Raw genomic sequence first — 72,089 nt, 5'->3', positions numbered from 1 at the left:
TACAAATCGTAAAGGACTTTTATCATTTGACAATAATCTATACACCTTTTTAAATACATCAAACGTCCCCAAAAGTCTTATTGGCAATAAGAAAATTCTAAAGAAATTAAGAGAATACAGTAGAGGTGCCAGTCCTCTAACGCCAACAACGCCAACAACATTTAAAAAAGAAGAAGACGATTTTGAATCAATCTTGGAAAATACTAGCACTCCTATTAGCAGCAGAAGCAATAATTTGATAACACCAATGATGAAGGCTAGACAAAAGCGAATAAGTATTGACATAAACTCACCATCACAAGCACGACCCTCTAGTATACAAAAGAGTAAGGGACATTACACTGCGTTTTCGCTTACAAACTTGATCAAGTTTTAAAATATGTCTATAAAATAAATGATCAATCGCAAAGTCCAAGTTCCCCCACAACACTCTCTAAGGCTGCCTCTGGCACAGATGGCAGTACATCAAAAAATGCAAAAGATTATCTAGAAAATGAACCGAGTTACACTCTGCATCGGAATCGTAGGCTTCGTGGCATACAGTATCGACAAATTAAAGCCTTTTTCCCTCTGCTAATATTTCAATCAGATCTTTTAACTCGAGAAGTGGTTAAAAAATTTTACAATACCCCCTACAAGTATGTTCTACTGGCACTCAGTGTTTTTAACTGCTATACACATTTAATTCCATTACGATCAAAGAGAGATGCTGAAGTTGCTCAAGAAAGTATTCTTGAACAGGATTGCTATAGAAAAATTCAAAGTGACTGCGGTAGCGAATTTGTTAATCCTCATTTGCAAAAGGTTCTATTGAAATATAATACAAAGCTATATCATAGTTGCAGTCCGATAAAGGCTGCATTGGCTGAACGATTGATAAGAACGATTCGTCTATTAATTTCGAGATATTGTATGCTGAAAAATACTGCTGCTTGTATTCATGATTTAGATAAAGTCATGAAAATATATAACCAATGACCACATCAATCACTGTCCAGTGTTAGCCCTCAGGAAGTTCATTGAAGTGAAAATACATTTTACACTTTTCTTAAGCAATATTCCAGTGAAAAAAACAACAACAAAAACTGTGAAGAAAAAATTCAATGTTAGCGACACATTTCGAATTAATAGAACCACCAATATTTTTGAAACGGGGAATTATTTATGGAGCACTGAACTTTTTAAAGTGTCCAAAATCCTAGACACCGAACCCACGACATATCAGCTGGGTGACACCAAAGCAGATGAGATCCTCGGCGGTTTTTATGAATATGAACTACAAAAAGTTAGAAACAGTAGTGAAATTTATCAAATTGAAAAGATATTAAAGATCCGTACTTGCAGGGGCAAGAGAAAGTTGCTTGTTCGTTGGCTAGGATACAACTCTGATTTTGTTTTTTGGGTTGCAGTTGAAGACATTAACAATGCCCAATTATTTCTATGTGACATTCATATTCATTGTCTCCGATCCACTATTCCATTATTTAAATAAAACGAGTGATTTTTGGACGAAATTCTCTCCCACCATCAAATTCGATGTAACGTAAGAAGTGGCTTTAGTTGACTGTATTCTCAAAAATACCTATGATATCCTGAGAAAAGATCTCAAATATGATATAAAAATTAGACCCTATGATTGGCCACCACCACCCGATAGCATAAAATTCAAATGACCAATTGAATGGATTATCCTTATGTTGAATTACCATACGAAGAACTCACCTGTATGAGTGATTTATGTCGTTCTATTAATAAAATAATTTCCGCTCGTAAAAAAGGGACCTTTCATTTCATCTATTCAAAGGAAGAGGGCAAGATCTACATTATTTCCCCCATTATCGATGAAAAGGTTATTCTTGATTATAATCTAAAAGATGTTCTTGACTTTAAACTCAATATAATCAATGGTAAAAGTACCGGAAACACTAATGGTATTTTTGCTGTCTACCCTGCAAGCCTCCTCCTCTGACATTTGTATATTTTAATATGCTTCATTTGTTGAAACATCCACAGTTGGAAATAGCAATGTTCCCCTCCTACGAGTTTTTGAAAGAAAAATCAATCAAAATCATATTCATCATTACAATATAAAGCATCTTCAGTATATCCATGTAAACACTTTCTATTTGGAACTCTGCCAGTTAACACTAAAAACTGAATTAGGTGATCCCCTAGCAATATCAAAAGGTTTGGCTGTGATTACAAGCCATTATCGACCCATCATTGTCGGTGTTCAAAAACAAGATGTCTAATAGAAAAGTGGTATTAATTTTTCTGATATTGACTGCTTTGTTAATACTCTTGGCCCAAGATAACTGGGAGATGGAATGGACTATTACAAAGGTCACTCATCAATGTCTGCCTATAGTCTGTGCAGTTGGTTTGCTAAGCTTTTTTGCTCTGCACTACCTCTGGCTAGAAAATGTATTGTACCGGCTTCGACACATTTTGCATCCTCTACACTATACGATTGGAGCTCTGGCAAGGATTTAAAAAAAAATACTTCGGAAAATCTCAGGTCCAGTGCGCAAACCCTTGGCAAACAATTGAAATCTCAACAAACTGGCAAAGGTTTAAAAAGGTCGAGAAACAGTGCACAAGTCATCCGTCTCTACTCAGGTCAGAAACAAAAGATTTCACCCCTGTCAAAGAAAAGATGGAAAAAGACGACACGTACAGTAAACAGAATAAGAAGCCCCAGGAAGAGAATTGTTAGATCGAAACTGGATTTCTTTTCATAGACTGAACAATGGCATATCTACCACATAGGGATTCCCAACCTTCAATCACTTCATCTTTAAATCTATTCAATGCAAAAAATGTCGATGTGAGCGTAAAACAGGGATACTATGAACAATTTTATCCACAACAACCCCTCTTCGATAATATCCACTTTCAAATTTATTCCAATGAAGACTACTTTATGGTCATGTCTGCAACATTTATAGATTTACAAATGAAAGTCAAGAAATCCGGCAATGGAATGCCAGTTCGTGCTGATGGAATATCCTATGGAAATTGTATATTACATAATTTAATTCTTCAAATCCGTGTCTACATAAATGGCCCTTTGGCCAGAACAAGCAACATTCTCTCAATTTATACAAGCTATATGCAGTTCATGTTGATGACACCCAAGTCATACAAGGAATTGAGAGCCATCCCCAATGGTTGTAAATATATTACTGATACTAATAGTGCAGATGCACTTAAAAATGGTGTAACTAGGAAATTATATCAAGTTGGAAAAATATATCATGAAATATTTAATATACTCCTATGGCTACCACCCAATATTAAGGTGGATATAAAATTGACACTTGCTCCAGCCAATTTAATTTTACGAAAGGAACTTCCTGCCAATCCTGATGTAACTCTCCCTCACCTTGGCAATACTACATGTATGAAAGTAGTTCTGTTGCTTTGGCAGTGGAAAAACTGAGATCCAGTGGAAACAATATTAAACTACTTGTTCCTTATACAATCACCAATCAACGTCATATTGTCACAGGCTCACGCACCTTCACCGACTCATCCTTTATCAACGGTGAAATTCCATCAAAGTTAGAATTGGAATTTGTAAAAAGCGCTAGTGCAATAGGATCATGGACTGGCTGCCCACATAAATTTGAGATGTTTGGGATTTCATCTCTTGTCTGCAAAATAAAAGGAATCCCACTCTACAATCTGTCTTTTGATAAATTATTTACGACATAGTATGAGTTTACCATTTGAACACTAGATCATAATTCACAACTATTTGAAAATGATATAACCGCAGAAGTATTCGCTAAAACGCATGGTATCACTGTACTAGACATGTCTGGCACCCAAGATATGAGTTTAGCATGAACGTGGCGTTTGGTATTAGAGTGTACATTTGCTGACCCATTACCTTAGAGTATTGCAGTAACCTCATTAAATCAATTTGAAACCTACTGGGAAATCACTCCCGTAGGCAGTGTTCTGCTAGACCTTGCACCATGAACACCAGTCAAATAATTAATGTATTTAATATCGACCCCTACATGTCCAAATACAAATCCTATTGTCTACCCTCGGACTTCCTTAGAAAAATTCAAAGTGCAAACAATACCCTTATCATTGTTAATAGCAGTCCGTCGACAATGAATACCGGCCATTGGCTGTGCATCTTTCAAACAATGAAGATGATTGAATTTTTTGATCCTCTCAGCTTACCCTATACATTCTACACTCCACACATCAACAACTATATTGGAAGCAGTGGGAAAACTATTATTCAAAATCGGAAGAGAGTACAGGATCTGACGACTAAAAGCTGCGGTTTCCATTCGCTACTATATTTTGTGTTCGGATGTCGCGGCTAAACTTACAAGCAGTTTCTCAACATTTACGTAGACAATCCATGTTTGAACGACTTTATGGTGGAAAATAACCTCTCAGACCTGTATAATATTGATTTTAGTGCCCTAAGAGTAAATTTCTTAAAAAATGTATGTGAATTTGGTGATTAATAAAAAAATGTACACAACAACAATGTCTTTATTCTACACTTTAGATTTCTTCTTCGGTGTATAGACAACTTTCAAGAACTACTAATGCCGGTAGATTATTTGAATTCACAGTATATTGATTGCAAAGTCAGCGTCATAGTTTCTACAGTACAATGTAACTTCACTCTTGTCGTATCTCTTTGTACAGTCAATGATACTATTTGCATTCATATTGTGAAATTCACCTGTTTCAATCCGTCTATTTGAAGCAATATCACATAAAGTGTTTTTAAAATTGTGTTTCACATTTGGTAACTGCCAAATTAAAATCACTAGGTTTATAGTCATAATAGGCAGTGTCGTTACAACGATGACGTAGAAACCAAATTGTTTTCTTACCCCAACAGTTGACTCGTAGACCTGATTTTTCCTCCCAAAATAATTTAAAACCACGACGATACCAATCTCGTAGAAATAAACTAAAATCACATTTAGGGTTCTTTCCAATCATACCAGGATAATTATTCTCCCACTGATCACATTTTTCATAGTGACAATTGGAGCTTAGATTCCTTATAGAGTTAAAGTCACAAATCTATTAAGACATAAAGTATAATCTTTAATTTGTATTGCATATCCTAAATGCAGCTAGCAGGGGTTGCATAATTTGTAATTTCCAACATACTCACCAATATGCATGCAATTCTTACAAGGTGACCTGCTGCCAAAAATATAAACGCATAGTGGAAATTAATAAAACATTTTTTGGTTTCCGATGTCAACTCTCTCACAGTTAAAAAGAAACTGATCCACGTTCGATAAATTCTGAGGGGGAAGGGATAGGAGTAACTCTGTAACGTTACATAACCTCTTTCAAAGGGGGAGCCATCTACATAGAATCTAAGGCAATGTTTTCAAAAGTATATCCACGATATTATTCTGCTTATTTTCAATTAATATATCAATAAATTGAGTGAAAGTATTTGATTCACGTTGTTAAAGCTTCACACAATAGTCCAATGTAGGAGAATCATTCCCCATTATATTGACAAGTGTTTCCTGAGAAAATATCTTCCGTTGAAGAGATAACTCGAAAAAATCGTCATCCAGAATTAAATGTTTTTCTATAATCACGAGATTCGACCTAATTCTCTCTTTCTCAAATTTATTCATTTTTTAATCCTAACACTCTCACTGCTGACTCTAGACTAACCACGATTCGTCCTACTTCAAGAATATTCGATAAACAATGAAAATCTAACAAAAAGAAAGGGAACATTTTCAATTTCGAAACAATTTTATTATGCGTGATCATAAATACAACAATAATATATATTACACATATACAATTACCGATATAACTTATTGTCCTCTATATGCTTCAATTTTCATTTAAAGCACTCTGTAGTCAATTCACATTTGCTATATCAACTTTTGCAGCGAAGCATAATTGGTCCTCCAATTTAAATTTACTCAAAGATACCACATATATTGTATATACTTCATCCCATTCAAGGCAAAGCCGTGATCCTCACGTGATTTCTACCGCAATGATTGGTGGTCTTGTATCATTGCTGCTGCAACCAACTCCACTATCAACTCCTAATAGTGTAAACATTTCACTCATTATTGTAAATATATCTCAATGAATAAATGAATAATATGAGTAAAGTCAAACTATTCTCACTCCTTGAATTCTATTCTCACACTAATAACAACTATACTGAAAATCCTTCCTTATATTTGCTGGGTTAATCCCGTTAGTATTTCTGACTCCATGATTGGTCTAGAAAGAAGTACGTGGTTTTGTACTACTTGTATTCTAATCCTCTGATTGGCTGTCATCTTGTTCGTACCGTTAGTAGGTCAATGATCTTGTACTACAAGAAATAGTTATCCCCTCTCTACTAATGAGCTCTTTCCCGACATTCTAGGACCACTGGGTCGATCCCCCCGAGGAAAACAGAAAAAAAACAAAAAAGTGTGGAGGGGTGGGGTAAAAAAAACTTTAATCAGCTAATGCTTTCACTTTGATACATGACTTTAGGTACTTATTTAGTAGCTGGTAAACACGTGACTAGAACTGCATTGAAGTGCTTTAAAAAAAGGTCATTGCTTCTAAGCTTGATCTAAGCCGCTTCTTGTGAAGTTCTATCTACTTTTCATTTGAAGTCTTAATTAAGAAAAATTAGCAATACGACCATCTTTTGCTTGGTTACTAATTTATGATCAGCTACTTTCATGTTCATGTGTATATTTACTCAAGGGGCTAATTAGTGAAGAAAAAAGAGTGTGGAGGGGTGGGGTAAAAACAGCCTTAATCAGATAATGCCTTAACTTTGATACATGACTTTAGGTACTTATTTAGTAGGCAATAAACATGTGACTAGAACTGTATTGAAATGCTTTACGAAAAATATATGTTATCGCTTCTAAGCTTGATCTAAGCCGCTTCTGGTGAAATTTTGTCCATATTTCATTTGCAGTCTTAATTAACCAAACTTAACCAGACGACTATCGTTTGCTCGGTAAATAATTTCTAATCAGTTACTTGTATGCGCGCGTTTGTATTTACTCAAGGGGCTAATATTTGAAGAAAAAAGAGTGCTGGGGGAGAAAAAAATAAGTTATCGCTTCCTAGTGAGGTGTTGGCAACTCTGTGACCGATATTTTTTTTATCAAACTTCCTCTTATTTTATTGGCATTAGCCAAATTTTAAGTTCTGTATGCCTACCAACTAATAAATATGCATTGGGCTTTTTTCTGCTCAATTATTTTCAGTGAAATTAATATCATATAAATGGCTAAATATAAAATTGATTAAACTCTCTTTAGCTACCTTATATGATTGAAGTGGATAAGTATCTAGCCAATATAATGCTAGGATAGACATTAAGTTTTGAGGGGGCGAAAAATTGACATAGTTTTTGTCTTTATAAAAAAGTGGATATTTCACATGGAAAATAAATTCTATTCTTGTAGATTAACATTGGTGAATTACCGCCACCACCATCAGCTCAAGAAGCACTTATTTGCAGGGAACCTGTGTCAATCATTACACCGCCAATGGAGTTTAGAGATGATGATACCTTAGTTGTTTTTGATAATATGGAGTGGCAAGGTGGCTTTCTAAATGATTGTTTCGGGGATATGACTAGCCTAGACGACTTAAGTTGTGATATAGATATGGCGGAGGACCCGGAATGGACAAATAGGCTTATGAATGAGTATTTGGGGAGTAGCCCCACAAGTACATTTAAACCGGGTTCTCATAATGAAATTCCGTCACAGGACAATACAGTCTGGCTAGATCAACTATTCCCAAATACCCTGTAAGGCATACTCAGCGAAGTGGGTGATTTTACACCACGGGTAACTAATGCAATTGAGCAGACTGGGGGTGGTGCTGTTGACGATTCTCTGCCAACCCCCACCATTGACGTTAACGATAGTAGTAGCAGTGAAACAATACTCCCACCAACATTTAAATTTCCATACTTTTTCCTTTCTAACTCTACCTTGCACTATACAAATATTTACTGCGCAAAATTTGGTGACCCCTTTAACTCTTTAATGTCAGGGGATATAATGGCAGACCCCCTGACAATTACTCATTTATATATTAACAATATTCGAGCCCTTCTTAAACAACAGATGGGGATGTGGAGAGGGAGGGACAGTATAAAAGAAACAATAGCACTAAAAATATTTTTTTTATGAGAATAATAGCAAACTCTATTCAAAATACTTGCATATAGAAATGTTATCAATTCACCCGCATTTATCAAATTTTGAGGAGGTTTTTTTAGATTGGGTAAGTAGCATTGTGACTAAACTAGATAATTATAACGAGGGGGTAGCAGGTCAGTTGTTTTATTCATAGGAAATTTAAGCGTTAACATCTGTAGATTTAAAAAAGATTTTATTTAAGAAGTGGGGCTGTGGGAGGGAGAGCTGTTGAATGATTTAGAGGGTTGTAAAGGAATACAACGAATCTGTTTCGATGCGAGGCTACAGTGTTTCAAGTATGCATTTTTGATTGCTACCTTAAGACCTCTGTGCAAAAATGCTTCTAAGAAAAGGTTGGACGAATTAGCCGTTAATGGGGGTAGGTCAAAGTTTTCTAAAGTAGATTTTAATTGTTTAAATGGTCAATTTCCCGTAAAATTAAAAGGAATAGATATTTTTGAGCAGGCTAATGCAGATTTAAAAATTGGTGTTACGGTGTTGCAGTATGTAACAGAATTTGAAGAGGGTCAGAGTTCTGATAAAATGGGTTTATTATTTCCAGTGAGGGCTCCGTCCATTGAGTCATTAAAGCATTGGGTCTGGCTTTTATACACGCCTCCCTCAGAGCCTTATTTAATAGGACATTTTAATCCAATTACAGATATTAGTAGGGTTTTAAGTGAGGCTAAGAAACGCGGTGGTGTATGCTATTATTGTCCGACATGTCTCTCAAGATTTTGGACTAATTTAAAGTTAAAGCATCACATGAGACACTGTAAACGTCATGGATACCAGGCTGTGGAAACGGTAAGCGGCGATTTTACGTTTTAAGAACTTCCAGAACACGCTCCTACAGAGCAATAAGATAGGCTTAGATTGCGAAGCGAGACTCACAGACATATACGATTCGTCAAATCCAAATCGTGTTAAAATAAACGAAGCCATAGGGGTCACTTACGTTAACAAGCAACGAGATTCCAGTAATCCTATGCAAGTGTTGGATGTAGTTGAGTCGTTGGGGGTGAAGACTGCATGCACTCGGCATTGACCAGTCTAGTTAAAACAGGGAATGGTGCAATTTCTCGCCTTCGTTACGCAAAATATCCTATACTCTTATCACCAGATGACAGATTGGCCATTAAAAATCGCAAAATAAGTTGGGTTTGCAGGGGGGAATTTGATGATGGTGTTGGGAATGGGGGAAAGAGGAAGGTGATTGACCACGATCATTTGTGGCAGGAAACTACATTGGGAGGGAGTAACTTTAGGGGGGTTGCACATTAATCGTGCAATTTAAACGTTAGGCAGCAATATTTCGTACCGGTTTTTATACACATATCCAATTACGACTTAAAGTTTATTTTACCGGCGTTGGCCCGCATTGCCAAGGGAGGAGTTGTAGATAACGCATGGATAAATGGTTCTTTTTCATGTAATATCATACACAAATCATCAGAGAAGCTATTGCTGCTAGAATTCATATGGAAAACAGTTGACAAGGGTAACACATGCCTGAATAAAATCCGTTTTTTAGACTCTTTCAGTTTCTTCCCCAAGTCCTTAAGTCAATTGATTCAAGTAAAGAAGAGCTACAATTATGATAGCTTCCCCCTCCTTAAACAGGGCCTCCCCGATGATGAAATGTATGATTTATTATTGTGTAAGGGCATATATGCATATGATTACTACAACTCTACCTCGAGGCTAGGTGAGGTATCAATACCGCCTAATGAAGCTTTTTACAATTCTCTTACTAAGAGTGAGTGTACCACTAGTGACTATGAATTTTCCAAGAGGGATTGGGCAAAGGGAGGGTGTAAAATGGTTTAGATTGCTGTAAAATGTATTTGGTCAGTGATGTACTGACTTTTTTGGACATTGTCTGTAAAAATACCGATAAAATCTATGAGGAACTTGGGTTGGATTTAGGGTATTATTTTTCCACTCCTCATCTTGTGATGGACATTGCCGACGTGGATCAGCATCTGTTTGTAGAGAGATCAATGAGGGGTGGGTATGTTTTTCACGGGGACCGTATCATGAAAACTGATCTGACCGGACAGCACACTGCTGAAAATCAAGATGTGTTTTTTTTATATGAATTCCCTTTATTCGTCGGCAATGTCTCACTACTGTTTGCCGTGTGGGAACTACAAATGGCTTAACAATCCTTGTGCTTCGTATTTCCCTAACAATGCTACTGTTGAGGAGAATAGGGCACAGGGATGGTTTTTTAAATTGACGGTGAAATACCCATGGAAATCTATGACTCGGTAAAAGACTTTGTTTTCCCGTGCATAACTAGGCCGGTGGGTAGGGACTCTCTGAGCCCATACAATTTATCTTTAGTAGAAGATGGGAGTATGTACTGGGTGCCTTCAAAGCAAAAACTTATTGCCGACCTCAACCCGAAACAGAATATTGGTGTAAATCACATGCTATTGAAATGGATGGTGTCCAATGGTTTCAAAGTCACAAAGATTCATAGAGCCCTCCAATTTGATCAAAAGCCCTACATAAAAACGTTTATTGACACCTATGTCAGTATACATTCAAAAGCAATAACAAAAGTTGAAAAAGAAATCTATCACATCATTTTAAACTCAGCGTTTGGTGAGATGTAAGAATTTGTACGAAACACAAGTCGTTCTGTCATTGTAACCAATCCCAAAGATTGTGCTTGAATCATTGCGGAACCAAACTTTACATCGTTCATTACCATAGACTCTGATGTCGTGTTCCTACATCGTAAGAAAAGAAACATTATTTTCAATAAAAATATTGCAGGCGTCAGTGGAATAACAGAAAGTTAAAAGTTAAAATTGACAATTTGTTGAATGATTTGAAAAATGGAGAGTACATTAGCTCACGAATGGACTACACCAACTGGAATGAATCCCTCTATCCAGAGCTAATGAAACGCCAGGCCCCAAATCAATTTTCAATGTTAAAATGTGAAACCGGTAGCGATCAGATATCCAGTGGTGTGTTTCCTGGGCCGAAGGTATACTGTTTGAAAACGAACAAGAAGGATATCAAACAAGTTTGTAAGGGGGTGCCTACACACTTTTAAAAAAATAATTTCAATATGAGTGTCTATAAAAACGGTGTGGAACGTAGTTTAGTCCCAAGAGCGAAAGTCATGGCGATTCGCTCTTTACAATTTAAAAACTACACAGTTATAGTTGAGAAAAACTCTATGTCGGCCATATCAGACAAAGTTTATGTAATTGAGGATGGTGTGAAGGTACTGCAACACGGGCACTATTTAAATTCAGGCCGAGTTGAATGTGTAGAGTATAGAAAGCAACTCGTTCTGAAAAAATTAACTTAAATTCTTTAATGGTACAAGGTGGGTGGTTGGGTGTTTCAATTTTTTTTTCTTATAAAAAAAATTCAATATGTGTGTGCAAGACAGAGCAGTTACTTCTTCTTCTTCATAATTTCTTTATACATAGTTATTTATGCCCCCTCAATCCCCAACCCGGCCCAGCCACCACGCTTCCAGGCCGCTGCAGCAGCCACCCCGAGGGATGGGGGACCCCATTTCAAATTAAAAATGCTTTAAATAAAAAAATGTGATATTATTTTAAGTTTTTTTTCCTAGTGCCTATCTAAAATAAATGTTGTATTTTTGTTATAAATAAATAAATAAAAAAAAGAAGTCTATTTATTAAATATAAAGTGCTTTTTTCCAAGTGCTTATTTAAAATAAATGTTTATGTTTATGTTTTTCCTATTAATAAATAAAAAAAACTTAAGTGTATTTTTCTTGTTTAAAGTGCCTTTTTTTCTGTAATGTATTATTTGTAAAGTGCTGCTACTACTTTTATGTTAATAATAAAAGAAAATATGATTCTTTTCTGATTTTGTTCTTCTCAATATTCTTGAACGGAGTAGTAGTAGTAGTAATAGGGTAATTATTTAGTCATTAGACATCTAAAATCTACAGTTAGTTGTAGGTGAGCTGTTGAAGGGAACAACAATATGTATCAATTTAAAACACCATTCAGATCATTTCTGTGTGGTCCATCAATGTCAAGCAAAACGACACTCTTACAACTTACTTAGAACTTAGGTCCTCCTGAGCCATCTGGGGCGCATAGGGCATCGACGAAGCCTCGTTAAACGTTACGTATTGGTGTTTCGGCAAGTACATCCTCCCACTGAGGTTGTAGTGATGTGTGAGCACTGTGTAGATCACGATCGTATGTGCGTCTGAGCGTGTTTCTCGGTCTTCCCCTCTGTCGACACCCACGCGGCTGCCAATGTTGAACCTGGTTCGGGATTCAAGAGTCCTCCATCCGAAGAACGTGGCCAAGATAGCTCCATCTCTTTTTCTTAATCACATCAGTAATGAGCGGCTGGCCAGTTCTTCTGCGGACCTCAATGTTGCTGACTCTTTGAAGCCAACCGATATTCAGTATGCGTCTCAAGACACATATTTTCGAAAGCTGTGAGTCTTTTCTCTGTCCCAACATCTAGTTTCCAGAACTCACTGGCATACAATAGCACGGACAAAACGTTGCTATTAAGAAGTCGCAGCTTTAGTGCAAGCGAGCACTTATTCGATTTCCATATGGTCTCAAGTTTGTTGAAAGCAGCGTTTGCCATGCCAATTCTTCTCTTGACCTCAGTTTGCACTTTTTTTGTGTAATCGACCCAGCTTCCAAGGTATTTAAATTCATGGACTTGTTCGACTCTACGATTTTTGTGCAGGAGCTCAACTGGCGAGCCTGATATTGCCATTGATTTAGTCTTGTCTATGTTGATGTTTAGGCCAACTTTCTCCGCTTTAACGCTCACTTTATTAAGGAGCTCCTGAAGTCACGGCTTTATCATTTCCAGAAGTGCCAAATCATCCGCAAAGTCAAGGTCCGAGAGGATTTTATTTCCGACTGTTATTCCGAAGCCAGCCGCTTCTCTCAAAACATAATTCATTAAAATTACAAATAAAAAGGATGATGAAACGCATCCCTGTTGCACTCCTGACATAATTTTGAAGTAGCTAGTTGTTCCGTTCTCTGTCTTTATGCAACATTCCGTATTTTCATAAAAGGCCATGATCAAACTTATTATTTTCTTGAGGACACCATAATACTGTAGAATTACCCAGAGTGTGTCGCGGTCCACGGAATCGAAGGCCTTTTCAAAATCAATGAAGAACGTTTATACTTTGTTGGACCACTCATTTGCTTCTTCTATCAGAGTCCTGATTGTGAATTTGAGATCTGAACAATATCTACCTGTCCGAAAGCCATGTTGCTCGTCTCTCAGATACGGAAAAAGTGCTTTTTTCAGTCGTTCGAGTATTACAAGTGCTACAACCTTACTTGGTACTGATATTAGGTTTATACCTCGCCAGTTATCGCAGTTAAGAGCATCAGCTTTCTTAAATATCTTAACAATTATCCCTTTGGTCCAGTTGCCAGGGACATTTTCAAACTGCCAGACTGTTGCAATCAGTGTTATCCACACTGAGAGGCATTTCCTTATTGATGCCTTGATCATCTCCGAAGTTATACAGTCTTCACCAGGTGATCTTCCATTCTTGAGTTTCTTCACTGCAACAAGTATTTCCGCTGATGTTGGGGGATTTTCGTCAAACTTAAGGCTAAAAAAGGGCGTAGACGGGAGGCTTTCTCGGTCAGTTGGTCTCGGTCTATTTAAAACCTTTTCGAAGTGGGATACCCATCTCTCATCAATTTTCTCAGTTTCGGTGTGAAAATTTCATCTCTCATCTTTGACTTGGCTGGATCTGCTGGGAAGCTTTCCTAGCATTTCATTTGTGAGCCTGTAAAATGCTTTGGAGTCTCCTTTTCTAGCTGCTTCCCCTGCTAGTCAAGCCTTCTCTTCTACACACCTCCGCTTGTCAGCTTTTGCCAACTTCTTGATTTCTTTGTCCTTCATTCTATATAGGACATTTGTAAAGACCGAAGTTATGTCGCCACTAGCAGAGAAAATTTGCTGTTTCAAGTCATTGCGCTCGTCGATTAGTTTCCAAGTTTTCTGTGATATCCATCTTTCTTTCGGTTTCTTATTATACCCGAGCACATCCCTAGCAACTTGATTGTAAGTTGTCTTAAATTTTTGCCATGCTGTATCCGGACTGTCTGTGCTGTTTTCTATTTCAAGTGGAGCAAATGAGTTCTTCAACTCCATACGAAATTTTTTTTGGGTTTCTCAGACATGTAACTTATCCACATCATAAAGTTTCGTAGAATTCGACTTTGCGTTTTTGGACACTTTCAGCTTGACTTTCAATTTTGCTACCATCAGGATGTGGTCCGACTGGGCATCTGCCTCTCTGAAGCCATGTAAGTCCAGAAGACTTGTCCGCCATCTCCTTGAGATTAGGAAATGATCTATTTGGTTCTTCGTCCTGCCGTCTGGTGAGATCCATGACTGTTTGTGGATGGTTTTATGCTCAAACTGAGTTGTGCTGACCATAAGATAATTACTCAGAGCATAATCTACCAGGAGGGTTCTGTTTTCATTCATTTCACCAAGAACATCTCTCCCTAGGACTTGTGGACAGTAGTCTCTTTCTGCTCCAACCTTTGCATTGAAGTTCCCAACCACACAAAGAAGGTCATTTGATGGGACTTCTGATGTCAATGACTGAAGAGCTTGATAGAATGACTCCTTATCAGTATCGTCTGCATCATTTGTAGGAGCATAGCATGCAATTATTGAAATTTTCAGATGATTGGTTACAAATCTTGCAAGTAATTATCTGTCACTGACTGGCTTCCATTCAACTAGTGCTTTATCGGCTTGGTCAGACAGCATTATCCCAACTCCAGCCTGGTCCCGGGATTCATTTCCGCTGTAAATTAGTGAATAACCCTCTCCTAGTTTTTCATGTCCAGATCCAATCCACCTGACTTTGCTTAGAGCAAGGAGATCTAGCTTATACTTCTTCATCTCTCTGAGTACTTGTTCAGGTTTTGTCAGCTGGTTTAGTGTCCTTACATTCCAAAATCCAAATTTTGTATTAGTTTTTGCTGTCATAAATCGTGTCCGTGGGCGTGCTGAGGTTGTCGTCAAATGGTTCAGTGGGGTATCCGAGGTTATCATCGATGTTTCTTTTGCAATTTGGAATTTTACGGGGATAGGTCACAAGCCCATCGCCCAACCCTCCTCATTTTACGGACTTGGGACCGTCATGCTCCTCCGACCTCTGACAGGCCAGGATCCTTGCAAGGTTGAGTTAACGACACTCTTAACTAAAATAATTAAAAATTGCGATAAAATGTTTATGGAAAAGCTGAAAAAAATCTACTATTGCTACAGTATTTGGCAGGAGTGATTCGATAAAATAAAAGCAATTGCTATATCGGCGTGCAGATACAATTCATACAGGGACTTGATGTTTTCAACATTATTGAACCAAACTCTTGGCTGATTATTGACAATTTAGCTGAATCCATTGAACAATGGTCCCAGAAAATGCTATAACTGTTCGCTGTTTGCTCTCATCATGAACAGATTTACGTTACTCTAGTTCTACCCAATCGCTTTCATCAGAGCAAATGTGTGTGAACACTTGCATTGAACTACACCTACTATATCATCTACCGAGTTGTTCGTGATTCTAGCTTGCTAATAACTCTCAATAAACAACTATATCCCGTTGCCCTCAAATTTCTACTTTCAGCGTACAATCAGGCAACTAATGGGCCCTACGGCTACATCCTATTGGATCTTAATCAAAATACACCGGAGGGTTTACGTGTAGTCAAAGATATTTTCGACAATCAAATTACAGTATATCTCCCCATGAACAGTAAAAAAGGCTATTAGTTGCCATCATGACACTGAAGAAACTACATGTGAGTAGACACTCATGTTCCGTTCTCAGCAGTTCAAAACTCCCACTTAGGAAAGCCATACTCAAACATAGTATTGACAACGATTTCATTAATCTAATATATGATCTTTGTTTAAATTTAACCGAGGGCAATTTTTAACTGCCAGAAGTAGTTAAGCAACAGGCAAAGCAACATAGTTCCATTGTACTTGCATTGCCTTGTTAAAAGAAAGGAACAAATTTAAAAGGAAACGTCTTCTTCAAGCGGGCAGTAGCTTTTTTCACTTTTACTGCCAATAATTGCAGGACTTGTAAACAGTTTTCTCTAGATGGCTAAACCCTAAAAATTGACCCCAATAGAACTCGCTCTTTCACCCGTGGAACATTTTGAGGACATTCTGAGTATATTCATTGACAATGAGAATATTGAGGATGATAAAAAACTATTGTTACTTCAAGATGCACTTCCCTGATCGGACAAACATAAGCCCTATCGTGCAAGAGTCAGTGGCAATGTGAGTGTCATTGATCACAAAAAAGAACCATCTCCCCAAGATTCTTCTGCCATCGCTGGAACATAATTAAAGAAGGATGAATTGGATTCAATAGTGTCGAGCATTGGAAATTTAGTGCCACACTCATATCGTGAACAAGGTAAACGACTCATAACATATCTCATGGAAAGTGGTTAAGATCATATTTAAGTTGATAGCAATGGGAATGGGATTATAATTCAAGGCAAGAGCTATAATCTACTTGAATTAATCAATGATATGGTTACAAATCGTAAAGGACTTTTATCATTTGACACTCATCTATACAACTTTCTAAATACATTAAACTTCCCCAAAAGCTTTATTAGCAATAGAAAAATTATAAAAAATTAAATTATTATGCCCCCTCATCGTCAACAACATTAAAACACGAAAAAGAAGAAGATTTTAAATCAATCTTGAAAAATACTAGCAACCCTAGTGGAAACATTAATTTGACAATGAGGAGGAGGAGCACACCGCTGATAGCCAGACAAAAGTGAAGACGTATCACGTCAATGTCAACACCTTCATCACCCACTAGTATACAAAAGGGTAGTGGACGTTACACTACGTGTTTACGTTCAAAATGGTCGAAGTTCTGAAACGTGTTTATGAAAATATTGGCGAAGTGCGAAGTTTAAGTTCCCCCACCACTCTTTCCAAAGTCATCGGTGTTCACACTAAAAGTGTACAAGACTATCTACAAAATGAATCAAGTTACACTCTAGATAGAAATCATAGACTTGGTTCTGATCATTATCAAAAAACTAAAGCCTTTTTCCCCCTACATATAATGCAAGCAGATCTCTTAACTCTAGATGAAATTCAAAGGCGTCACAATACACCGTACCAGTACATTCTACTTGCAATCAGTGTTTTTAGTCACTATGCATATGCCATTCCATTGCGGTCAAAGAGATGTGTTGAAGTTGCTCAGGCTATAGAAAGTATTTTCGTACAGGATTCGTATAAAAAAATTCAATCGGATCGCAGTTGTGAATTTGTTAATCTCCATGTTGAAAAAGTACTAATGAAATATAATACAATGCTCTATCATAATCATAGTCATATAAAGGCTGCATTGGCCTAACGATTGATCAGAACTATTCGACTTTTAATTTCAAGATATTGTACATTGAAAAATACACCTGCTTTTACTCATGATTTAAATAAAATCATGTTGATTTATAATCAACGACCCCATCGATCATTGCCCAACTCAACACCAACGTAATTTTATCATTCTGGTCATGATACATTTGACACTTTTCTTAAACAATATTCCAATGAAACGATTGTGAAGAAAAAATTCAATGTTGGTGATGCTGTTCGAATTAATAGTACAACTAATGTTTTTGAAAAGAGTAACTACTTGCGGTCCACTGAACTTTTTAAAGTGGCAAAAAATCCTAGACACCAAACCCATAACTTATTTTCTGCGAGATACCAAAGATGAAGAGATTCTCGGTGGTTTTTACGACTATGAACTACAAAAAGTTACCAATAATAGTGAAATCTATCAAACTGAAAAGATATTAAAAACTCGTACTCGCTGGGGCAAGAAACAGTTACTTGTTCAGTGGCTAGGATACAACTCAGATTTTGATTGTTGAATCAGTGTTGAAGACATTGACAATGCCCAATGATTTTTAAGTAACATTTATGTCCAACGTCTCCCATCCTCTCTACAATGATTTGAATAAAACAAGTGATTTTTGGACGAAACTCTCCCCAGCCATCAAATTCGATGACGGAAAGTATGAAGTTGGTCTTGTCGATTGAATTCTCAAAAATACATATGATATCCTGAGAAAGGATCGTGTGTATGATATAAAAGTTATACCATTCTATTGGTAACTCTTTGTCGAGCGTGAATGGGTTAAAACTTTTGAATCTAGCGAATATCTACAAGTCAGTCTAGAATATAAATAATATGATACTATCACGGATTTTTATCGCGCAATTCATAAAAAATGTTATATCATATGAACGGTTTATTCAATTTTTACTTTTCAATGGAACATGAGAGTATTTAATTTGGCTCACCTGTTGACAATAAAAAGTTTCATCTCAATGATAATCTGAGAGATTTTCTTGGTTTTAAACAGAATATGATCAGTGGTAAAAACGCTGGCACTATTAGCGGGATGGATCAGGTTGTTTTTGCTAATTATCTACCTGGTTTCGCCTCGGATTCTTGCTAAATTTCTTTATGCATCCTTTGTGGAAACATCGAGAGTTGGTAATTCAAATGTCCCCCTCCTATATGTTCTTGAAAAAAAAAACATGAACTAGTTCATCACTATAATATAAAGCATCTTCAGTATGTTCCTGTAAAGATTTCGTATTTGGAGCTCTGTCAGTTAACACTAAGAAGTGAATTGGGTGATCCTCTAGCAATAACAAAAGGTTTAGTTGTGATTACATGTCAGTTTTGACCCGTCGTCGTCGTCACTGCCTAAAAGGAAAAATAGAAGAATTCCATTTGTCTGTCCTGATATTGACTGCTATGTTGGTGATCGGAGTCCTCGTCAAATAGGTCATAGATTGGACTATTATAAGGGGCGCACTATAATATCTTTCTATGTTCTTGGTAGCTTGTTTGCTAGCCTATTTCGTTCTGCAATACCCCCTGCCAGAAAATATATTGTACCTGCTGCATCAAATTTTTCTGCCTCAACACTACAGGACTGGGGGCCGCGTAAAAGATTTAACGAGATTGATAAAGAAAATATTAGAGCATCAGGAAGAGCCACTGTTGAGCAATTAAAATCTCAGCAAAATGGGAAGGGATTAAAAAAGATGCGTGGGTATCATTCACTCATCAGTCTCTACCCAGGCGGGAAGCGAAGGACATCATCAACGAATTTGAGGAATAAAACAAAGAAGACCAATAAGCAGAAGAAGAAAAAAAACGTTGTTAGATCAAAGAAGGGTTTCTTCTTTTAAGATGACCTATCTCCCCCACAAAGAATTGCATCCATCAATCAACTCCTCATTGAATCAATTGAATGCTGAAAATGTTGGTGTCAGTGTCATATATGGCTGCTATGAACAATTTCATACTCAACAACCCCTCTCGGAAAATATCATTTTCAAATATTTTCCCTTGAGGACTATTTCATTGATTTATCATCAACATTTATTGATTTAAATGTTGCGGCGAAGAAAAAGTCAGACAATAAAACTCCCACTGCTGCCGATGGCCTGTCCTATGAAAACTGTATCCTACACAACTTGTTCAAACAAATTAATGTATTCATTAATGGAACATTGGTGAGCACTAGCAATAATTTATTCAACTATGCTAGCTGCATACAATTTATGATGATGACACCAAAGGCATATAAGGAGTTGAAGGGACAGTCATTGGGCTATGAATATTGATCAGCTGTTGATACTGACGGTGAGTTAACTACTGCAGTGACCCAGGAATATCATCTTGTTGGAAAATTAAATCATGAGATATTCAATATATCCTAATGGTTACCCACCAATGTCAAGATTGACATAAAATTGCAACTAGCTCCATCAAATTTCATTTTGAGAAAAACACTTGCTACAGCACCTGATGCAAATGTCATTATCACTTCTACAATTCTTCATGTTCACAAACAACAGGTTATGAGCTCTGTTGCATTGGCAGTGGAAAAACTAAGAGCCAATGGTAATAATATCAAATTTCTTGTCTCCTATACGGTCACCAATCAACATCACGTGACCACTCGCTATCGCAGTTATATCGATTCATCATTTATTAATGGAGAAATCCCATCAAAACTCGCGTTGACCTTTGTGAAGAGTGGCAGTACCGTTGGATCCTGGACTGCACCCCCCCATGATTTTAATTTTCTGTCTATCTAGGCTCGTGTGCAAAATGAATGGAATTCCCCTGTACACTCTATCATTTGATAAAAATCCTACAGAACTCTGTATGAGTTGACCATGCAATCCCTAGATCATGATTCAAAACTATTTGAAAATGGAATAACCGATTCAATGTTTTCAAAAAATCATGGTGTAATTGTTTTGGACCTGTCTGGCACTCAAGATATGAGCATAGTACGAACGGGGAATGTACGTTTAGAGTGCACGTTTACCAGTGACTTGACTGAGAGTATCACGTTAATATCATTGAGTCAATTTGAAACCTAGTGGGAAATCACACCTGACGGCAGTGTTCTACTAGACCTAGCACCTTGAACACAAACCAAATAATCAGTGTATTTAATATGGATCTATACATATCCCAGCACAAGTCCTATTGCATACCATCGGACTTCATTGAAAAGTTCCAAGTGTTGACAATACCCTACTCATTGTTAATAGCAGTCCATCGACTTTGAAGACAGGTCATTGGCTATGCATCTTTCAAACAGCGAAGAATATTGAATTTTCTTATCCTCTTGACCTATCATACAAATTCTACACTCCACACATCAGTAACTTTATTGAGAGCAGTGGGAAAACTATTATTCAAAATTAAAAGAGAGTACGGGATTTAACGACTAGGACATGCGGCTTTCATGCACTACTCTTTTTCATGTTCAGATGTCGTCGCTATACCTACAAGCAGTTTCTCAACATTTACGTTGATTTTTCTCGGTTTAATGACTTCCTAGTGGAACATATACTTTCAAGCGTGTTTAATATTGATTTTAGTGTCCTACGAATAAAATGTTCTAAAACCGTATGTAAAATTTTTTATCAATAAAAATAATGTATATACATGATAAAAAACGACTTCAACTCTTTAGATTTTATCTTCTACTACATATAGGTATTTGTTGAGAACAACTAATGCAAGTAGATTATCTGAATTAACAGTATACTGATCCTGATGTGCGGCAATGTCAGGGTCAAATTTTCTACAGTATAGTGAAACTTCACTCTTATCATATCTCTTTGTATGGTCAATGATACTATTCTCATTCATTTTGTAAAATTCGCATGTTTCAATATGCTTATTTGAAGCAATGTCACATACAGTGTACTCAAGTGGTGAATCATATTCCGTAGCAGCCGAATAAAAATCAGTAGGCTTATAATCATAGTAGCCATTCATCACAACGATGACGTAGAAACCAAATTCTCTTGTTGTTCCAACAGTTGAATCGTATACATGGCTCCTCCTCCCAAAACAATCTAAAGCCACGACGATGCCAATCTCTTAGCAATAAACTAAAATCAAGTTTAGGATTCTTTCCAATCATACCAGGATGTGTATTCTCCTATTGATTACATTTATCATAGTGGCAATTAGAGCATAGGTGTCCTCTAGGATGAGATTCGCACACCCCTTCAAGACAAGAATTACAACCTTTAATTTGTACGGCATATCCTCTATGCAATTTAAACGGTTGCACGGGTTGCATAATCTACACGGTTTCCATCATACTCTTCAATCATTGTACAATTCTCACATGATGACCAGCTATCCAGTGTATACATGCACAGTGGACATGTATGGGACATTTTTTCATGTGTTGACACTCTCACCGCCAAAATGAAACTGAGCTACGATCAACAAATTGAGTGGGATAGAGAGAGAGAGGAGTAAAGCCTCCTTGAACAACGTCCTTCTCGTAAAAAAGTCTTAAATTTCTAAACTAGCGTGCGTGTTTAAAAGCAAATACACTATATCATTTTGTCTTTTTGTGATTAATATGTCAATAAATTGTGTAAATGCCTTTGGTCCACGACGTAAAAGCTTCATGCAATAGTCTAATGGCGGAGATTCAGTTTTCAATATATCAATAAGCATTCCTCGAGAAAATATCTTCCTTTGAACTGATAACTCTAGAAAATCATCATCTATAATCAAACGTTTTTCCATAAACACAAGATTCCCCATGATTTTCTCTTTCTCAAATATATCCATTTTTTAGAGTCCTAACACTGTCACAACCAACTACAGACTAACCAGGATTCTTTGTCTACTATAAAAAGTATACGCTAACCTACTATAGAAAAAAATATATTCGATATAGAAACAATTTTATTGAATATAATTACAACAATAATAATTACTGATCCAATTTTTTTTCCTCAATATATTTCACCAATGTATCTGATGCAGCTCGAAGTCTATTCATATGCACAATGTTCAGTTTCGAAGCAAAGCATAGTTGCTCCTACAATTCCAATTTCCTCAATGATACCACATATCTAGCATACATATCGTCCCATTTAAGGCATAGTCTACATCCTCGGGTTATTTCCACTGCCACGTTTGGTACTCTCACCCTTTTATCAGTGCTGCTACCTGCTCCACCATCAAGCTCCAATAGTGTAAATGTACCACTCATTTTCTTTACTAATTTCGTTTCAAATAAACTGCTCTCTCTCTAAATTCAATTCTCTTACTAATATGAAGTATAATGAAAATTACTCCTGATATTTTAATCAAGTTACTAGTCAAGTTACCGTAAATGGAGTACCCTCTGTATCCGCTCTCCATGAATGGCCCAGAAAATGGGTGTTGGCCCAGAAACCCGTCTGCTAAGGCATATACCACTAGTGCTAATAGATGAATGACCGTGGTAAGCCAATGTACCGGTTAAACTGCACACATATCCATGCCTCAGGCGTAGGATCTGTGGTGCATACTAGCTTACTATTTATAAGTCCAGTAGCTCCATTTCGTGTGTGCTAATAAAAACTATTTCAAGTCATATAGCTTCATTTCATTTGAGCTGATCAAAAACACTCAAAGTCTTGTAACTGCTTTTGGTGTACGTCCAAAAATTCCTTTTGGTCATGACTGATAGTTTCATGTCCTTTCAGTTTCAAGCGGATCGGACAGCCAACATTCTTTCATGCAATTGTGGATGTTTGGCTAGAATTGCGCCTGCAATGCTCTTGAGTGCCAAAAAAAAGTTTAGGCTTTACTTCTTTTAGCAATCACTTAGGCCGGAAAGCTCCAAGAGCTCTGAGCCAGAACTTGGCTTGCTTTTTTTCACTCTATCAGGAATTAACTCCTTTTTGTATCAAATTAGGAATAATCTCGTTTTCACATCGAATAAGAGCTTATCTCAGATTTGCATGATGTCATCGAAATTCTACAGCTTGAACTTAACTCACTATTACACTAATATTGAGATTATTTTCACAATTCTGGTTTAAACAAGGTGTAATTTGCCTACCTTTCAACTAACAAACTAGTAGTTTCATGGTTAGTTGTGGGTAGGTTGCAACAACAAAAAATTACCTCCAATTAAAACAAAATGAAATTCCTTGTGAGATTTGGATTTCAATAACATTTGACAAGATCACCTTTACTGGTCAAGTGTATCTGTGACAATGGGCCAGTTGCTTAATTTGAGCCCTTGCCCTTGTGGTTGTATGGGTGATGTCCCCCTGAAGGCTCTTATTTTTTTAAGCTTTCCGTCATTTTAAGTAAAATGGCTATCTCAAACTTTTGATCCTAAGCTATGGGGGAGGGGGACTATTGGGTGCCTTGGTGCAAAAAGGACATGCTAGGGGTCGGTTGCCTTCTAATTGTTTTCGGCCTATTATGCGGGCACTAGGCATTTAGATAAAGTAGCCCTCTTTTCCAAGATATACAACTATCCTTTCTACATGAAGTGTTTGGGAAAAAAAAAATAGTCAAAGACGAATAGCTTTTTACTTAGTCAACGCTACTGCGTTGGCTCTGAAATATATTTATGAAAAATGGTCCAGTTCTATAATTTTAGATCCTTATCCTAGGAACTACGTAGAAATTTTGATGGACCTGTGTTGGAATCTCGGAACATATTCTAATGAACTTTTGATAATTATCTAAAAAGATTATCGAGATTTTTTTTATAACTATTTAAACATAAGAGTAAAGAAGTGAAGATGGTTACTTAGTTTGGTTATGGCAGATAAGGATAACGTTTTGCTTATTTAGTTTGGAACTACGGATATGTTTTTGTTATTAGGTTTATAACGAAGTTAATAATTTTAACAACCATAGCTCATGAAGAATTTTAATGTTAGTAAATATCATGATATCGTTTACTCAGAATACCACCTGGACATGAAAATTTAATACATGCATTAAAACAATTTCGCAACTGCATCTATAGGATGAAAATTTTGTGTAAACCGTCTTTTCAGTAGCGTCGAATTAAAAGTTTATTACCTTTTTATTACAATATAAAATTGATTTTTTTTTATATTTTGCCCGTATTTTAAGATCAGAATTTCACCGTGTTATGAAAGTGAATAAAATTTTGTTGGATTATTTATGAAGGTACAAAGATCGTATTTATACGACAATATTCCAAAAATCAAACTTGATCAGGGTCAGTGCCGGGTCCAGAATTTGAGATGTGGGTGTCTTAAATGGGTATGATTTTTTTTCTGATTAAGAGATTTTTAGGTGAGAGGTTTGATGACCTTTTTCGCGCGATAATCACGTATAAATGTAAATAAAATTGTGCTAAGTAAAAGTGGACAATCCCCCCTCTCCCGTGTTACTACCCTGTAAGAAGTTAAACCTTCTTTGTAGCATTGTGCCACAAAATTTTTAATAAAGTAGTAAAGTAATATAGTAGTAAAGTAGTAAATTTTGGTAAACTGTAGCATATACAGCGCAATAGCGCTGCCTAAGTAAAGATTGATGTGGGCACAACATTTGTTATTTTATTTTTTTTATTTTTTAGACCAGGGTACTTCGTATGGAAGGATTTTTCAGAGAAACATCGAAAGGGGCTCATTCGATTGGAAATTCAAAGGGCTAGGTTGATTGCAGCATTGTATAAAAGGATTTGTCAAAGAAGCTTCGAGAGGAGCTCATTAGATTGGAAAATAAAAGGGCTAGGTCTTTTTTTAATAGTTGAAACTAATAAAACGTAAAATATTCCTTCTTGCAATATGAAGGTTCTTATATGTAGCGAGACAAAGTTTTGAATCTTCGTTTTCCTATCCCTTAAAAGTGTGGTGTTTTTTTTTGTCATTCATTTTAATGTTGATAAACGACAAAATGATGAATTTATAATTCTCAAAAATACTACAACCATAGAAAAGAAATTGTAAACCTATTTCTTAGAATGAAAATTGGCAGGCAGTTGCAAAGTAACGTATAGTGGTCTGGTTTCTCCAAAACCCTCCAAAAAAATTTCGTTATTGTTTTTATGCCCCATATTGAATCTTCCATTGAAAATATAACTGAACCATCTAGTACTCAATAGTCTCAGAACTGTTATTTTTGTACTCAGCTTCCAATTGTAAAACAGTAAATCTAATTGTGTATGTTATTAATATGATAAATTTGAATTGAAGCCCTTTGGGGGATTTATTTTTCTCCTTCCGAAATCAAAACGAAACTCGTAGTTCCAATCTCGTAGTTCCAAAATAGTTCATAAACTGGCAATTTTGCTAGTTTATCATGTAGATTAAATTTTAAAAACAAGGCTTTTTTAAAATCAAAAAGTAAAGATTGACATTAGAATACGAGATTAAAACAATGTCACTAAACTGTGACATTGAACAGGAGTTGTTCCGCATATGAGGGAGCTAACCCCTCCTCAGCCCCCCACTCTTTACACTAAGGTTTTGTTGTTCTATAAAAATGCTATTCAATAGCCCTAGTGTTTGAGCAATCGTTCTTTAAAAATTGGTACAGAAAGCACAACTTTAACGTTAAGATTGGGGGGGGGTTGAGGAGGGTAGCATGGATTAATTAACATGGACAACAGACAAATTAACATGGATTAATTTATATTTTTTACACTTTAATGCAACTCTTTACATTTATCTGAAAAAAAAATTAGTTTTTTAAATTTAATTTACGCTTTATTTAATAATCTACCCGTGGTTACCTAAAATGCAAAGAGGGCTACCACCTCCACTAACCCCAGTCTTTAAAGAAAATTTATTTTTTGCACAAGAGTCTTGTGGTAGCACAGAGGATTAATGCTCTGCTTGAAAATATAGGGCACGAGATTTGATTTTAGCTTACCGCAGAGTTGGGTGACAGGCTTTCTACCTGTCCTTGTACAAAGACCCTGCAACTGAAGCGTCCGTCGATTCAACAACCTAGCTTGATAAATTTATGTTAATTCACCGTGGTCATAATTTCATTTCATAATTTCCATCAAGATCGCACTGTAATTGGGAGGGTTTGATTCCAGTTTTTAAAACTAGGTAATTTTTTCATATGCTAGTAACAGTGAATAACGACTTTAAGGTTAATACGTTTTCCATGAATAATAGATTTTTTTTTTTTTTTTTTTTTTTTTTTTTTTTTGTGCTGCATGCCTTGTAGTCAAAATTTCGTTCTTTAGAGTTTTTAGCTTATATTGACGAAGGTTTCTCCTTAATTGCAGTGTGTTACGACGAGTTGCTTGAACCAAAGCTCTCTTAAATGTGAAGGTGGCTTCAAATCCATCTACCAGCCCTTGTTTTTTCTTTTCAATTTATAACACATAACATCAATAACAATAAAGATTCTAGAAGAGAACTTGTTAAGGACCAAGGAAGATGTCGGAGGAGTACTTGAGACCAAGAGCAGGTTAGATTACGTGTTTGTTGCAGGGGATTCTAAATAATACAACTTGACATTTTTTGCTATTAATGGTCATGTTTTTCGTAAGGCACCACGCCTGGACTCTGTTCAGAAGGACTTGGGCAAAAGTTATTGCCGATGGTAAATTGGTGCCAGTGATGAAGAAGTTACTGTCATCAGCAAATAGTACAGGATACACAGAAGGGCCCAGGTCCATAACAAGATCATTGATGTATAGGAGAAATAAAATCGGCCCTAGAACAGAGCCTTGCGGGACACCCCTCCGAACAGGTAAGGGCTGCGAAGATACTCCACCTAACCTCACACTCTGTACCCTTCCAGATAGATAAGAGTCGACCCAAGAGACGGGAACACCACGAATACCGTAACTATTTAATTTACTTATTAAAATACTATGATTGACCGTATCAAAGGCCGTAGAGAAATCCACAAATAAGGCCAATACAGTTTTTTAAGGTCTAGTTGTGTATGTATGACCTGTTTTGTGTCAATTAGAGCACGAGGCATTGACAATTACAGCAGAAAGCGATATTAATGAGAAAAAATCAAGGAAACGAAGTGTTGACTAACAAACAGAAAGGGAGCCAGACGTCTGAAGATAATTCTCTCGAGCACTTTGGAACAGGAAGATTTGAAATTGGACGATAATTACCTATCTCAGTTGGATCACCCTTTTTATGAACTGGAATAACAATGGCTGACTTTAGTAAATCAGGGAAAACTCTGTGGGTTAAAGATATGTTGGCAATGTGCTTGATGGGCTCGTAAACAAAAGGAGATGTGGCCTTCAGGAGCTTATTACTTAATCCAAGACAGTCAGGTACAAAACTAAAAGGGAGATAACTGATGAATTGAAGTACCTCATTGCTTTCAGTTGGGCAGAGAAACATAGATCTAGAATTGAAGCAAGGGAGTACATCCTGTAAGGAAGAGCGGGATTCAGTATGAAGAATATTAGAAAAATAATTATTAAATGCGTCATATGCATTTAAAGGGTCAATTAGTCTGCCATTTGTTTCTTTAAGGTAAATAGATATAGGCTTGAATTTTCTATTTTTTAACAGTATATCATTCATGGCGAGCGAAATCTTTTTTCAAGTTTCCCTTGCAATTGAGAATTTTTGTATAATAATAATTTTTCTTCGCTTCACGGATGAGTTTAGTGTATAAGTGTTTATAATTTGATAGGTCAAAATCACTACTGGTCTTACAGGCTAACTTATATAATTTGTTTTTACGATATGAGGAGACAATGAGGCTATCAGACATCCAGGAGCATATACCGATAGTTTTCCAATTAGGTTTACGAATAGGAAAAGTTGAATGGATAATCTCACTTAGTCGTTGCGCAAAATTATTTGGGACAAAATTTACCCCTAAATAGTTTGAAACATTGCACCGGTCAGTGTTACCTGGGCACTTGGTCAAAAGTGTCAGTTTAGCAGAGCTCTTAGGCCTCGTCAGTATTGGAATATTTATTGTTGAGTGTTGTGTTATTGCTTGCGAAGGTAGTAACGACTAAAAAAAAAATTGATCTAAGAGATCCGAATATATTATATTAGAGGTCAGGTCACTTCCCAGAGAAGTAGATACGAAAATATTGTCAATTAATGTTGAAGTTGATCTCACAGGATCAACTCTACTGAGAAAAAAAATTGTGGGTAGAAGACCACTTGCGGTCACTGATTAAAATTTTTTCTTCCAATTTTTAAAGAATGAACTTTTAATCACAAAGGCCGTTAATTAGAATAAATAGCTCTTATTTATTTATTAATCCACATAACGGTAAGCTAAAAAGCTTGTCGTAAAAGCTTTTATGAAAGTACTAAAAATATTTAGCGTAAAGAGCGAGGTATTGACTAGGGAGCTAACCCAATCATATACGTAATAGTTTCTGTTCGTTTTAAGTTTTGATGTTGAAAAGTTTTCAGTTGAAAAGTTTTTCAGTTCAAAATTTTTTTTTTACTTAATTTCTGATCTTTTTTTAAATAAGGCTGGGAAATCCGGCGCCCCTTCATAGAAATGTGCCTTCCCCCATGAAAACTTCCTACATGGAAAGATCCTCCCACGTGACCCCCGATCCAACCCCCCCTCTCTCTACCAGAAAAAATCCTCCCAGAAAACGTCTGTATACTTCCCATAATAACCAATACTAAATGTAAACATTGGGCAAAATTCATAGCTTGCAGCCCTTCCCCCGAAGACTGTGGGGGATTGAGTCATCCTCAAAGACATAGTTATTATATTTTTTGACCATGCTAAATAAAACGGCTATCTCAAAATTTTTATCAGGTGACTTTGGGGAAATAAGAGCGTGGGAGGGGGCTTAGTTGCCCTCCATTGTTTTTGGTCACTTAAAAAGGGCACTAGAGCTTTTAATTTCCGTTAGAATGAGCCCTCTTGTGATATTTTAGGATTACTGGGTTGATACGATCACCACTGAAAAAAAAAAAAAAAAAAAAAAAAAAAAAAAAAAAAAAAACACGCACGCATCCGTGATCTTTCTTCTGGCAAAAAAAAATACAAATTCCATATTTTTACAGATTAGAGCTTTAAACATGTACAGTAGGGTTCTCTGATACGCTGAATCTGATGATGGGGTTTTCCATTAAGGTTCTATGACTTATAGGGGATGTTTCCCCCTTTTTTCGAAAATAAGGCAAATTTTCTGAGGGACGTAACTTTTGATGTATAGGACTAAACTTGATGAAACTTATATATTTGAAATTAGAATACAAATTTGATTCTTTTGATGTATCTATTGGTATCAAAATTCCTCTTTTTAGAGTTTCGGTTACTATTGAGCCAGGTTGCTCCTTACTTACAGCTCGTTACTATGAACTGTTTGATGTAGGTATACATTTCCGGGTGGGGGGGAGACAAATTTTCTGCTGGGGATTTTTCCACGGGGAATTTTCCATGGGGAGTGAAGTTTCCAGGGAGTGAACTTGTCAGGGGAAATTATACACTGGGGGAATTTGCCATAACCTCGCTCTTTACAATAAAGTTTGAATTTTGTCCCAATTCTTTAATAATGACTCCTGAAACACAAGGGCCATTTAGTTAGGACAATACGAAGCTTTTTTAAAAGTCGTAAGAAACTTTAGTGTAAAGAGCGATGTATTAAGTAGGGGGCAACCCCCTTTATATACATAATAATTTCTGTTCGTTTGAAGTTTTAATGTTACTCCTTACTTTCAGTTGAAAACACTTGTATTTTTTAATTTAATTCTAATAGTCCCCGGTATCGCAATATTCATTTGCTTGTAATTTTGAATGGAAAAAATTCAAATGAAGTCACTGAAAAATATGTGCATTGTCAGTTTAATATACATATGCTGATATTAATTCCTTAAAATCTTAATTATTTTTTTATTTCTCAAAGTTATAAAAGTGATAACATTTAGAAGAATTTTTTTCAGTAAAGTACAGATTATATTCTGACTTTTAGAAAACATAGGGTTTAGAACCCTACTCAGATTAATTTTTGCTCCCTTTGTGTTTGACTTATTTTAATTCTGGTTGTTTTTGGGTTTCATTTATTTATTGATACTGATTGGTGGTAGCTATATGCTTGGTAGATTATTTGAATATATTTTTGGTTTAATGGAGTTCTTTACTTTTTTTTTTTTAAACGTATTTTTTGAAAAAAGTTTTTTTGATTAATTTCTGTTCGTTTTATATTGACGTAGTCTTTTTCAGGGAGAAAAACTGAGGCTCTTCTGAAGTTAAACAACCATCCCTTCGATAAAAATCTTTCATACCCCCGAGGAGTATGTTACCTTCCATTTCTATGGATACTATAGGAAGCACTGAAGCGTATCAAGTTGAATGAACTTTATCTAGGTCATTCCCTAGGGCACTCTTATGTTGAATTAAATTTATCAAGGTCATTCTCTATTGAGGTTATACTTTGCAAAGACGTATAGGAACCACTGAAGCGTATCAGGTTGAATGAACTTTATCTAGGTCATCCCCTAGGGCACTCTTGAGGTTGAACGAACTTTATCTAGGTCATTATCTATTATACTTTGCACAGACGCATAGGAACCACTGAAGCGCATCAGGCTGAATGAACTTTATCTAGGTCATTCCCTAGGGCACTCTTGAGGTTGAATGATTTTTATCAAGGTTATTCTCTATTGTGGTTATACTTTACCGGGACGCACAGGAACCACAGAAGCCTATCTGGTTGGATGAACTTTATTTAGATCACTCCCTAGGGCACTCTTGAGGTTGAACGAACTTTATCTAGGTTATTCTCTATTTAGGTTATAATTTACCGAGACTTACAGGAACCACTGAAGCGTATCAGGTTGAATGAACTTTATCTAGGTCACTCCCTAGGGCACTCTTGAGGTTGAACGAACTTTATCTAGGTCAAACGAACTTTATCTAGGTCATTCTCTATTGAGGTTATACTTTGCCATGACGTATAGGAACCACTGAAGCGTATCAAGTTGAATGAACTTTATCTAGGTCAGCCCCTAGAGCACTCTTGAGGTTGAACGAACTTTATCTAGGTCATTCTCTATTGAGGTTATACTTTGCCGGGACGTATAAGAACCAAAGAAGCGTATCAAGTTGAATGAACTTTATCAAGGTCCTTCCCTAGGGCGCTCTTGAGGCTGAATGAACTTTATCTAGGTCATTCTCTATTGAGGTTATACTTTGCCAGGATGTATAGGAACCACTGAAGCGTATCAAGTTGAATGAACTTTATCTAGGTTATTCCCTAGGGCACTCTTGAGGTTGAATGAAGTTTATCAAGGTCATTCTCTATTATACTTCTATAGCAGCACTAGGAAGCACTGAAGCGTATCAGGTTGAATGAAATTTATCTAGGTCATCCCCTAGGGCACTCTACACCTTTTAAAGAGAGTGAGTATCCCCTCTCATATAGGTAATACTTCTATGGATGCTCTACACCTTTTCAAAGAGAGTGAGTAGCCCTAGGAATCACAGTGCTATTTGCTTGATGCTCTACACCTTTTCAAAGAGAGTGAGTATCACGAGATTGTGTAATGCAATCAGACTGGTTTTTGATTTATTTGACAATTGCCTTTAGTCAAGACTAGTTTGTTAGGAATTTATCGCTGCTAATTAAAGAATAGGATGCTACACTCAGAATTGATTGATATGGTTTTATATCATTGTGCTTAAAAGCTAACTCTAATTGCAAAAAAGGGTATAGCATTTGCGAATTGGACTGTATGAATGATATTAATTTTTGATTGAATAATAGGGATTTGAGTGATCCTAATTAGTGAACGTATCGTATGAAGCTGGAAAAAAAGGGTTAAACTGATTAGCAGTTAAGGTAACCCCAAAGGGCTTGTCGACTCAGGCAATTTGTTATAAATTTGGAACAGCATCAATCTATGAAAATGGCTAACGATGACAGAATGACCTTGTGACTTGGCCTAGTTTTACTTCTTCGATGTGTTCTGAATAATACACAAGAGGCGTTTGAACAGTATTATCAATTTAAAATATGGTCTAACGTTATACCATACTAAAAAGTTGATACTAGGAGAGATGTAGATGGCAAGAAAAGAATTTTAATAAAGATATTCAGAACAATCCATAGAAATCCTTACAAATCAAGTAGTTAGGTGTACATGAGTATGAACCGTCAAGGATCATAAGCCCCAACAACCCTAACCACCAGGGACTTTAACCCCCAAAGGTCCCCTATCCCCAAACTCCATGGGCGCCCCCTCCCCTCCAACTTTTTGGCTCCCTCTCCCCATTTTTTTTTTGAAGTTTTTCTTCTAACTTTTTTATTATTGTTTTTAACATGATATATTTTTCAACTTTTTTTTACATCTCTTAGAATGACATGTAACATACTTAAAACGAAAAAATCACATTTAATATTTTCCAAATTCAAAATGAGAATGATATAGAAATGTTAGTCGCGAATTTTAATATTAGAAAAATATTGTTTGTAGTAGCACTTTTTTTTTATTGGACTAAATTTTTTTTGACTTTTTTTTACATCTAAATCATATCAGAAAAATAGAATAACACTTTTGATTTAAATTTTTAAGCATATTCTTGTGCATACCCATACTCCTATTGATGAGGACTGATGGTTCTTATTCAAAATTTTTTCATGAAAAACAATATTTTTTTTTAACTAAATTTTTTTTTACTTGGAAATTATTCAACTTTTTTTTTTCTTTTCAACTTTTTTTTACATCTCTAAATCATATCAGAAAAATAGAATGACACTTTTGATTTAAATTTTAAAACATATTCTTGTGCATACCCATACTCCTATTGATGAGGACTGATGGTTTTTATTCAATATTTTGTCATGAAAAACAATTTTTCTTTTAACTAAATTTTTTTTTGACTTCGAAATTATACAACTTTTTTTCCAACTTTTTTTTACATCTCTAAATCATATCAGAAAATAGAATGACACTTTTGATTTAAATTTTAAAACATATTCTTGTGCATACCTATACTCCTATTGATGAGGACTGATGGTTCTAATTCAACATTTATTCATAAAAAACAAACTATTTTTTTTAACAAAATTTTTTTTGGACTTCGAAATTATTCAACTTTTTTTTACATCTCTAAATCATATCAGAAAAATAGAATGACACTTTGGTTTCCATTTTAAAACATATTCTTGTGCATACCCATACTCCTATTGATGAGGACTGATGGTTCTCATTCAATATTTTTTCATGAAAAACAAACTATTTTTTTTAACAAAATTTTTTTTGGACTTCGAAATTATTCAACTTTTTTTTTCATCTCTAAATCATATCAGAAAAATAGAATGGCACTTTTGATTTAAATTTTAAAACATATTCTTGTGCATACCCATACTCATATTGATGAGGACTGATGGTTTTCATTCAATATTTTTTCATGAAAAACGAACTATTTTTTTGAAATTTTTTTTTTTTTACTTCGAAATTATTCAATTTTTTTTTTAATAACACAGTATTTTTTTAATTTTTTTTTTACATCTCTAAATCATATCAGAAAAATAGAATGACACTTTTGATTTAAATTTTAAAACATGTTCTTGTGCATACCCATACTCCTATTGATGAGGACTGATTGTTCTCATTCAATAATTTTTCATGAAAAACAAACTATTTTTTTTTAACTAAATTTTTTCAGGCAGATATACAGCAATTTCACTATCAAAAATATTACTAACAACGCGTTGTTCTTCAGGTGTATTTTGATTAAGGTCAATTACAATATAGCCATAGGGTTTGCTTGTTGCCTGATTGTAAGCTGAAAGCAGGAATTTAGGCTGACCCGGATAAATTTGTTTGTTTAACGTTACGAGGGAGCTTGAGTCACAAAAAACTATGTACACGATGTAATGAGTACAGTTCAATGCAAGAGTTCGCATACATTTACTCTGATGAAGGAGATTGTGTAGGACAATGGTGAGGGAAATATTTTCATGATGAGAGCCTACTGTGAACAATTGAATCATTTCTTCAGACCATTGCTCTATCGATTCGGCCAAATGATTAACAATAAGTCAAGAATTTGGTTCCAATGAATTGAATACAGAATCCAATCCCTTGATGAATTTAACTTGAGGTTCAATTGACCTTATTCGATCATATGACTCTTGCCAAACACTATAGCAATACTATATATTTTTGTTTACGTTTGATCTGTTGCTGCTGACAACAGCATTTCACGTCAATTCTGAATTATTTTCATCAAAAGTGTTGTTTTCCCACTCATTGATGGACCACAGAGAAAAGCTCTGAAGGGTGTTATAAGCTTGTACATAGCCTAAGAATCTCTCTCTCTCTCTCTCTCTCTCTCTCTCTCTCTCTCTCTCTCTCTCTCTCTCTCTCTCTCTCTCTCTCTCTCTCTCTCTCTCTCTCTCTCTCTCTCTCTCTCTCTCTCTCTCTCTCTCTCTCTCTCTCTCTCTCTCTCTCTCTCTCTCTCTCTCTCTCTCTCTCTCTGTTTGTGTATGCTTGCGATCCTATTCAATGAACATCAACAACTGAGTTAAAATCCAATGGTTTACTATATTAAATATATTTACATACGAAAAAAAAATATTTAACAGTAAAATAAAACTTGTGCATAAGAAAAAACTTTTTAATAAAACACAAAGCAACAACAAAAACAACAACAGCAATAACAACAACAAGAACAACAACAATATGTATATTTACAAAAAAAAACGGGCCAAGAGGCCCCGCTTCAAGGTTTTGGGAAATTTATTTTATTGGACTTTACTCAAACCGAGACTTTCCCTATGGCTAACACATTCGGCTCGGTCGGAAGTTAAATAGTGCACAAGGGGGAAGGTACTCATACCGTCTTGACAGACATAGACCTTGTTGGGAATGATACTCATTGCAATTTTTCTATATTTACAGCGAAGTTCTTATAGTTTAAGGAGTAAATTGTGAGCAATTTTTCTGGTGGAAATTATCCTTTCAATAATACAATTTCTAAAGACGTCTTTAACGAAATTCTTATCCACATAGCGCGTGGGTGCTCCTTTAAAAAAAATTTTTATTTCCTCGTCGTGTGTCAGCATAAAGTACACCTTCGGACTTAAAAACATACCACAGGAAATCATGTCACTTCCCGTTTCTGATTTTAAAAATAAAAATTGATTTGGCGGCCGAAGTTTCAATAGCCTGGGTAACTTCCCCTATTAAGTTGGTATAGTCAATCCGAGAACTAATGATTTGTCCATCTACCAAATTATCAAGTAGATTTTGAGTTTTTACTTTTAATAGCAGAGAATCTGTTGCTACATACCAAACATCTACTCGCCCCCTCTCCGGGCTTTGTACTCTAGCCATATCTTAGTAGAATTTCAAAAAGAGCTTCTCGGATATCTCCAAGATCACATTGCCTGCAGTAATATTTTTATTCAGGACAATGTTTCTTTTTTTCCTATTCAATTGTATCATGTCCGGGCCAATGATTGTAAAGGAAGTGTAGTTTGGATCGGCAATAATTCGAGCACATTATTTGGGATTGGTCACGGCGTCACAACGATTGCTATTGCGAACACTTTCGCATATTTTACCAAAAGCCGAATTTAAAATGAGCTTATAGATTTCTTTTTCGGCTTTTGTCTGCGCTTCAGAACGTTTATTGACAAAAGTGTCAACAAACGTTTGCATATAGGGTTTTTGACCGAACTGGAGGGCTCTATGAACCTTTGTGACATTGAAACCGTTGTTGCACATCTATTTTAAAGCCACATGATGTACAACAATATTTTTCTTCCGCAGGATGTCGGCAATAAATCTGTGTTTTGAAGGTGTCCAATGCAATCCCTCCACCTCAACCAAAGGTATGTTGCGGGGACTCAAAGAGTCCTAGACACAAATTTATTGATGCATGGAAAAACAAAATCCTTTACCGAATCGTGAAGCTCAACTGGTATCTCTCCATCAATTTCAAAAAACCATCCAGCCAGCCAATTGTCCTAAACACTGTCAATGCTGGGAAAATTGGAGGCTTGAGGGTCATTGTGCCATTTATAGTCATCACAGGGTTGCGCGTAATGAGACATAGCTGAGGGGTACAGGGAATTCATATCAAGAAGCCCTGCATCCGATTTTGTTCCCGTCTTCTCCCCAGTTGGATCAGTTTCCAAGATACGATCCCCATGAAAAACGTATTCACCCCTCATTGACCTCTCGATAAACAGGTGCTGATCGATGTAAGTGATCAGCCCTATCTTTTCCCCGCTAATTTTTAGGATGAGGTAAATTACCATATAAGGAGATGAAAAATAAAATCCTAAATCAAGATTAAATTCCTCATATATTTTGTCCGTATTTTTACACATAATGTCTAACAAAGTTAGCACATCACTCGACAAATACAGCTTGCAGTAGTCAAACCCATTTTTACACCCTCCCTCTGCCCACACATTTTGGCAAAACTGTATTCATCAGGAGTACACCTACGATCGTGTAGACTGTCGTAAAACGACTCGATCGAGAATACAGTTTCCTCGGCGACTCTTGACATGGAGCTGTAATAAATATAAGGATATATGCCATTGACCGTCAACAAATCATATAAATGATTTGGAAATTGTTGCTTGAGAAGGGGGAAAGCGTTTCAGCCGTCATTGTTTTTCTGCACTTGAATTAATTCGATCAAAGATTTGGGAAAAAACTGAAGGAATCTATAAAGCGAAGTTTATTCGTGTACTCAACGTCGTCTTCAACATATCTCCACATAAATTCCAAAACAAGCAAATTTTCCGATGATTGAGGAATGATTTTGTAGGAAAGATCTCTATCACCCATGCATCATCTACAACTCCATTTCTTTTAAGATGTGCCATTGCTGGTAGCACATACTTAATATCGAAGTTAGAATTATGTATAAAAACCGGAAAAAAGAGCTGCTCTTTAATGTTTAAATTACAATAATTGTGAGCCCACCCCCGAAAGTTACTTTTTCCGTTGAATTGGGGTCAATAAGTTGATTATGTTCCTGAACAGCATCTTTTGGGGCAAGAGCGCCCCTACAAATCCAACAAATTGTCCCCTTTTCTAATGCCGGTTGCTCCTTATCTGATAATAACATTGGGTAGTTGGTGCGACGCAATCGTGAAATAGATTTATTTGCTGTTTTTATTAAACACACCAATAATTTCTCCATGCTACCCTCCTCATCCATAGTAAAAAAAATCTTCCAATTGCATTTTTTTTGTTGGAATCGCGACGGGCAAGCGCATAGGCACACGCAACGAGTTTGTGTTCCTTGACTATATTTGGCCGTGGTGGGTTCGATACCTCCAACAGTCTTGATTCACAATCAAAAGATACTTTATCAATCTGTAGCAGGGACTTTTGGAAGTTTTTAAATTGTAAAGTAGCTTTGTCTCTTGCCGGCATTTCTATTCTTTGATTGCCATGAAGTTTGTAATATCTCATGTAATTCGTAAATGTTCTTTCAGTTTCAAATGGGGAAAGACACATGGGGCATTAATGACGTTCTCCCATATTTTTTGCCTTGAGATAAGAGTCGACTTATTGCCGTAACGGGGAAAAAATGACCGTAGGAGTTTACATCTTTGGGAGGCTCATAGACAATCCAAAACCCAATTTTTAACATTATCTACCAACGGTGTCCTAACTGAATATAACACCTCTGTTTTATTCGGTTTCCTTCCCCCATTTACAAATTCTGTGTCATACTGAAGAACAACCACCCCCAACTTGAGATCTTCATTTGCTTTTTCAAATATGGTTATTTCTTTTAAGGACATCGGATACTTTCCCTCTAAACAATCAAAATTTACTTTAGGAAAATTGTCTCCACCATTACGTGCAAGTCTTTTTCATTGTTGAATTATCTTTCAATGTTTTATGAGCTGCTGCTAAAAATGCATATTTAAAGCATTGTAGCCCCGTTTCAAAATAGAAACCCTGAACCCCTTTGGTAGCTGACAAATCTTGGTGGCATTTTATTCGTCGACTACTACCCGCCCCCCATAAAATAAAGTTTTTTTAAATCTACTGAGATTCAGATCCATATATTCAATGTATAAAATTGTTGACCTGCTCCCCCTCTCATTGAATGTGTCCAAAGTTGATATTAATTTATTGACCCAATTGAAAAAGTTACCCTCAAATTCATTTAGGCCAGGGTAAAAAGTTTGGTTGCCAGTTGAAAAATGAAAATAAAAAATGTCCCCAGATGTCGCCTTTTGTAAAGAAACTTTTTGATTGACTGATGCCTTAATTCCCCCCTGTCCACCCCCCCCCAATTCTGAATCTGAATCTCAATAAGTGCTCGAATTCGTTCGATGTAGGTATGAAGAACATTTACAGGGTCTGTTAAAATGAAACTCCCGTCAACCAAGTTTTCCTCAGGAGGATTAAAATTTACGCTATGTGTTTGCAAGTGACCTAGAGCAGATTCTAACAAATAAAATTCACGTAGTTCTGAGGACGAGACACTATTTTCATGTTCTGTGCCTACTTGCACAGGACGCAATTCACTAATAATTAAGTCATCGTCAAAAATGTTCCCAGAAACATCAGATCCAAGAATTTCCGTAAGACTATTCATTTCTTTCGTTGTAAGAAGAAAATCCAGGGGGATACTAAATGACGCACCTTAACTAACTACATCCGATTGTTCCAGCGAGAGTTGACACTTATCCATGATATTTTGAAGTTCTGGGCCAGGGAACGTAGTTGTTTTTGTAGTTCTTCCCTGAAACTAAAATGAATGTATTGAGTTTTTTTTCTTTGAGGAAAGTTTTATCACAATTATAGAACACTATTTGGTTTTTTCTTAGTTGGATTTATATTCACATTATTTATCAAACAGATTTTTTTTGTTTTGTTTTTTTCTAATTGGATTTGTATTTTTTTTCTAATTTGATTTGTATTTTTTTTAACTAAATTGGATTTGTATTCTTATTATTATTTATCAAACAAACGCATAATAAATTAAAGATTCTGCTTATAGTATTATTTATAAATTACGAATTTTGTTAATAGCACACACAAACACACACACACACACACACACACACACAAACACACACACACAAACAAACACACACACACACAAACACACACAAACACACACACACACAAACATACACACACACACAAATGAGGAGAAAGATAAATTACATTTTTTTTTACGTTTCTAACAGAAGAGCTGGCCAATATTTTATACGACGGGTCCATTGTTATCAAGGGGGTAGAATGGAATTCTCGATGACTTTGAATACTGTCCACCATAGCCAATCAATCATCTGATATTGACATATCCAAATCACCAGGAGATTTTATGCCACCTTCCTCTAAAATAGCTTCAAAATTGAACCCTTCATTCCGTGCTCTTTTATCCGATGAATTTACATTTTCCTAGAATATGGACCCAGTTATATTGATTGTGATAATGTATGTACTAATTTCTACAACTTAAAAAAAAGAGGGAGGTTGTACTCCCTGGGTGTAATAGGTACTCACTACTGATATTTTTCACAATTGAAGAAAGAGTGATAGTATAAATTTCATAGGGGGACTCTTTGGATCGGTAATCGGAATTTCTAGTGTTTTTTTTAAGATTCAGAGGGATTGGAGGGTAAACCCCCTGCCCCCTGCCTCTTGCCCCATTAATTCCCTAAAAATATCTAATCAAAATTTTTAGATAGTCATATTTTCAGTTAGAAGGTGCATTGCTCATACGCGTAATAATTTCTTTCCGTTTTTTTTAATCTACATAAAGTTGACATGGAAAAAAAAGAACCTTGCGGTTGCGCTTGATCAAGTATTATTTTGAATTGATAGAACAAGTTTCATTGAATCTCTGGGAAAATATGATAAAAAACTCAATGATAACTCACATCATTATCATCAGCAGTTAAATCATCAATATTCCTTTTGTCTGACATAATTGTTTCTTTACTGAACACAGTTGAACTTATGGCGTTACAAAATCTTACAAGACTATTTATATCTATACTCAAAGTATAACCTCAATAGAGAATGACCTAGATAAAGTTCATTCAACCTCAAGAGTGCCCTAGGGAATGACCTAGATAAAGTTCATTCAACCAGATACGCTTCAGTGGTTCTTATACGTCTCTGCAAAGTATAACCTCAATAGAGAATGACCTAGATAAAGTTCATTCAACCTCAAGAGTGCCCTAGGGGTTGACCTTAATAAAGTTCGCTCAATTTGATACGCTTCAGTGGTTCCTATACGTCTCTGCAAAGTATAACCTCAATAGAGAATGACCTAGATAAAGTTCGTTCAACCTCAAGAGTGTCCTAGGGAATGACCTAGATAAAGCTCATTCAACCTGATACACTTCAGTGGTTCCTATACGTCTCTGCAAAGTATAATCTCAATAGGGAATGACCTTGATAAAGTTCATTCAACCTCAAGACTGCCCTAGGGACTGACCTTGATAAAGTTCATTCAACTTGATACGCTTCAGTGGTTCTTATACGTCCCTGCAAATTATAACCTCAATAGAGAATGACCTAGATAAAGTTCGTTCAACCTCAAGAGTGCCCTAGGGAATGACCTAAATAAAGTTCATCCAACCAGATACGCTTCAGTGATTCCTACACGTCTTTGCAAAGTATAACCACAAAAGAGAATAACCTTAATAAAGTTTATTCAACCTCAAGAGTGTTCTAGGGATTGACCTAGATAAATCTCATTCAACCTGATACGTTTCGGTGGTTCCTGTAAGTCATCGCAAAGTATAACCTCAATAGAGAATGACCTTGATACAGTTTGTTCAACCTCAAGAGGGCCCTGGGGGATGACCTAGATAAAGTGCATCCAACTTGATACTCTTCAGTGGTTCCTATAAGTCCCGTCAAAGTATAACCACAATAGAGAATGACCTAGATAAAGTTCGTCAACCTCAAGAGTGCCGTAGGGAGTGACCTAGATAAAGTTCATTAAACCAGATAGGCTTCGGTGGTTCCTGTACGTCCCTGTAAAGTATAACCTCAATAGAGAATGACCTTGATAAAGTTCGTTCAACATCAAGAGTGCCCTAGGGAATGACCTAGATAAAGTTCATTCAACCTGATACGCTTCAGTGGTTCCTATACGTCTGTGCAAAGTATAACCTCAATAGAGAATGACCTTGATAAAGTTCATTCAACCTCAAGAGTGCCCTAGGGAATGACCTAGATAAAGTTCATTCAACTTGATACGCTTCAGTGCTTCCTATAGCTTCCGTAGAAATAGAAGGTAACATACTACTCCCCTGATCATAACTTACAACCCTTGCCCCTAATCTCTGGGGTTTGTTTCAGTCCCAAAAGCCTTGTTATATGATATTTAGACTATTTTGAATAGAATGGCTCAAAATTTCTATTAGACACATTTCGGGAAAATATGACGTGTGTGTAGGGGGGAAAGTGTAGCTGCACTCTGATCACCTAGAATCTTAAAAAGAGCACTAGAGCGTCTGATTACCAATCCAATGAGCCCCCTTTGAAGTTTATATGACCAAAATTTCTATAAAAAACCCTATATGTCCCCAGGGTATAAATTACAACCCTTGCTCTGCGGGCTCGGGGGATTTGTTATCCTCAAAGACATAATCTACAGGCCTTTCTGATAGGCTTAACAAAATGGCTATATCAAAATTATGATTGGAAGTGTTTGGAGAAATGATAGACATTTGCCCTCTGATCACTTTCGAATAATAAAAAAGGCACTAATGCTTTGAATTTCCAATCGGATGAGCCCTTTTTGTAGCTTCTACGAGAAAACTTTCCATAAAAACTTTATATGCCCCGAGGGCAAAACTTACGATCCTTGTCCTGAGAGCTATGGGAGGAGGGTTTTAATCCACAAAGACATAATTTCCAGACCTTTCAACAACGTTGTACAAATTGTCCATATCAAAATGTTGATCGGAAATGTTTGAGGAAATGATGGGCGTTGGGGGTGGGGGGATTCTCCCTCTGATTACTTTCGACTATTAAAAAGGACAATAGCCCTCTCAATTTTCAATAGAAAGAGCCCTTTCTGAAGTTTTTACAACAACACTTTCTATATTACATTATGTCTCTCCAGGGAATAACTTACAACCTTAGCCCTGAGAGATGTGGGGGGTTGTCATACTCAAAAATATAATTTCCGGACCCTTCAACTACGTTCAACAAAATGACTATATCAAAATGTTGATCGGAAGTGTTTGGAAAAATGATGGGTCTAGGGGGGGAATTCGCCCTCCGATCGCTCTTGACTATTAATAAGGGCACTAGCCCTCTCAATTCACAATTGAATGGGTCCTTTCTGAAGCTTCTACGACAACGCTGGCAAAAACCTAATTTCCAGAACTTTCAACTATGTTCAACAAAATGTCTATTTCAAAATTTTGATGGGATGTCTTTGGGGAAATGGTGGGCTTGAGAGGGGTTTTAGTTGCCCTCCAATCCCTTTCGACTATTAAATAGGGCACTAGCGCTTTCAATTTCCAATTGAATGAGTCTGTTTTGAAGTTTCATATAAAACCTTATATGCCCCCAGGGCATAACTTACAACACTTGTGCTACACATGCTCATATTTATTCCTTAAATTCTTAATTAATTTTGGATTTCTTAAAGCTATGAAAGTGAAAACATTTAAAAGTAATTTTTTTCAGTAAAGTAAAAATTATATTTTGGCTTTTAGAAAGCTTAGGGTTTAGAACCCTACTCCTATTAATTTTTTAATTTCATATTAATGTTTCTACGACAACACTTTCTATAAAAACCTATGCCCCCAGGGCATAACTTACAACCTTTGCCCTTTGGGAGGTTTGTCATCCTCAAAGACATAATTTTCAGACCTCTCAAATACGTTGAAATTGATTATCTCAAAATTTTTATTGAATTTGCTCGAGGAAATGGGGGGCATGACAGGGGGGTTAGTTGCCCTCCAAACACTTTCGACTATTAAAAAGGGCACTAACCCTTTCAATTTCAAATCGAATGAGCCCATTTTGACGTTTCTACGACAACACTTTCTATAAGACCCTTATATGCCCCCAGGGCATAACTTACCACCCTCACCCTGAGGGGTGTGGGGGGGGGGGGGTGTCATCCTCAAAGACCTATTTTAACTACGTTGCAAAAATAGCTATCTCAAAATTTTGATTGGATGTGGTTGGGGAAATGGTGGGCGTGATAGGGGGGTAGTTGCCCTCCATTTTACTTTCTACTATTAAATAGGGCACTATTACTTTCAATTTCCAATCGAACGAGCTCTTTTTGAACTTTCTACGACAACCCTTTCTATAAAAACCTTCTATGCCCCCATGGCATAACTTACAACCCTTACACTGAGGGATGTAGAGGGGGGTTGTCATCCTCAAAAACCTAATTTCCAGAACTTTTAACTACGTTGAAAAAAATAGCTATCTCAAAATTTTGATTGGATGTGTTTGGGGGAAATGGTGGGCGTGAGAGGGGGGTTAGTTGCCCTCCAATCACTTATGACCATCAAAAATGATACTAGTCCTTTCAATTTCCATTTGAATGAACCCTCTTTGAAGTTTCTACGACAACACTTTCTATAAAAAACCTTATATGCCCCTAGGGCATAACTTACAAATTTTGCCCTGGAGGCTGTGGGGGTTTTGTCATCCTCAATGACATAATTTCCGGACCTATCAACTAAGTTGAACAAACTGGCTATATCAAAATTTTTATTAAATGTGTTCGAGGAAATGGTGGGCATGAGAGGGGGCTTAGTTGCCTTCCAATCACTTTCGACGATTAAAAAGGACTCTAGCCCTTTCAATTTCCAATCGAATGAGCCCTTTTTGAAGTTTTTACGACAACACTTTATATAATAAAAATGCCCCCAGGGCATAACTTGCAACCCTTACCCTGAGGGCTGTGGGGGAGGGGTGTCATCCTCAAAGACCTATTTTAACTACGTTGAAAAAATAGCTATCTCAAAATTTTGATTATATTTTGTTGGGCAAATGGTGGGTGTGAGAGGGGGGAGGGGTAGTTGCCCCCCAAATTACTTTCTACTATTAAAAATGGCACTAGCCCTTTTTTTTAATTTCCAGTCGAACGAGCCCTTTATGAGCTTTCTACGACAACCCTTTCTATAAAAACCTTATATGCTCCCAGGGCATAACTTACAACCCTTACACTGAGGGCTTTAGAGGGGGGGTTGTCATCCTCACAAACCTAATTTCCAGAGCTTTCAACTACTTTGAAATAAATGGCTATCTTAAAATTTTGATTGGATGTGTTTGGAGAAATGGTGGGTGTGAGAGGGGGGTTAGTTGCCCTCCAATCACTTAGGACTGTTAAAAATGGCACTAGGCTTTTCAATTTCCATTTGAGTGAGCTCTTTTTGAAGTTTCTACGACAACACTTTGTATTATAACCTTAAATGCCCCCAGGGCATAAATTACAACCCTTGCCTTGAGGGGCTTGGGGGGTTTGTCATCCTCAAAGACATAATTTCCAGAACTTTCAACTATGTTGAACAAAATGGTTATCTCAAAATTTTGATTGGATGTGTTTGGGGAAATGGTGGGCGTGACAGGAAGGTTAGTTGCTCTCCAATCACTTTCTACTATTAAAAAGGGCACAAGCCCTTTCAATTTCCAATCAAATGAGCCCTTTCAGAAGTTCTTACGACAACGCTTTCTATAGAAACCTTATATGCCCCCAGGGCATAACTTGAAACCCTTGCCCTGAGGGCTCTGAGGGGATTATCATCCTCAAAGACCTAATTTCCAGGACTTCCAACTAGGTTGAGCAGAATGAATATCTAAAAAATTTTATTGGATATGTTTGGGGAAATGGTGGGCGTGAGAGGGGGGTTAGTTGCCCTCCAATTACTTTCAATTATTAAAAACGGCACTAGTCTTTTCAATTTTCGATTGAGTAAGCCCATTTTGAAGTTTTTATGACAACGCTTTCTATAAAAACCTTATGGACATACCCCAGGGCATAACTTACAACCCTTGCCCTGCGGGGTGTGAGGGGACTGTCCTCCTCGAAAACATAATTTCCAGATCTTTCAAATACATTGAACAAAATGGCTATATCAAAAATTTTTACTGGATGTGTTAGTAGTATATTAGGTACCATAATACATGGTCCTATATGCCATTGATAGGGAGTACGTAAGCCCTGAGGTCAAGGTCACTGGGGAAAACCCAGAAATTTTTTTGTCAACAGAGAGCTTGGGAAAAACCTAGTTACATAACATGTTTTTGTGATCAATTTTGGGAAAACCTAATTAGTTTCTCAACAGGAGAAGATCTTGGGGAAAAATATACCTTCAATATGGGAGTCACCACTGAAGTACTATGTAACAAGGGGAAAAACCAATTGCTTAACTTGTTTGCTGGTGTTGGGAAAATCCAATTCACTTGGGCCAATAGGTATTGTGATTGGATGAAATCGGGACTTTGAGGGAAACCCATGACCTTCTGAAATGTACATATAAGGTAAGAAATCATTGATAATATTATCATTAGTTTGACAATACTCGACTGGTGCAGAATAGATAAGTGAATAAGTTATGTCTGAGAAAAGAAATTTGGATTTTAGTGATTCTGTGGAGAGGGTAAGTTTAACTTTTTTTTTTAGTATTCTTAGTGAATAGAAGTGGAAGAGAGATAGTCATATTAAAATATATAATTTATAAATTTCATAGCTATTGATTATCATGTAAATATCTAGTGGGGCATTATAATTTAAAAACTAATATATCTATATGTACTTCTTACCATTTTCGTAATAAATTGTTCCAAGTATATAATAAAATGAACAATCGAATCGTATTTCATGTTTTCACTTTTTAGGAAATATTCCTTCAATAAAATTCCATTTTAACATGCTAACATTTTGCATAATACTAAACGCTATATCTAGAGAAATTTAGCGGCTTGCAGAATAAAGACGTAAGTAATACGTTTTGAAGACTATGGGCGTTCAAAGGGTTACATGAGACCAATATAAGATGGCCTATTTAACACTATTGAAAAGAAATGACTTTTTTTAAGACAAGGAGAGGGAAAGATTGAATAGAAATAATCAAGTATTTATTTTAAGAAAAGTAGTTATTTTATTTTATTGAGTTTAATATTAGAAATAGAATTATAGTCATTTGAGTTAAAACTTAAGGCATATCAATGAGGGGGGGGGGGGGCAAACTATTGGAACTACTAGTCCCTAAAGACTATTAGATGTACCTGAGTCTTGTGCAACACTATAGTAGGAGGGAGGTAGGGGGCTTTTTTTAGCTTCATTTAAATAACATGGAGCCAAACTCTAAATTATAACTATGTAGATTTAAAATGGACTTCTTTATTTCGAAGAGACAAGAAAAATATTTTTTTTAGCTTTGTGTCCTACTCTGCTATAATAACTCAGCCTCAAGCCCACAAAAATGTAAAATAAATAAGGAAAAGTAGTGAGGGTCCACGAGGCCCGTAGGGAGCTGTTTCTTTTACTTAAGCAAATATTTTCTTCAAGATTTCTTTATCCTCTCTCTCTCTTACTTGGGTATGTTTTAAAACGAGCCTCTAGAAATTAAAACTGAGACTGTTTTTTTTTCTCAGGATTGAAAAGACTATATATATATATATATATATATATATATATATATATATATATATATATATATATATATATATATCAGAACCATGTAGATTTAAAATGGACTTCTTTATTTCGAAGAGACAAGAAAAATATTTTTTTTTAGCTTTGTGTCCTACTCTGCTATAATAGCTCAGCCTCAGGTCCACAAAAATGTAAAATAAATAAGGAAAAGTAGTGGGGGTCCACGAGGCCCGTAGGGAGCTGTTTCTTTTACTTATGCAAATATTTTCTTCAAGATTTTCTTTATCCTCTCTCTCTTTCTTTCTTGTGTATGTTTGAACACAAGCCTCCAGAAATTAAAACTGAGACTGTTTTTTTTCTCAAGATTGAAAAGACTATATTTGATTTTGCTATATTTTTTCTAGACCGATGCCAAAAAGAAAAGAATTATTGAACTGAAAGAGGCTCCACGAGCAGTCAATCGGAGGGAAAATGAAGAAGAGAATCAGTCACCAGGACAAGTCAATACTTCTGTTATGGATAGTTTTTTGAGACTGATTGATTCTATTCCCAGTCCTAGGATGACAGAATAACTCGTGATAACAAACGTGGACTCTTCACAAGCTATGATCAGCTCTTCTATCAAAAACGTAAGAGAAATTTATTTATCCTCTCTTTCATGTGCGTGTTTGAACACAAGCCTCTTATTATACTTTTTTTTTAAATAGGATTAGTAAAAAATATAATAATAATAATAATAGGGGAATTTAATAAAATATGTTTGTGTATGATAAGACCTCCCTCCGTTTTTGTATAAAAAAAAGCTAAAAGAAACAATTGTTTGTTAGCACTCCATGGCCTAGAAATTCAAAAATGAGACTGTTTTTTTTCTCAGGATTAAAAAGAAATTATATATTTGTAGCAAATAATTTGATTTTGCTATTATTTTCTAGACGGATGCCAAGGGAAGGTGACCAAAAAAAACAAAAAAGGTAAGAATTGTTGAGTTGAAAGAGATTCCACGTGCAATCAATCGGAGGGAAAATGAAGAGAATCAATCACCAGGACATGTTGATCCTTCAGTTATAGACAGTTTATTGAGGCTGATTGAGACCATCCCTAGTCCTAGGACATCTTTGTCACACGAAATACATTCAGTGGAAGAGAAAGATGAAAGTCATGTTATGAATACACTTTTGAATATAGTGGAAACCATCCCTAGTCCTCAGATGACAACAAACATGGACTCTCCACAAGCTACGAGCAGCTCTTCTAACGAAAACGTAAGAAAATTAAATTTATCCTCTCTCTCTCTCTCTTTCATGTGTATGTTTGAACATAAGCCTCTTATCATACTTTTGTTACTTAAATAGGATTAGTACAAATTTTATCTATACAAAAAAAAAAAAAAAAAAAAAAAAAAAAAAAAAATTCGGGGAGGGAAAAATGTGCGTGTGTGTATGATAAGCCCAACACCCCCCCCCTCAACATCTATATAAAAAAAATCGATTCTGAGAAAGAATTAATTTTATCCTCTCTCTCTCAATTACAATTGTATAGTGTGTGTGTGTGTGTGTGTGTGTGTGTGTGTGTGTGTGTGTGTGTGTGTGTGTATTTTAAGAGACATCCAGTCAAAGGGAAAAGAACTAAATTCATTTCTTTTAGTTTCAGGGGAATGTAATAAAATGGACTACCTTCCATGGTTCGGAATTAGAAAGGATTCAAGAGAAATATCCTATTTCACAGGATATTAGTGAAGGTATGTCGCAAAATATTCCCCCTGATTTTCAGTTTACTATGGAAGAGCTTAATAAGCTTGTGGAAATTGTTGATAGTGATGTTTCTGGGGGTAATGTAAATACTATTAGTGATATGATCCCTGTGCAAAATGGTGCAGGTTTTGAAAACATTGTAACACCCCCAGAAAGTGTATTACGTGAATTTAGTCTGTTAGAATCTGCTCTAGGTCACATTGAAACACACAGCGTAGTTTTTAATCCCCCCGAGGAGAGTTTAACTGACGGAGGTATTATTTTAATCGACCCCGTTGAAACTCTTCATACATACATCGACAAAATTTTAGCACTTATTGAGACTCAGATCCAGGACTGGGGCAGAAGAGATTGTACTAAAGCTTCAATTAGTCAAAAAGTAAATTTACAAAAAGGACAGTCAGGTGATATTTTTCATTTTTATTTTTCAACCGGGAATCAGACATTTTACCCTGGCTTAAATAATTTTGATGAAAATGTATTCAATTGGGTCAATAAATTAATATCCACTTTGGATACATTTAATGAGAAGGGTAGCGGGTCCACGATTCATAGAGCATCTGGATCTGAAACTCAGTAAATTAAAAAAACAATTTTCTTTAAGAGGGGCGGGTGGAAACCGACGAAAATGTCATCCAGATTTTTCGGCTACAAGGGGAGTTCAAGGTTTAAATTTTGACGCAGGTTTGAAAAGTTTGAAATATGCATTTTTAGCTGCTGCACATAAACCTTTTGCAGCGGAAGCTAGCATGAAAAAACTAGACGAATTTGCGCGTAATGGTGTAGAAAATTTCCCAAAACTAAATTTTGATTGTTTGGAGGGCAAGTATCCGGTGTCCTTAAAAGAAATAACTATGTTTGAAAAAGAAACGGAAAATCATGGAATGGGGGGAGTGGGTCGTCAATACGATACAGAATGTGTGGAGGGGGGGAAGAAACCAAATAAAAAAGGAGTTTTGTATTCAGTTAGGACACCGGCAGTAGATAATATAAAAAATTTGGTTTGGATCATATATGAGCCTGCCAAAGAGATAAATTCATATGGTCATTTTTTCCCAATTACTGCAGTTAGTAGATTGTTATCTCAGGGTATTCAGAAAGGGGAACGTCATTACTGCCCCATGTGTCTATCCCCATTTAGAACTGAGAAAAAATTCAACGATCATATAAAATATTGTAAAATTCACGGGAATCAAAGAGTAGAAATGCCGGCAGGAGACAAAGCCATTTTACAATTTAAAAACTTTCAAAATTCCCTATTACAGAGTGATAAGGTGGCTTTGGATTGTGAAGCAAGACTGCTGGATGTATCTGACTCATCAAAGCCAAATATAGTCAAAGAACATAAACTTGTAGCTGTGTCATATGCACATGCTCAGCGAGACCCCAACAACAACAAAATGAAACTGGTAGAGTTTTTTGAGATTATGGGAGAGGATGGTAACACGGAAAAAACGCTTGTCGCACTAATCAAAACAGCGAATAAGTCGATATCAAGATTGCGCCATACCAATTATCCCATGTCACTAACAGATGAGGAAGAATGTGCTCTATAAATAGGATCAATTTGTTGGGTTTTTAGGGGTGTTCTTGCCCCAAAAGACGCTGTCCAGGATCATAATCATCTTATTGATGCTAATTCCACAGGGAGAAGTAACTTTCGGGGGTGGGCTCATAATAATTGTAATTTAAAAATTAAACAACAACTCTTTCTTCCAGTTTTTATACACAATTCCAACTACGATCTGAAGTTTGTGCTACCAGCAATGGCACAACTTAAAAGAAATAGATTTATAGATGATGCATGGGTGGAAGACAGGTTTTCCTTCAAAATCATACCAAATTCATCGGAAAAATTGCTTGTTTTGGAATTTATGTGGAAATTTGTTGAAGACGGCGTTGAGTACACGAATAAAATTCGCTTTTTAGATTCCTTCAGCTTTTTCCCTAAATCTTTGAGCGAATTAATTCAAGTACAGAAAAACGATGACGGCTGCAACGCTTTCCCCCTTCTCAAACAAAAATTTCCAAATGCTTTATATGATTTTTTAACGGTCAAAGGTGTTTACGCTTATGATCATTTTAATTCCATGTCGAGATTTACCGAGGAGAAAATTCCCTCAATTGAATCGTTTTACGACAGTCTGCATGATCGTAGGTGCACCCCTGATGAATAAAACTTTGCCAAAAAGGTGTGGGCAGAGGGAGGGTGTAAAAATGAATTTGACTACTGCAAATTGTATTTGTCAAGTGATGTGCTAACTCTGTTGGATATAGTCTGTAAAAATACGGACCAAATTTATAAGGAATTCAATCTTAATCTAGGGTATTATTTTTCCTATCCACATATGGCAATGGACCTCTTCCTTAAAATTAGTCTGGAAAAAATTGGACTCATCACCGACATTGATCACCACTTGTTTATTGAGAGATCAATGAGAGGTGGCTACGTTTTCCACGGGAATCGTATCTTGGAAACTGATTCAACTGGAGAGAAGACGGGAAAAAAGTCGGATGCAGTTTTCCTTGATATGAATTCCCTATACCCCTCGGCTATGTCTCATAATGCTCTACCATGATGTGACGATAAGACGCTTATCAACCCTTTTACCTCTAATTTTCCCAAAATTACCAGTGTTGAGGAACATGAATAAGTTAGATATTTTTTTTAAATTGATGGGAAAATACCAGTGGAACTTCATGATGCTGTAAAAGAGTTTGTTTTTCCATGCATTAATAGACCTGTGCCTAAGGACTCTTAGAGTTCATACAATAGATTTTTGGCGGAGGAGGAGGGAATACTTTTGTTACCTTCAAAATAATAGCTTATTGCCAATCTCCTGCCAAAAAAAAATATTGTAGTAAAACACTAATCATTTAAATGGGTGTGTAACAATGGTTTCAAAGTCACAAAGATCCATAGAGCCCTCCAATTCAGTCAAAAATCTTATTTGAAAATGTTTGTTGACACTTTTGTCAAGAAACGTTCTGAAGCAAAAACAAAGGTTGAAAAAGAAATCTATAAACTCATTTTAAATTCGGCTTTTGGTAAAATGTGTGAAAGTGTTCGCAATAGGAGTTGTTGTGACGTTGTAACCCATCCCGACCGATATGCTTGAATTATTGCCGACCCCAATAATACTTTCTTTAAAATCATTGCTCCAGACATGGTACTATTAAATAGAAAAAAAGAAACATAGTATTGAATAAAAATGCTACAGCAAGTAGTTCCATATTGGAACTCTTAAAAAAGCTCATGTTGGAATTCTACTACCAAATGGCCCGAGTACACCAGCCAGGGAAGGGACAAAAAGTTCCCTGCTTTGGGGATACAGATTCTCTATTATTAAAAATCAAAACAGAAAACTTGCTTGAAGATTTATCTAACATTTAAATCATCAGTTCTCGGATGGAATATACAGACTGGGTTTGAAGAGTCTATCCGGAACTAGCCGGAACAAACGTCAAGCTCCAAACCAACAATTATTTTTAAAATCAAAAACAGAGAGTATCTTGATTTCTTAGGATATGTTTGTAAGTCCGAACGTGTACTGCATGCTAAGACACACCGTTGAAATAAGAAAATATTGCAAGGGAGTGCCCATGCACTATGTGGAAAAAAATTTTCACACGGGCGCCTGTAGAAATTATGCTGTTGAAAATACAATTCCACGAGCAAAACTCTTGGCAATTCGCTCGTTAAAATATAAAAATTTTACTGTAAATGTTGAAAAGATTGCCATGAGTACCATTTCTGACAAAGTTTATGTTTGTAGAGATCGTATAAGTACCCTTCCCCTTGGACACTACTTAACATCCGACCGAGACGAGTTTGTTCATCATAGGGAAAGTCTCGGTGTGAGTAAACTTATTAAAAAAATTCCTAAAACCTTCGGGGGGGACTCGCGGCCCACGTCCGGGGGGGGGGCCTTCGGCCTCCCGGCCGGCCGCCAGTGGGGGGGGACCTTCGGCCGGGGAAAGGGCGCTACCGGTAGCATCTTTTAATGATTTAGAGCAGATTTATTTTTGTTTCCAGTGTTGTATTATTAAAAGTTTTTATTTCTTTATATATATATGTACATACATTTACTAGTTTTCATTGTACAATGTAAAAAAAAAATTGTTGTATTTCTTAATGTGTTTTTTTTTGTATCGACTATTTAATATAGTAAACACTTTGATTTTACTTCAGTTGTTGTTGTTCATTGAATAGAGTTAGATAAAAATAGCAGAGAAACACATAGATTATGTATCAGTTTATAACACCTTTCAGAGCTTTTCTCTGTGGGCCATCAATGAGTGGGAAAACAACACTTTTGATGAAAATAATTCAGAATCGAGGTGAGATGTTGGCAGCAGGAGATCATCAAACTACCATAAAAAATATAAAATATTACTATAGTGTTTGGCAACAATCATATGATAGAATCAGGACTATTGAACCTCAAATTAAATTTATCAAGGGATTGGATGTTGTGTTCAATTCAATTGAACCAAATTCTTGGATTATTATTGATGATTTAGCCGAATCAATAGAGTAATGGTCTGAGAAAACAATTCAATGGATCAAATTGTGTTCTCTTAACGAAAACAAATCTTTCACTAGTGTTTTATACAATTTCTTTCATCAGAGTAAATGTAAGCGAACTCTTGCATTGAGCTGTGTTCATTACATTGTGTACAAAGTTTTTCGTGACTCAAGTTCCCTCATAACATTAAACAAACAAATTTATCTGGGTCAACCAAAATTCTTGTTGTCAGCTTACAATCAGGCTACAAGTAAACCATATGGGTACATTGTAATTGACCTTAATCAAAACACACCTGAAGAACTACGTGTTATTAGTAATATATTTGATCGTGAGATAACAGGATATCTGCCAGTGAGTGATAGAAACGGATATTAGTTGAAACTATGACATTGAAGAAGTTACATTACAATAGAAACTTGTTCTCTGTTTTGAGTAGTTCAAAACCACGGCCTAGGAAAGTCATATTGAACAATATAGATCGAGAATTTATTAAACTCATTTCCGAACTGTGTTTAAGTTTAACTGCGGCCAATGTTAAACTACCAGATGCTATTAAGAAGGAGACTAGAGAACATCAATCCATTTTTCGTGCGCTGTCCAAGAGAAAAAACAGTCAAAAACAGAAAAGAAAACATTTGGTTCAGGTAGGAGTAGGTTTTTTCACAGTTTTATTGCCGGTCCTGTTAGCAATCTTCTTCTTCTTTCTCCGTCTCAATCGTAACTCTATTGCAAAAAAAAAAAAAAAAAATGGCGAAACCCTATAAATTGACTGCAATTGATGAAGCTCTATCTCCACTGCAAACTTTTGAGGGTAATCTCACAGATTTCCTTAATGATAATAACATACCTGATGATCAGAAACTTTTAATTTTTCAAACGGCACTTCGTCGTGCTGACAAGCAGAACCCCTATCAAATTAAACCCATTAGTGTTGCGAATGTTGCAGATAAGACACAAGAGGCAAATATTACACAATTAACAGCACTCTTGCCACTCGAAGACCACACATCAAGAATACTATATCTATTACCAGTTTTCTAACGAGAACAGGGAAAAAGACTATTAAACTATTTGAATGGAAGCAGTGATATTAAAATTGATGCAGCAAATCTTAAAATAACCCGAGGTAGCATCACTTACAATCTCATTGATCTAATAACTTATTTTGTCTCAAATTATTAGAAAACTTTATCCATTGCCACAAATCTTTTGAGATATTAACACACATCATACTTTTCCACAGCCCTTGTGATCAATAGAAAAATTTCAGAGTATTTGGCATCATTCAATAATGAAAAGAATGAGGATGAGGATGATGATTCTGAAAAAGATGATTTCAAGACTCTAATGCTAACAAGTACACCTAAATCCAATTACAAAAGCAGCAACAGCAGCAATGATTCAACTTTAGCCAGTAGAAAAAAGCATATTTCCCCGACAACTGCCAACACCTCTGTTAGTATACAAAAGGGTAGCGGTGGTGATACACATTTACATGCAAAATGGATGAAACTCTAAACCGTATTTATGCAAATGTTGGTGAGATGGGGAGTCTTAGTGCTCCCAGTACACTTGCTCAAGTCTCCAATGTTCAACAGAGTGTAGCAAAAGAATATCTTCAAAATGAACCTAGCTACACACTTCCTAGAAATCGCAGACTTCGCACGAATCGATATCGGAAAACTAAGGCATTCTACCCTCTACAAATCATGCAAGCTGACCTTATGACATTGGACGAAAGGCAATGCCAAAACAATAAACCATACAAGTACATTCTATTTGCAATTAGTATTTTTAGTCACTACTCCAATGCCATTCCACTGAAATCCAATCGTGGAGAGGAGATTTCAATTGCTCTAGAAACAATACTTGATCGAGATTTCTATAAAAAAAATACAGACGGATCAAGGAATTGAATTGTCCAATCAATTTTTGAGGTAAGTTCTACTCAAATTTAACACACAGTTATATCAAAGTCACAGTCCACTCAAGACTGCATTAGCTAAACAACTGATTAGAACCAGTCGCCATTACATGCCTAGATATTATACACTCAAAAACACTACTGTCTTTATTCATGATTTGGATTAAATTATGCAAGTTTACAATCAACGTCCTCATCGTTCCCTGTCCAATCTTAGTCCTTTTGAAGCTCATCACAATGATAACAATACACTTGACATTTTTGTCCAACAATATGCTTCTAACATTGAAAATGGAATAAAAAGCAAATTGATTGTGGGTGATAGGGTTCGAATCAATCGGTCAAGTAATATTTTTAAGACAAGTAATTACCTATGGTCTACTGAACTTTTTAAAGTGTCAAAAGTACTAGAGACTAGTTACGTGACCTATCGACTACGTAATAGCAAAGATGATGAGATTTTGGGGGGATTTTTCGATAGTGAATTGCAAAAAGTTAAAGATAGTGGTATTTTTCAAATTAGAAAAAGTATTAAAAACTCGACCGCGGGGTGGTGAGAAACAGTTGTTGGTTCGCTGTCTTGGGTACAACTCTGAATTTGATTCTTGGATAGGTGTTGAAGACTTACACAATGTCCCATGATTTCTGTGTGACATTCATTTGCAATATTTCCAATCCTTTCAATGATGATTTGAATAGAACAAGTGATTTTTGGACCAAGTGATTTTTTACCTACCATTAGATTTCAAGGTAGCTATAAAGTGTTTCTCGTAGATTTTGTTATAAAGAATGAATATTATGTTTTAAGGAATGAGCTATCATATGATATTAAAATAAAACCGTTTGAATTAGGCGATGAGGGTGCAATGGCAACTTTTGACTCTAATGAGTACCCTATTGCTAACATCCCCTACAGGGAATACAATAACATGCATGAACTGTGTCGAGTTATCAACAAAAAAATTGCAAGTTAAAAGAAGGTGTCTTCACTTTTAACAATTCGACAGAACAAAGGAGAATTTATGTTATCAATCCATTTGAGAATGAAAGAATTTTCCTCAATGAGAATTTACGTGAGGTTCTCGGTTTTAAAAACCGTATTATTAGGACAGAAAATTTCAGTGGTAGTGACCATGTTATCTGTGCAGACTATACACCCAGCTTCTCCTCGAACAGTTGTATATTCATCTACAGTTCGTTTGTGGAATCGTCCAGAGTTGGAAATTCCAATTTCCCCATTTTACGTGTTCTAGAAAAAAAGTATAGAAAATAATGTACATCACTATAATATAAGACACCTCCAGTATGTTCCTGTAAACACTTCATATTTGGAACTCTGTCAGTTAACACTAAGAACTGAACTCAGTGATCTTTTAGCTGTAACAAAGGGTTTATGTGTTATTACATGTCATTTTCGACCTGTCATTCAAGATGAATAGTAGAAGAATCCCATTTGTCTGTCCAGACATTAATTTTTATGCTGCTACTCTGAGTCCTCATCAAATAGGTCATGGATTGGACTACTACAAGGGGCGTACTACAATGTCTGGCTATGGTCTTGGTAGTTGGTTTGCTAGGCTATTTCGTTCTATACTACCCCTTGCCAAGAAATATATTGTACCAGCTGCAACAAATTTTGCTGGCTCAACACTACAAGACTGGAGTTCAGGTAAAAATTTCAAGGACAGTCTTAAGGAAAATCTTAGATCTTCGGCAAGAGCTGTTGGCGAACAATTAAAATCTCAACAAAATGGGAAAGGTTTAAAAAGGATGCGTGGTAGTCATTCACTCATTAGTCTCCATCCAGGTGAGAAGCGTAAGCCATCAACAACAACAATTTTGAATAGAAAAGCACCAAGAAAAAGAAGAAGACAAAGATTGTTAGATCAAAACAAGACTTTTTATCGAAAGATGACTTATTTCCCTCATAAAGAATAATATCCATCAATTACTTCTTCATTAAATTTATTGAATGCTGAAAATGTTGATTTCAGTGCCAACCATGGCTCCTCTGAACAATTTCATCCTCAACAACCTCTGTCCGAAATAAACAGTCTCAAATTCTTTCTAATTACGGTGATTACATTAATTTATCTTCTAAATTTATTAATTGAAATGTTTGTGCGAAGAAAAAGTCTCGATATCTAACGCCTATTGCTGTCTATGTTTTCTCCTATGAAAACTGTATTCTAAACATCTTTTTCAGACAAATTAATGTGTATATTAATGGAACATTGGTGAGCACTAGCAATAATTTGTCAAACTATGCATGCTATATACAATTGATTTGGATGACACCAAAATCATACAAGGAATTGAGAGGTCAAGCAATGGGCTATGAATATAGATTAAATGTCGACACTGATGGGGAGCTGACTACAACAGTGACCAAGGAGTATCATTTGGTTGGTAAATTAAATCATGAAATATTTAATATTTCCCAATGGTTACCACCCAACGTTAAGATTGACATAAAGTTACAACTTGCTCCAGGTAATTTCATTTTGAGAAAAATAATTGCTGGAGCACCTGATGCAATGGTCAATCTCACTTCAGCAGTACTTCATGTGCGAAAACAACAGGTCATGAGTTCTGTTGCATTGGCAGTGGAAAAACTGAGAGCCAACGGTAACAACATCAAACTGTTCGTTCCTCATACAGCTACCAATCAACGTCACATGGGTACAGGTTCTCGGAGTAATACTGATTCGTCATTTATCAGTGGGGAAATCCCTTTGAAACTCAAATTGGTCTTTGTAAAGAGTGCTGGCGCCGTTGGGTCCTGGACCACATCCCCTCATGATTTTAATTTTTTTGGTTTGTACAGTCTTGTGTGCAAAGTGAATGGAGTTCCTCTGTACAATTTATCATTTGATAACAAATCCTGAAGAACTCTCTATGAATTGACAATGTAATCACTGGATCATGATTCACAACTATTTGAAAATGGAAGAATTGATTCAATGTTTTCAAAAACTCAGGATGTAATTATTGTAGACTTGTCTGGCACTCAAGATTTTACTGTTTTTAGAACAGGGAATGGCCGTTTTGGTTGCACAGTTACTATATCCTTGATTGAAAATACTACGTTCTAATTGCTATATCAATTTCAAACCTATTGGGATATCACCCCCGAAGGTAGAGTTCATCTGGACTTGGCAGTACGAAAACAAATCAAATATTTGATATATTTAGCTTGGATCCATTCATGTTCAAATACAAATCCTATTGTCTACCCTCGGATTTCCTTGACGAAATTCAAGGTGGTACTCATACCATTATCATTGTTAATAGCAGTCCATCGAATATAAGAAATACTGGACACTGGTTGTGCATCTTTCAAACAACGAAAACTATTGAATTGTTCGATCCTCTCGGATTCCCATATACATTCTATGGTTACCATATTAAAACCTATATTGAAAGCAGTGGGAAAACCATTATTCAAAACCGGAAGAGAGTGCAGGATCCATCGACTAAAGACTGTGGTTTTCATGCGCTACTATATTTCGTTTTCAGATGTCGTGGCTATACTTACAAGCACTTTCTCAACATTTACGAAGACAATCCACGTCTGAACGACTTTGTAGTTGAAAATGTGCTCTCAGAACTGTATAATATTGGTTTTAGTCCACTACGAGTAAAGTGTTTTAAAAATGTTCGCAAATTTGTTTATTAATAAAACATGTATAAACATAAAAAAAAATGTTTTTTTTTTGTTTAGATTTATTCTTCTTCTACATGTAGATGATCATCATTGTCGACGACAACTAGTGGTGGTAGATCATTTACATTCACTTTGTATTGATCAAGTAGGGATAAGTCAGGATCACATTTAGTACAATACAATGTAGTTTCACTCTTATCGTATCTGTTTGTGTAGTCAATGATATTTTTCATTTATATTGCAAAATTCACGTATTTCAATTTTTGTTTTTGATGCAATGTCACAGACAGAATTCTCAAATGAATAATCACTCTCCGTAGCTGCTAAATAAAAATCTGTAGTTTTATAATCAGAATAACCAGTATATCCACATCGATGTCATAGAAAGAAAATTATGTTGATATTTTGAAACTGGAAGCGTGGTCAAAATTCTTCTTCCCGATATAATTTAAACCAACGACAATATCAGTCTCACAAGAATAGATAAAATGATCGTTCAGAATTTTTTCAAATCATACCAGCACGGGTATTTTCCCACTGATTACATTTATCAGAGTGATAGTTTGAAAATAAGAATCCTCTGACATGAGAATAACAAACGTCTTCAAAGCATGAATTACAATCTTTAATCTTAATGGCATATCCTCTGTGAAGTTTGCAGGGATTGCAAAATCTATACTTTTCATAATATTCAATGACAGAAGTGCAATTCTCACAGGACGACCAACTGCCCAATGTATATAAACATAGAGGACATGTGTAGTACATTTTCTTCACTATTGACACTCAGACTGCAGATTACAAACTAACTCCTCTCCTAGAAAGAGTGTTCTTCTTTCTTTTACTTCGAGTACTCGCTTCAGATTTCCTAAAGACAAAATAGGAGGAGGAGTAAACAGGTGACGTTACACTTTAAACATGTTTGAGCGGGATTTATTTCCCGTTCTATTCGCTTCATTGGATTGTGGGATTTTATATTTTCCATACAAACTGTTACTTTTGTTTTTTGTTTTGTTTTTTTTGGAAAATCTATGTAATGTTCAAAAGCAAATCTACAATACTATTTTGTTTTGTTTCAATCAGTCTGTCAATAAATTGAGACAATGCATTGGGATCACGATGTAAAAGCCTCATACAATAATCCAAAGTTGGAGAGTCCCGTTTCATGATGTCATCAACCATGCTTTGACGGAAGATTCTCCTCTGTATCGACTATTTCTTGAACTGATCATTTAGATTTAAACATTTTTCAAAGCGACAAGGTTCTGCATGATTGTTTCTTTCTCAAATACATTAATTTTTTTTTACTGTTGATGTTTACACTGCTGAATACACACTAACTAACAAATATTGAAGAAAGAAAATAGTCTGTTTCAAATACTCTCTCATCACCTATTGGTTCTTCTAGAAAAGAGTAAACAACTCTCAAAAATGTTTAACTACAAAAAAAAAGAAAATAATCATCAATATATTCATTCAACAAATTTATATATATATAAAACAATATTATGGCTTTTTCAAAAAATGACTTAGTCCATTTTTCTTTATATGCTCAACAATTGCATTCAAACCTGCTTGCGAGGTAGATATACTTATCATATACACTTTCGCCACGAAATATAACGGCTCACTCATTTTGAATCAACTCAGAGATTTTACTTATCTACTGAAAATTTCATCCGACTCGAAAGATAATCTTCTCCCTGTTGCTATTTCTACTGTAACATTTGCCGCTCTTTTCTTCACTTCATCACTATTCTCTTCCTCCTGTCTCTTAATGTTCAATACAGTGAAATTACTCATTTTTGTAATATTCCAAAGAAAACAAAATAATATTCAGAATAAAACTATCGAACAAAATCCAATTCAGAACTGTGACACTAACTAACTCTTTCCCACTTTATATAGAGTATTTTCCAAGGCTATGGGGTTTTTCCCCAAATCCTGTTGACAGAATAGTTAAGTAACTAGGTCTTCCCTTGTTGAGAAACTAATTAAGTTTTCCCAAAATTGTTCACAAAAACATGTTATGTAACTAGGGTTTTTCCCAAGGTCTCTGTTGACAAAAACATTTCTGGGTTTTCCCCAGTGACCTTGACCTCAGGGCTCAGGGACTACGTACTCCCTATCAATGGCACATAGGACAATGTATTATGGTACCTAATATACTACTTGTGTTGGGGTAAATGGTGGGTGTGGACGGGGGGGGGTTACTTGCCCTCGAATCACTTTCCAATATTAAAAAGGGCACTAGCCCTTTCAATTTCCAATTGAATGAGTTTTTTTAAGCTTCTACGACAACAATTTCTATAAAACCTTATATGCCCCCAGGGCATAACTGACAACCCTTGCCCTGAGGGGTGGGGGGGGTTCATCCTCCTCAAACACCTAATTTTCAAAACTTTCAACTACTTTGAACAAAATGGCTATCTAAAAATTTTGATTAGATGGGTTTGGGGAAATTGTGGGCGTGAGGGGGGGGGGGTTAGTTGGCCTCCAATCACTTTTGACTATTAAAAAGGGTAATAGTCCTTTCAATTTCCAATCGAATGAGCCTTTTTTCAAGTTTCTATGACAACGCTTTCTATAAAACCTTATATGCCCCCAGGGAACAACTTGCAAACCTTACCCTAAGGGTTGTAGGGGCAATGTCCTCCTCAAAGGCATGATTTCCAGATCTTTCAACTACGTTGAACAAAATGGCTATCTCAAGATTTTGATTTGATGTGTTTGGGGAAATTATGGGTGTGGAAGGGATGTTAGTTGCCTTCCAATCACTTTCTTACTCCTTCGATACGAAGTGCCCTGGTCTAAAGGAGACAAACCAAAAATAAATTATACATTGTGCCAACATCGTTCTTTACTTAGGCAACGCTATTGCGTTGCCTATGATGTACTGCATGGGCTCCGACAAGTGACCATGGAGGCATTGGTTCCCAGGAAAAAAAGGAAGACATTAAACAACGTATACAAATAGGAAAATAAGACACTTTCCCATTTGAATCTTGGCGAAAACATAGTTCATGGTGGCACTTGTGTATACCGTCTGGAAAATTTACTAGTAGTGCTCATTATGCCAACCCTGCCCCACCCTTCTATCTTTGATGCCGGTAAGTATGTAAATGTAATGTCTTATGTTTCACGGAAGATTTTCTCCAATAAGAAGTTCGCTGTCACCCTGCTCTGCCCATATTAAGGAGGTAGTTCAAGAATATTCCTGGGAATCAAGTAGGATTTAATATTAAGTTTTACCCCCTCCCCCATCCACGCTTAATTTTATATTTATCTGACAGCTCACGGAGAGTTAGTAAATTTGGGTATAAAACGCACTTTTTTCGGCTCCAAGGACACTTCGGAACCAAACAAAGATCCTCTGGGCAACTTCCATAATGGCTGATACGCAATTATACACCTATGTACATAATTTTATCAAGCCTAAAATGAATCAGTTCAGGTAAATGAAGGTTTTACAATAATTGTATGTCTTAACCGTTTATTGTGAATGGACTATATGTAGGTTTAGGAATGACTGCACCGCCCTGCGTCATTATTGCGTCTGAATCTCTGAGACTGGAAAGCTCAGTACATAGTTTTACGATAAATAAATTAATTCAGTATCTCGACATTTTCCCTCAGTTGCTTTTTGGCACCCTCCTTTGGACCAAAATTGTCGTTTTGCACTACAAACTGGCAAAAAACACCACTTTGCTGTCGCACAATTATTTTGCTATTTAAAAAGAGCAACAGAACTTCTAGTTTCCTTTCTAGTGAGCCTTCTCCAGATATTCTGAGACTATTGATTCAATATGATAAGCCTTTCGGGAAATAAAAACAAACAAATAAAAACTTATCCATGATAGAAAAAAAGTATTTAATTGTGTATTTTCTACATAGGAATATTAAACCTGTTCAACACGGATCTCTGATATTTTAAATTTGATGGTGTAGTGTTTTCGTCAAGATCACAAATCAGGCTAATTTTCTTAAACTCGTAACTTTGGTAGGTATTTTTCGCTTAATAGCTTTAATTACTTCGAATCGCCATAAAAAGACATACTGTGTATATATTTTGTTACCAAAACTTCTTTTTTAGAGTTCTGGCAACTATTACCACGAATCATTCTTTACTTACAATTCGTTACTTCAAACTCTTTGATAAATTTCTGTCAATTTGATTGTGAGCCCATAAATATTTTTCTATCTACCTAGCTTTAGTCATCAAAATTCAATTTTACTTGACGTAGTAAATGTTTATATAACTGTAGATGCTTGAAACTATTTTAAAATGCCAGCATAAAATATTTTTGGGAAACAATGCTCATACACAGTCCTTTTTCAGGTAGTACATCTGTTTGTAGTTATTTCTCTTGTCGCTGCTCAAGAAGAAGTCCATGAGAATCAAGTGCAAGAAAATGATATATCACGTCTTGGGTATCTTCTCAGTGTCTTGGCTGACGGCCTGCTTGGACTTGATGACGAAATTGAGGAAAACAGTGAGCTCATTAAAAGAGCCCCGTTTGGATTTTCAACAATTCATCCAGGCTTTTTAAACTTCCCCATTCAAAAACCTCCTGTTGTGATTCAGAAACCGATATTTATACCTATATCCCAACCAAAGCCAGTCCAAAAGCCAATATTTATACCTGTCCCTGGGACAGGTATAAATATCGCCAATAATATTGCCCCAAAGCCAATATTCGTCATACAAAAGCCGAAGCCTAGCTTTGCAGGTTCTCATCCAGGCCTGGTTATACCTGCGTCCAATTCGATCCAGAAACCGATATTTATACCTATATCCCTACCAAAGCCAATCCAGAAGCCAATATTTATACCTGTCCCTGTGCCAAAGCCAATCCAGAAGCCAATATTTATACCTGTCCCTTTGCCAACGCCGATATTTATACCTATATCCCAACCAAAGCCAGTCCAAAAGCCAATATTTATACCTGTCCCTGGGACAGGTATAAATATCGCCAATAATATTGCCCCAAAGCCAATATTCGTCATACAAAAGCCGAAGCCTAGCTTTGCAGGTTCTCATCCAGGCCTGGTTATACCTGCGTCCAATTCGATCCAGAAACCGATATTTATACCTATATCCCTACCAAAGCCAATCCAGAAGCCAATATTTATACCTGTCCCTGTGCCAAAGCCAATCCAGAAGCCAATATTTATACCTGTCCCTTTGCCAACGCCGATATTCGTCCCAGAGCCAATATTCGTCATACAAAATCCTGAGCCTAGCTTTGCAGGTTTTCATCCAGGCCTGGGAGGTCTCTCATCGGGTTTCAGTAGCATTTTTGGATCTCCTGGCACTTTGGGTACATCATTTGAATTTCCATCTCATGGCATTGGACCCGATTTATACATTAGATAAAAGTAATTACTGTCCGTGTTTTTCTATTATAAATAAACACTCTTTGCACATTGATTTCCTAGAGTCTAAATTTTCTTTCCAACATGCTTAGAAATGAAACATATTGAAAAAAATGATTAAGAGAAAAGCAAAGCTGGCTCATTATAATCATTATAGCAAATGTATGGAATTGTAAAATTGCATAATATACAGTGTTGATACATATTGTTGATACATAGCTAAAACAGAAGTTTTTCTACTGAAAGTTAGTAAATATATTAAAACTACTAACGAGACAAAATTGGCACATATCTAGATTTACAGTTAAAGTGTACCGAAGCGATCATGAATTGAAAAGTCAAAGTAAAAACGAATTGAAAATAATAAATGAAGAGTTGTTCTTAAAATGATCCTAATCCTTTTGGATGAAGTGGGTGCCTATAATAGCCCATCATTGGAATAAAGGTTATATGTGTCTATGTTTCTAAATTATATATTTAGTAATTAGTTCCCTGGGTTAACACCAGAGATAGAAAAAACAAACACTAGGGAAAATGCTGCTTAGGATCTAGGATGCATCAGCTATAGTTAAAATCCCGTGCGAAATTTCTACTTCAGTACTATAGTTTAAGCAGGTCATAGATTGGTAACACAGATATACAGGGTAGCTATGACCTCTGTAAAGGGAAATTTTCGTTTGTCGGAAACTTTGTAAACAAAACTCTGTCAAAATGTAAACCTAGAGAGATTAGCTAGTTATGGATATTTTTGGCATTATTTTGTTATGCTGATCAGAAATGAAGTCATACTACAACAATTTAGATTCAAAACGAACAGAAACTATTGTCATCGAATAAATGAAACCGAAACAAACTGAAATTCGAATGAAGTCGCATCAAATAGTTAGTGGCAATAATTTGTTAGTAAGGAGACTCGTGCTAATGGCAACCAAAACACTAAGAATAAGACAGCAGCATGGTGTTCCCCTCCCAATAAAAGCGTCTATTGGTCAACACCATAAGAAATAATGTACAATGTCTTTGAAAATAATAAAAGCATCATGGTAATGACGTTTTATGGCGATTAATTTAAAAAAAAAACTGTTTCTAAAAATTACGATTTTCAAAGAAAATTAAAGAGCTTCATTAAACCAAAAATAAGCAAACATAAATTCAAATAATCTTCCAAACGTAAAACTACCACAAATCAGCATCAATAAATATATGAAACCCAAAACAAACAGGAATCATAGGCAGCGTAATCGCGCTGCCTAAGTAAAGAACGATGTTGGCACAATGTATTATTTATTTTTTATTTATTTTTTTTCCTTTAGACCAGGGCACTTCATATCGAAGGAGGTATCATAAAAACTTCGAAAAGGGCTCATTCGATTGGATATTAGAGTGGCTTGTGCCTTTTTTAATAGTCAAAAGTGATTGGAAGGCAACTAACACCCCTTCCACGCCCACCATTTCCCTAAGCACATCCAATCAAAGTTCTGAGATAGCCATTTTGTTCAGCGTAGTTGAGTTCCAGGTAGAAACTATGTTTTTGAGGAGGACACTCCCTCACAACCCTCAGGGAAAGGGTTTTAAGTTATGGCCTGGGGGTATATAAGAACGATGTTGGCACAATGTATTATTTTTTTCCTTTAGACCAGGGCACTTCGTATCGAAGAAGTTGTTGTAGAAACTTCGAAAAGGGCAAATTCAATTGGAAATTGGAGTGGCTTGTGTCCTTTTTAATAGTTGAAAGTGATTGGAAGGCAACTAACGTCCTGTCCATGCCTACCATTTCCCCAGCTACTTCCGCTCAAGTTTTTAGATAGCCATTATGTTCAACGGAATGAATCTCCAGTTAGAACTTATATGTTTTTGAGGAATACCCTCCCCCACAGCCCTCAAGACGCGGGCTGTAGGTTCTACTTTGGGGGCATATATGGTTTCTAAAGAACAAATTTGCGTAGAAACTTGAAAAAAGGCTCGTTCGTTTGGGAATTCAAAGAGCTAGCGTCCTTTTTAATAGTCAAAAGTGATTGGAGGGCAACTAACCCCCCTCTGACGCCCACCTTTCCCCCAAACACATCCAATCAAATTTTGAGATTGCCATTTTGTTCAACGTAGTTGAAACTTCTGGAAATTAGATCTTTGCGGATGACAACCCCCCCACAGCCCTCAAGACAAGGGTTGTAAGTTATGCCCTGGGGGCATATAAGGTTTTTATAGAAAGCATTGTCGCAGAAGCTTGAAAAAAGGTTCATTCGATTGGAAATTGAAATGGCTAGTGCCCTTTTGAATAGTCGAAAGGGATTGGAAGGCCACTAACACCCCTTCCACGCCCACTATTTCCCCAAACACATCTAATCAAAATTTTGATATGGCCATTTTGTTCCACGCTGTTGGAAGTTCTGAAAATTATATCTTTGAGCCGAACACTCCCCCCACAGTCTTCAGGGCAAGGGTTATAAGTTATGCCCTTGGGGCATATAAGGTTTTAATTGAAATCTTTGTCGTAGAAGCGTGAAAAAGGACTCAATCGATTGGAAATTCAAAGGGCTAGTGCCCTTTTTAATTGTCGAAAGTGATTTGACGGCAATTAACACCGCTCTCGCGCCCACCTTTTTCCCAAACATATCCAATCAAAATTTTGTTATGCCCGCCGGTAGCCATTTTATTCAACGTTGTTGAAAGTTTTGGAAATTAGGTCTTTAAGGATCACAACCCCTCCCCCCCCCCCCTTACAGCCCTCTGGGCAAGAGTTTTCAATTATGCCCTGGGGGCATATAAGGTTTTTATAGAAAGTGATGTTGTTGAAACTTCAAAAAGGGCTCATTTAATTAGAAATTGAAAGGGCTTGTGCCCTTATTGATAGTCAAAAGTGATTGAAGGCCAACTAAACCCCCTCTCACGCCCACGATTTTCCCAAACACATCTAATGAAAATTTTGACATATCCATTTTGTTCAACGCAGTTGAAAGTTCTGGAATTAGGTCTTTTAGGATGATAACCCCCTCAGACCCCATAGTGCAAGGGTTGTAAGTTATGCCCTGGGGACATATAAGGTTTATATAGAAAGTTGTTGTAGAAATTTCAAAAAGGGCTCATTTGATTGGAAATTGAAAGGGCTAGTGCCCTTTTTAATAGTAAAAAGTAAGTGGAGAGTAATTAACCCTCCTCTCAAGCCCACTATTTCCCCAAACACATTCAATCAACGTTTAAAGATAGCCATTTTGTTCAACGTAGTTGAAAGATCTTGAAATTATGTATTTGAGGATGACAAATCCCCCAGAGCCCCCAAGGCAAACGTTATAGGTTATACCCTGGGGGCATATAAGAATTTTATAGATAGGGCTGTCGTACAAAGTTCACAAGGGGCTCATTCAATTGGGAATTGAGACGGCTAGTGGCATTTTTAATAGTTGAAAATGATTAGAGGGTAACTAACACTCCCTCTCACGCCCACCATTCCCCCAAACACATCCAATAAAATTTTTCAGATAGCCATTTTGTTCAACGAGTAGAAAATTCTGGAAATTAGGTCTTTGAGGATGACAACCCCCCCCTCAGCCCTTAGGGCAAGGCTTATAAGTTATCCCCTGGGGGACATATAAGGTTTATATTGAAATTTAGTCGTAGAAACTTCAAAGGGGCTTATTTGATTGGAAATTGAAAGGGCTAGTGCCTTTTTTAATAGTTGAAAGTGATTGAAAAGAAACTAACGCCCCTCTCATGCCCACCATTTCCCCAAACACATGTAATCAAAATGTTGAGATAGCCATTTTGTTTAACGTAGTTGAAAGTTCTGGAAATTAGGTCTTTGAAGATGACAACCCTATTCACAGCCCTTAGGGTAAGGATTGTAATTTAGGCCCTGGGGGCATATAAGGTGTTTATAGAAAGCGTTGTCTTAGAAACTCAAAAAGGACTCTTTTCATATAGAAAGTTGTTATAGAAATTTCAAAAAGGGCTCCAAACTAAATGTTGACATAAGATTAAATCAAAATGCACTGTGTTAATGCTAATTCCCAATAAGGCATCTCAGCAGTATCCCAAAAACGACTGAGGGTATTATGTTCAAACTTTCGGGGCTACTTCAGCTCTTAAAATTTAACCAAATCAAAATAGCGTAAGTGTATCCAAGCTATCAAAGAAAGTAAACAGATTTTTTTTGCGAATGGTATCAAGTCTTAAATTTCAGGTCAACTAGAGGAGGTATTGAACTAAATTAAACACTACTATTTGTGTCCAGATTTTTAAAAGGGTGTATGCTGTTAAAAATTGCTGAAAATTTTTCTTCAGCATACAGATAGAAGGCCAAACTATAAAGTCTTAAAAAAACGAAAAGATTTAAAGTGTTGTTTTGTTTCTCCCTGAAAAGACTATGTCAACATAAAGCGAACAGAAATTAATTTAAAAACTTTTTCCACAAAATAAGTTTTTCAAAGAAAAGTAAAGAACTACATTAAACCAAAAATGAGCAAAAATAAAATAAAATTATCTACCAAGCGTGAAACTACCACAACTCAGCATCGATAAATAAATGAAACCCAAAACGAACAGAATTTACAATAAATGACCGAGTCAAACTAATAACGAGCAGAAATGAACATGAGTTGGGCTCAAAACCCTTATGCCTTCCCAAGGCCAGAAAAAAATTTGCACTTTACTGAAAAAAATACAAATGAATGTGTATCGTCAGTTTAATATACATATACTAATATTTTAAATCAAAATGTTATTATTATTTGATTAATTAAAGTTATAAAAGTATAAACAATTATATTTTTTCAGTAAAGTGAAAATTATGTTCTGGCCTTGGGAAGGGATAGGAGTTTTGAGCCCAACTCATGTTAATTTCTGCTCGTGTTGAGTTTGACTCGGTTATTTATTGTAATTTCTGTTCGTTTTGGGTTTTATTTATTTATCGATGCTGATTTGTGGTAGTTTCAGGCTTGGTAGATTATTTTATTTTATTTTTGCTCATTTTTAGTTTAATGGTGATCTATGCTTTTCTTTGAAAAATTTGTTTTGTGGAAAAAGTTTGTTTTAATTAATTACAACAAATAACCGAATCAAACTCAAACTGAGCAGAAATTAGCATGAGTAGGGCTCACAACTCCCATACTTTCTGAAGGCCAGAACATAATTTGCACTTTGCTAAAAAATAAAATGCATTTAAATTGTTTTTACTTTTTTGAATTTAATAAATAAAGATTATGAAGACTTTAAGAAATAAATAGTAGTATATGCATGTTACTGTCAATTTACACTTATTAGTTTTTTTTTTGTTTTTTTTTTAGTAAAGTGGAGATTATGTTCTGGCCTTCAGAAATCATGGGGGTTATGATCCCTACTCATGTTAGTTTCTGCTCAATTTGCACTTGATTCGGTTATTTATTCTAATTTCTGTTTGTTTTAGGTTTCATTTATTTATTGATGGGGATTTCTTTGAAAAGCTTGTACTATGGAAAAAGTTTTTCAAATTAATTTCTGTACATTTTTTATTGACAGTCTTTTTCATAGAAAAAGAAAATAATGTTTTAAGTCTTTTTGGTTCTTTTTTTTTCTACAAGAATCTATAGTTTGGCTTGGTAATTGCATGTTGGAGGAAATGTTTCAACAAATCGCAATAAACACCCTTTTGAAAATCTGGACACACATATTATTGATCAATTTAGTTTTATACCTCCTCAAGTTGACCTTAAAAATAAAACTTATTGCCATTCCCAAAAAATGGTGTATGTTCTTTGAAAACCTGGATACACCTACACTCGTTTAATTTAGTTAAATTGTAAGAGATGAAGTAGTAATAGCAGAAACCCTAAGATCTTCCACTTAATACTCTCAGTCCTTCTTGGGATATTGCTGAGATGTCTTATTGGCAACCAGCATACACATTGTGTATTTTTATTTAGTTTTAAAACAACATTTAGTTTTAGAGCAGATTGGGCAAAGTGTATAACTGTGTGGGGGGGTTGACATGCCCAATACCCCTAGAAACATAGTTAATGGACTGTTCAACTATGCTGAACAAATCGAAATCTCAAATTTGTGATTGAATGAGTTTGAAAAATTAACGGGCTGGGCAGGAGGGCTCCTTATCCTCCTATTACCTTAGACTCTTAAAATGGTCTATAGCTTTTAATTTCCAATCGAAATAGCTGCCCTAAAAGTTTTTATGATACTGCTATCTATGATAGCCCTGCACTGCCTACGATATTGCTATATGCCCTAATGAAAACCTGCACGTATAAAGTATTTTCTTTTAATTGAAACTCCCCCTAACCATTCCCTAAAATTTTCACCATAATACCCATGGCGTTATCAGTTACAGGAATTGCAGGATTAGTTTAATATTATACACTAAGTATCTTCTGGCTTCTTAGAAATGAGCCACAAATTACCATGAATGGTCCAGCTTAATAATGCAAGTCGTTCTTGGGATAATGTTGTCTCCCTTTGACAATCTTCATGCTCATGCTGTAAGGTTGCCCCTAATATCAGGGCTAAAACTTGGTAGCGTGTTATATCTGAGGCTGGGGTAAGAGTCGGTACTCAGAATTCAGTGACAACTGATATTTATTATAAAAGAAATGAAAGGAAATTATTCCAACTCTAATTATAATATTTCTCAACTTCTTCTAGGTCTGTTTTCTAGTATACAATGGACCTGCTTGTTCTATCCGCCAATATTTACCGAGAATAAGGATTTACTTGTTTCTAGACTATCAAATACTTCTAATTGAAATTATTGCACATGGATAACCAGACTGACTTGCACTGTTTTAATTAAAATTTTAAGTAAAAATTTATGGTATCTAAGAATAGTTTTTTTATCAAATTTCAATGGTTGCATAAGTTAAAACAAGTTTAAAGCTTATATCCTGAAAGGAAAGTTAGTGTTCTTTGGAACTTTGAAAAACTACAACTTTCTAGAGAAAATTGGATCTTTGGACGGAAAAGATTGGAAACCTTAATATAGCAATTTAGTTCCTCTTTTATTCCCTAACCTATCTTGTATAAACATCAGGGCCGCGTCTATATAATATTAGCATGGGTTGAAATGCAAAAGGGCCTAAAAGAGGAAACTGAGTCCGTCTTTCGTATAAAGTGAGAAAATTCGCTTGGGGGGGGGGGGAATATTGTATGGTCCTATAGTTCCAATCTTTTTTATATGAGATTCTAATAAATGCTAGGTAAGTTCAAAAGGGCACTAAGGTGGAAGAAGGAGGCAAAAAAGATCTTTAATTATTCTTTAAGGTCAAGGAGTTTATATTGTAGTTAAACGTTAGGTTGTTCCAAGTTCAAGTTTCTAAGACGAACTAATTTTATTTCTATTCCAATCCTTAGAAAATGCTGTATTCCACCTAGGGCCCCCAAGTCTTTCTAATCCAAGATATCACAAATCACTAAATTATAATAAAATGTCGTGCTTTGTCTTCAACACTAGTTTTATTCTTATATCTCCTGTATACGTATTAAATTTATTATTTAGCCTGAATTATCCAGGTGACAGAAAACTTTCAGAACGTTACTTCTTATCTTAATATTATCTTCAAAGGAGAATTCAGACAGACAGTGGTAGCCTATCTTTATTACAAGAAAACACTTACTCATTGTTAGTTCCAAAAAAGACTTCCCTCTTTCGGTCCCAGAACCATTATTTTAAGCTTTTTCGTATTTTTTCATTCTTGTCTCCCATTGGCGAGAGACCAGTTTTG

At 36.0% G+C, this 72,089-nt stretch overlaps 1 protein-coding gene across 2 annotated transcripts; it reads left to right on the top strand.

Moving 5' to 3' along the window:
* Positions 1–24,706: 24,706 nt before the first annotated feature.
* Positions 24,707–64,444, top strand: LOC148948490 (uncharacterized). 2 transcript variants are annotated; one of them, XM_089093953.1, is made up of 2 exons: positions 24,707–24,792; positions 63,353–64,444. In XM_089093953.1, the coding sequence occupies exons 1-2, from the start codon at positions 24,787–24,789 to the stop codon at positions 64,388–64,390; spliced, it is 1,044 nt and encodes a 347-aa protein (XP_088950079.1). In that variant the 5' UTR covers positions 24,707–24,786; the 3' UTR covers positions 64,391–64,444. The 2 variants fall into 2 exon arrangements, with proteins under 2 accessions (XP_088950079.1, XP_088950078.1); XM_089093952.1 differs by having other exon boundaries at positions 24,755–24,888.
* Positions 64,445–72,089: the final 7,645 nt, after the last annotated feature.

Source organism: Artemia sp. Qi Xiang Cuo, chromosome 9 (assembly GCF_049724085.1).
Source record: "Artemia sp. Qi Xiang Cuo chromosome 9, ASM4972408v1, whole genome shotgun sequence".
NCBI lineage: Eukaryota > Metazoa > Arthropoda > Branchiopoda > Anostraca > Artemiidae > Artemia > Artemia sp. Qi Xiang Cuo.
Note: the sequence above shows the minus strand (reverse complement) of the source record. Positions and strands in the feature narration are given on the sequence as shown.

What these genes read in the sequence shown, in the direction of transcription:
- LOC148948490 (XM_089093952.1), top strand. Translation starts at nt 24,787, where the DNA reads ATGAAGGTACAAAGATCGTATTTATACGACAATATTCCAAAAATCAAA. An exon ending in GATGTGGGTGTCTTAAATGG is followed by an intron (nt 24,889 to 63,352) that starts GTATGATTTTTT and finishes GTCCTTTTTCAG; the next exon opens with GTAGTACATCTGTTTGTAGT.